This window comes from Quercus suber, unplaced genomic scaffold (assembly GCF_002906115.3).
Source record: "Quercus suber isolate HL8 unplaced genomic scaffold, Cork oak 2.0 scaffold_21, whole genome shotgun sequence".
Classification (NCBI taxonomy): Eukaryota; Viridiplantae; Streptophyta; class Magnoliopsida; order Fagales; family Fagaceae; genus Quercus; species Quercus suber.
Window position 1 is genome coordinate 738424 of NW_027069486.1, and position 65471 is coordinate 803894.

The 65471-nt window shown below is 35.6% G+C and overlaps 4 protein-coding genes across 5 annotated transcripts; all 4 read right to left on the bottom strand.

The window, feature by feature from the left end:
• Positions 1–5319: 5319 nt before the first annotated feature.
• On the bottom strand, positions 5320–8022 carry LOC112020093 (patatin-like protein 2). The gene is made up of 6 exons (XM_024052657.2): positions 7720–8022; positions 6991–7172; positions 6510–6702; positions 6247–6408; positions 5805–6101; positions 5320–5714 (listed from the first exon to the last, which is right to left on the bottom strand). The coding sequence occupies exons 1-6, from the start codon at positions 7831–7833 to the stop codon at positions 5490–5492; spliced, it is 1173 nt and encodes a 390-aa protein (XP_023908425.1). The 5' UTR covers positions 7834–8022; the 3' UTR covers positions 5320–5489.
• A 15544-nt stretch (positions 8023–23566) lies between these two features.
• LOC111983223 (F-box protein CPR1) lies at positions 23567–28123 on the bottom strand. Its single transcript, XM_065763457.1, has 4 exons — positions 27841–28123; positions 26927–27740; positions 26573–26653; positions 23567–24069 (listed from the first exon to the last, which is right to left on the bottom strand). The coding sequence occupies exons 1-3, from the start codon at positions 28121–28123 to the stop codon at positions 26602–26604; spliced, it is 1149 nt and encodes a 382-aa protein (XP_065619529.1). The 3' UTR covers positions 23567–24069; positions 26573–26601.
• A 3345-nt stretch (positions 28124–31468) lies between these two features.
• On the bottom strand, positions 31469–36254 carry LOC111983209 (F-box protein CPR1). Its single transcript, XM_024014878.2, has 3 exons — positions 34931–36254; positions 34576–34656; positions 31469–32019 (listed from the first exon to the last, which is right to left on the bottom strand). Exons 1-2 carry the CDS (start codon positions 36109–36111, stop codon positions 34605–34607), a joined length of 1233 nt encoding a protein of 410 aa, XP_023870646.1. The 5' UTR covers positions 36112–36254; the 3' UTR covers positions 31469–32019; positions 34576–34604.
• Positions 36255–39850: 3596 nt separating this feature from the next.
• On the bottom strand, positions 39851–51347 carry LOC111983224 (F-box protein CPR1). Of its 2 annotated transcripts, XM_024014897.2 has the most exons (3): positions 48860–51347; positions 48702–48783; positions 39851–40995 (listed from the first exon to the last, which is right to left on the bottom strand). In XM_024014897.2, the coding sequence occupies exons 1-2, from the start codon at positions 49987–49989 to the stop codon at positions 48705–48707; spliced, it is 1209 nt and encodes a 402-aa protein (XP_023870665.1). In that variant the 5' UTR covers positions 49990–51347; the 3' UTR covers positions 39851–40995; positions 48702–48704. The 2 variants fall into 2 exon arrangements, with proteins under 2 accessions (XP_023870665.1, XP_023870664.1); XM_024014896.2 differs by lacking the exon at positions 39851–40995 and having other exon boundaries at positions 48565–48783.
• Positions 51348–65471: the final 14124 nt, after the last annotated feature.

Here is a 65471-nt window from a genome sequence, read left to right on the forward strand (position 1 = left end):
TCTCAACATAATTCTTTAAAAAAAAAAAAAAAAAAAAGAATACAGGGAATTTCTTTGATTTGATCTCAAATACACTTTACAAGCCAAAAGCTATGAAACTTAATCTTAAATTGTTTCTTGAAGATTATATCTTCAAACTGGATGTGAATATGGGGAGTGTTTGATTCAATGCGGATAGTAGTTGGCTTGATCTTTAACTAAATCAAAAGGAAGTTGGAGGATAATTCTTACTTTGAGTTGGAAAAGTAGGAATAGGCCTCAATTTTAAATGAGCAGTTCTTTTGGACTTTTTTTTACCAATGTCAGTAGTCTCTTGGTATTTGTTTGCTTCTCAATCCTATGAGAAGCAAGGGAGTTAATACCGTACTGGAAGTTGTACCGGTTTGGCCAGCGGTACGATATATTTTGGATACCAGCTAATACCGGTGTACCATTTCTAGTTTACCGCTATTTTTTATATTTATAAATAAATAAATATATATATATATATATGTGTGTGTGTGTGTGTGTGTGTGTGTGTGTGTGTATGTATATATTATAATAAATATAAAAGTTTATCATAAAACATTTCCTCAATTCAGAACTAATTATTCATAATTTTAGACTTTAGTATCAATTAAAAGAAAAAATAAAAAACACAACATAAAAAATAAAAAGATTAAAAGTTATCATTGCATACTAAGAAAACAAATAATACTAATAAGTTAATGCAAATAAGTTACCATTCTGTCCTAACAAAAATTCAAAAATTACAAAACTTAAAAAAAAAATAAATAAATAAATAAAAAACTTTTTTTTGTACCGGCCAGTACGCTCGATACCGGCCGGTATTGCCCGAAATTGGTCAGTACGAGATCGGTATGCCCGGTATTTTTTTCCAGTACGAAACAGAGGAGTATTTTATACCTGATTACTGGCCGGTACGATAAATTCTGGCTGTATCGACCAATAGGGTACGGAATTCACTTCCTTGATGAGAAGCTATTTGTAGGCCATTAAAGTGTGCTTGGTTTGGAATTTCCCCTCAACATTTAATGAATTTTAATTATGACATTTTTTTGAATATGAATTTAATTAAAATTTTCCAGGTAAGCATCTTCATCTGAACACTTGACACGACTCAATCCCATCGGGTCAAAGCTTGTTGACTAGCTAATGTCGACACATCACCGCTTGAAAATTTACATGCTTAAAAATAAAATCAATCAAATGGCTGTACGTAAATAAATCATAAAATTTTTTGATGTTTACAAATGCTCCCACTTTAAGATTTGGCTTCATGTTTGATTGTGATGCATGAAGGAGACTTCAATGTCCAATGCATGAATATTTTATTCTTGGCTTCCTTAATTTGCAGGACTTCTGAATTTTATGCAAAAATTAAAAGGTAGCGTAACACATCCCTTATGAATATTTTTTTTACGCGGCTTTCTTGCATTGTGTCTATCCAGTTCCTACACAAATCATAGAAACACAAAACTTATGAAACAAAATAAGAAGGAAGAAGAGGTGGCTGAATGAAATATTTTTAGAGAAAAATAAACACTTAGAACATAGAGAAATAGAATTTTGGTTGCTTCAAGAATCAGGAACTAATGTTTTAAAATTCAATAAAATAGACATTTTCAAGAGAGTCTGACATTCTACATGTGAATAATATTTAATGATATTTTATTGATAATTCTCTAGATTTTTTTTTTTTTTCAGATACTATTTCTCTACAATTTATATACACATAATGCAATGTTGAATATTGTCCCACTTCTTGTCCTATATTTATGCCAGAAAAAATTTGACTATAAACTTAATTGTAGTCAATAACTGTAACTCTATTCAATATATTTTTATTGATTATGAATTTTAACAAATTCATCATTTAAATTTCAAGTTTTCGTAATCCAAAATTATGCATAAAATATATATAAGTTTATTGATTGAATATTAAATGGCATCCTGTTGATATGAAATTTGATATACATATTAAGAATATAAAAAAACATACAATCTAATTATTAGATTTTGAAAATATATAATCATGTTAATTTTTTTAGTGAAAGTTGTAGTCAACGACCAATTTGTAGCAAATTTTGTCCATTTATGGCCTCGGTAACTATATTCCTTGAAACTAGTACACCACTAATGTTAATAAAGAAATGCTAAAACTACAAATTATTGATTTGGTGAGTAGTTATTGTCTTATTAGTAAGTAAAAAAATGATATTAATAGTAAGCCCTAATAAGAACCTGTAACGAAAGGAAGTTTTTTCATTGGTGCTAGTTTATTCAATTAATGGTGCTAGTTTTTTCCACGGCCTACAGTGACGAAAGGAAGTTTCGTCACCAATTGTAATATTTTCAGCGATGAAAATATGATTTTGCCACCATTTTTATGTATTTTTTAATATTTGGTGACAAATTTTTAATTTCCTCACTATGTGTCTATTTGGAAAAAATAATTTTTGCCAATTTATTTTATTATTCAGTTTATTTTTGCTACAATTTATGGGGTCTTACTGTACTATTTCAGCTAACTTTTATATTTATCTATAATACTTTCAACAAAAAAAATTTAGTTTCAACAAAATAAGCTGATTCTACACAGACTCTGAATGTTGCTATTTGGTGATGAATTTTTTTTTTCCTCACTAGATTTCGTCACCATAGACCATGTTTGTTGTAATGGAATTTATCACCTAACATTTTGTAAAATATTATAAAAAATTTATAGTTGTAGCATTGCTCCGTTAATAATGCAATCCGTATACAACTCAAATAACTCAACGGATGCCTATAAATATGATAATTCCCTACAAATAGATAATAATAGATAATCAATAATAATTTTTTTCTTAAAAAGTAACTAAATATTTTAATATACATAACAGTGATTGTGTTAGAATCATGGTTAATTAATTAAATTTATCATTTCCTAACCACTTTAACTTTTGACATATTTAACAATTTATCAGGCTCGAATAGGTAAAGTACCTAAAGCTTTTATTCAAGAAAACGGAGGAGAGTGCTAGAAATTATCCCCCTAAGGCCACCTCCATCAATGCTTAACACAATCACCATTTAAGGGTGATCTGATGCATTTGGAGGCCTAGGCGAAAACTGAATTGAAACCTTTTATATGTTTAAATATGATTTCTTTTCAATTAAAAAAAAAACTAATTTAAATACTATTAAACTCTATTCTTTTGTTTTAAATGTAAAATTACTAATTAAAATGAATTATGTAAAAAAAAAAAAAAAAAATTAGGCAGTCTATATACATAAAAAATTTGACAAAAATTTTAGCACCTGTTAATGTAGCAATTTGATAGTGATAAATAAAAAAGTGATGTTAATAGTTGATTTAGATGAAAACTAGTAAAAGTTTGTCAATTCCACTATTGTGAAAAATGTTATGAAATTTTTTGTGTATTGCTCTTCTTTTTTTTAGAAGTGTTACATTCACAATATTTTCACAACAAATTCTAAGCGTTAAGTTATTGCTAGTTCTAATTTAAACTCACTACTGAAATTAATTTTTTACTCACCAATAACAGTTAGTAACAACTTATCATTTAAGACTTGTTGTAAAAAATATTGTGGGCATAACCTTTTTTTTTATTTTATTGTTTTTCATTTGATAAAATTATTATTTTATTTATTGGCTAATATTTGGGCTTACTTAATACTATTACAATGAAATAAATGGTTAAAATTTGGAGTCTTTTTCTATTTGGGACCTTAAGCAACCACCTCATTTGTCTATATTATAGAGCCAGCTCTGTCACCATCTTTGCCTTTGCATAAGAGGTAGCCATTTTCATTGGAAAAGGCAATATAATTGTGGTTGTGGTTCCACAACCACAATTATATTGACTACTGAACAACTCTTTGTGAGTTTTAAATTAAGTAGCTATTCTCAATGCCACAAAAATATGGTAAATTATTTTCAAGGCTCTCAAAATGTTTTAATTCAACACAAAAAGAGCTTTAAGTAATTTGTTTTTTTAACAATGGTATTGTGTTTGCTACTGTGCTGTAGGTTTTTAGATGGCTTCTACAATTTCTTGCTAGAGTTTTGCAACTTGGTTGTTAGTGATGAAATCTTCTTGTAGTAGTTTTATCATACTCTCACTATTCTGTTGAACAATGGGATCTCTTCATTTTGCTTGAAATGGAAAGAGTTTATTTTAAGGTTAAATTATACTTTATGGATTTAATTGGGTACAAAGTACCACGTTATTTAAATTTTTAATTGAGTACAAAGTATCATGTTATTTAAATTTTAAATAACATGGTATTGGATACAACATGAATACATTTAAATGCTTGAGATAGGAACATAAATTTTCTTATAATCATATAATATTTTTTTTTATGTTATTAAATGACAATGGAAGTCCCTCCATGATTTAAGAAGCACAAAAGCATTTAATAAGCTTAAAAAAAAAAAAAAAATGACCGGTCCATTTATCTCTCATTTTCCCCCTCTTATTATCAAAGTCCCAAATGCAAGTCTATCTGAGAGATAATTTTGTTAAAATATCATGCTCCAAACCCTAAATTATTAGGGGCAGAGATTCAACTAGAACATTATCCCATATCAAAATCCATGGCATAACATATGAGAATAAGATCTTCTCCATTTAAGATTATATTGTTTTCATTTAACAATGTACATGATGCCACGAAATTTAAAATTTTAAATAACATGACTTAAGATATAGTTTTAAATTTGTAATATTTCATCGAAATTATGAAATTTATCCATTTCTTTTCAAATCTTTCTCTCATGCATGTTCAACCCTTGTGTATTTAAATAGACTTGGCAAGTAGATAGATTAATAGACAAACAATCCAAATTTTAATAACAATCCACGAAATTTATAATTTTAAATAAAATGACTTCAGATACACTTTTAAATTTGTAATATTTCATCTGAATTATGAAATTTATCCATTTCTTTTCAATTCTTTCTCTCTTGCACGTTCAACCCTCGAGTATTTAAACGGACTTGTCAAGTAGATAGATTAATATACAAACAATCAGATTTTAATAATATATCAAAGTATCCAATCCAAAAATTTAAGATTAAGTGGAGACACATAATTTGTACATAAATTCATATCAAAGTCCACACCTACGAATGCATGACTCTTCACAAAGTTCTCATGCTAAGAGAATGCTTCGTTTGTCTCATATTATTAGTTCTCTACTTTGTTTTAGGATATCCCAAAACATAGTTCTCTTTGAGAAGTTAATGAAAAAAAATTTAATAACTTACCCTTTAACTTTATTGAAAAATGAATATTCATCTTCCAATAAAAGAATGGTATTTTTGGAAACATATATCTTTTTATTTAAAATATAATACATCAAATGATGATTCCTTAAAAGGTTAAATATTTTAAACAATACCAACAATTATTGAGATACCCTCTCAAAAAAAAAAAAAAACAATTATTGAGATAGAAGGAGCATTCCTTAACAATTTTCATTGGTTTAGCCGGAACTTCCTTTCCTCCACAAGCAGTTTGGCGAAGTTGGCAAGAACTTCTTCATTAGTACCCTCGCCCTCAATTTCCTCAAACTTGCCAGTATCCAAATTGACTCTTGACACTGGCTTCTTCAATAGCTTCTTCCCAATCTCCACAAGGCTTTGCAAGTTCTCCGTGGTGGCAACATCAACTGACGAGGCATCTCCGGTTAATGAGTCATCCTGTGGTTCATATGTTACCAAGAAAATGTCAATAGCATATGGTCTTAAATTATGTCACAAATAGATTGATATATATAGGTCATTTGATACCTGAATACGAAGGTAATTGTCCTTGCAACGAAGGGCTTGGAAGAGGGTGGACACATGAAAGTCAACCACATCAGCACTGGCGTGGTCATATGAGTCGAGCAATGGAGTTCCACCATTGGTATATAGCCAATTAAGCACACCCCACTTTGAGGCTGCAGGTGCTGTATACCTCTGTGCATACTTTGCGCCACCTGTGCCCAATGACAGAACTAGCATTTTCTTGTTTTCACTAGAATTACCAAACTTTATTTCTGCCATCAATAGTTCTTTCCTAATCTGGCTTATGGCTAACATTGTCTGTGGATGCAGTCAAAAATAAATAAGAGAATTTGCTAACATATATATGGTCCAAAATATATATCAAGAAAATTATACAAAGAATGACCAATTTTCCAAAGTTTCAACGCCAAATGTGCCTCAAATTATCAAATTTGGTACTCACAGGATTATTAGCAGCAACTCCACCATCAATGAGATCATAACTTCTAGTGTTTCCTTTTGAATCTGCTGTCTCGAAGTAGTGTGCTGGAAGATAAGTGGGTGCTGCAGAGGTGCCGAGGCAAATATCTGCAAGCCTAGCGTTTTTCAATTCATTCTTTTTTCCCTGCACAAAAAAATTAGACCAGTTGAGACCATGTAATTGCCACAGATATTCCAACAAATCGCTGAAATTTTCAGTCTACTTGTTATTGTCATTACTCATACATCGTTGGTCATAAAGATCACTGGTTGAAGGAGCTTGATATCAAAGGTTGGTATGATCACATGAGTTAGGGTCTGTTTCAGTGTTAGGTCACCAAGCAGATTGTTTATCCTTGAGTGCAAATAATTCCCGTCGTACTTGGGCCCCATCACGGAACCGAACAAGCTTGTCATTGCACTCACAAATTTGGTGTGCCTGCTTCCATTGAATCATCTTTAGTAGAAAAAAATGGCACTTATTTATCATTTGTTAAGTTCTCTAAAAATAGGTAAAACTCAAACACTTCATTTCAAGGTTTGAATTTTATTTTCTTCATTTTGAGTGTTACATTATTTAATAATGCACGTAGTATTAGATACACTTTTAAATTGATAATATTTAATATAAATTATTTCATCCATTTGAAATGGAGGATGATTTTCTGATAATTTTCTGAAGTTAAATAAAGGCATTTCAACTTGATATGGTTTCATTTAAATTTACCTGCTCTGGGGAAAAATCTTGGGAGATTCCTCTAAGTAGAAGTTGGTGATGTCCTTTGCAGCATACAGGGGTCTGTTGCCTTGATTGGGGGCTGTAAGCATGGTTGTGACTAGCCCACCTGTACTTGTTCCTGCAATTATGTCGAAATAATCTGCAATTCTCGCATTGGGTCCATCCAATTCCTACACAAACCATAGACGCATTGACTTAATTATATTTAGAGCTTTTGAGGATTTTAGTTAGCTCAATTAGAAAAGTTTCTGATAGTTGAATAAGATATCTAGGTTCAATCTCCACTTACATAAAAAATCAATCTTTATTTTGATTTGATGATAAAGAACTATTATCAGGACAAGAGCTTTAAAACTCTCTAAAAATAATATTATAAAATGTGAATATTTAGTGTGAGTTTAAGTTAAGATGAAAAATAAAAATTATTTCACTATTCAGTTTATTTTTATTACTATTTATGAGTTTCACTGCACTTTTTAGCATTATTCATAAGTCTCACTGTATTATTTTAACTAACTTTTACTTTTATTTTCAGTATTTTCAGCAATAATTTTTCAGTTTTAGTAAAATAAGCAATATTCAAATATATCCTTAGTAGAAAAATATAGATATTTTGTGAAACATTTCATATGAGAATATGAAACAATAGTTAATAATTATCCTTATATTTACGAAACAAAACAAAAAGGAGGTGGCTGTGGATGGTAAAATACGTACCTGAAGCTTAGATTCAAGAAATCCAAGGATGACACTGGGAATTATCCCTCTAATGCCACCTCCGTCAAGGGCCAACACAGTCACCATCTTTGCCTTTGCAAAAGCAGGACACATTTTGAATCAAATGAGCTTCTTGATATTGTAGGGTTCACTAGGCTAGCAAATTACTATATGTTGTGTATAATTAAGCATAAACCAACGTACTTCAAATTTTGATATTTATGACAAGAATTTATGGAAGAGTTGACAGCATCAATTTATGGCCCACGCATGTGAAAACTGTAAACATGCGACTTTTTTTTTAATTAGTTTAATTATATCTTTGTTGTATTATGGAACTGTATTATTAATTTTTGCTCAGCGTGAGGAGCGTGGTTTAATTAATTAGAATTTAAAGTTAGGACCACCTTCACTGTTTCAAGTTGCTATCTCATGCATCAAGTCTTCAGCGAAGATTCCAGTTTCCCATGCCACGTGAAACTCGATAAACCATAAAGGTTCATACTTTTGTTTGGTTTGTCACTATCCAAAGCTGTTAATCAAAATAAATAAATAAATAAATAAAGTTACTATGTCTTCTCAAAAAAAAAAAATTACTATACAAATTGCAAAGCTGCTTTGGTGCCATTTGTTGAAGAATATTAATTAGGTTAAATATGCTTCCTCTAGAGCATTAAGAATAGGAAAAGACCTTATCTATAGTTAGGTCTTAGATTATGGTATCATAATCATATCGAGCACATGCCATAAAAATCTGCCTATTTTATTAGGTTTAAATCTTCAACCATATCCGTTTGGACTGTAGTACTTATAATTTAATTGGATAATTATTAATAAAGTACTAGGTCTTGATGACTTGATAATGGCGTGGCAACTTGATCTTCTTTATATATTTGTAGAAGTTCGTATTTCTTTATATATATATATATATATATTTGAAAGGCTTTATTTAGGCTGTTTAGTACTGGACAGAGTTACTTCTAGCAGTTTCAAATTTGGCAGCCAACAGCAACAAAAAAGACATGTCGTTTGCGTCTTTGATAGGATACTTTGAGCGTTTGATAGTTAGGTTCATGATTGATATGTTTATAAAAAAAAAAAAAAAAAAAAAAAAAAAAAAACAAAACAAAAAAAAAAAAAAAATCTCTTCATTAATAGATAAGAGAATGAGTTCCCCAATTACGAATTTCAAGGTTTTCACTTAATTTAAAAGTACTTACAATAATAGAGAAGTCACTAAAATTAATAAATTATTACAAAGAAAATTAAGAAAACCTAACAAAATTAAATTGAGTGATGAATGATCCAAAGTACATGGAATGCTCAAATAAAATAAATTACAGGCCTTTAATTCAAGATAAGATCTAAGAGAGCGTGAGTACAAAAATATATTTCCTAGTTATATTTTACCAAAGAGAGCAATACATGTAAAAGGCCAATGAGAGCCGCTACGCAAAAAGCAATAGCTTTTAAATTGGTTTGAGGATGAAATCTCCCACCATTGCTTTATGGTGACGAATCTCAATGGGAGATCCGTGGAGATTTAATTGACAATATAATCCCCTAAGTTAAAGAGATTTACATAATAGAGTCGTCAAAAAAAAAAAAAAAAAAAAAATCTAAGGAGACAAAATATTCGTGTGACCAAATAATTATTAAAAATGACAAAATTTTAATATCGTCGCCCAATATTAAGATTTAAGTATCGTTGGTGACGAAATAATTTTTTGTCACCTATTTGGTACAAATACTAGCTCACGGTGCCAATTTTTGGGCGCATACTGAAATTTTTTTTAGTTCCCAATTTTTTTATTATTTTTTTGTGTAAAAAAATCTAAATATCCTCTCTCTCTCTCACCTTCTCTCTCTCTGCCTTTCACAAATTGGTAAGCTCTTTCTCTTTCTCTCTCTCATTGTTACTCTTTGTTTAGAGCTCTCTCGCAGGTATCTTCTCCATTCCCTAATTCTATTTTCTCTTTTTCTAGGGTTCCTAATTTCATAGCATCAGTTTCTGCTTCATAATGAAAGTTGTGATTGATTGATTGTTTTCGCTGTAGTAGAGTCCAATAGGATTGGAGCTGCATGTAGTCATATTAATAAGTATTTGCTGGAGGTAGGTTTAGAATTAGGGTTAATTATTCTGTAAAAACTTCAATTTTATTAGTGAATATGTTTCCTAAAGGTTGGTGGTAAACTCTCAAAGCGTTTGTCTTGTTAGCTAGGATTTTCACTTCGTAAATATACTGTTGTCTCTTTTACTTTTGACATTTTATTTATTTTGATAATAGTATTTGTGTGTTGTGATTAACAATATACTGAATGTGAAAGCATAATTTGCTAAGTAATTGGATTGGCATAAAATTGGTTAATTTGTATAACAGCGGGGTTTGAAATTCTCAACACAAACCATTATCGACTGACAATCAAAGTAGATCTTATAAGCATATAGGAATTTAAATATATAAAAAATGGTTTAAGAGTTAATAAAGTTTTCTCTCTCAAAAAAAAAAAAAAAAAACCACTAAAATAATTGCAAGGCAAACCATTCAAATTTTTAGGACAACAAAGATCACATCAATTGAAGCTGTGGGGATAAGGGCCCAAATTTGTATATTGGACCTTGGGCCCTATTTGATGATGTGGATACGTCCGAAGAGAAGTAAATGATTTGAGAGACCCCAAAATGAAGGGTCACGTAACGAAAGGGTGGAGGAATACAGTCCGAGGAGGTTATCCTTCTCGGATAGGATGAATATCTGTCAAGCAAGTACTACTTGGGCGACTTAGATGATCTTCCAAAAATTTCCAACGATAAGGATGAACTTCAGGCACGTACGAAGAGGATAAGAATACAGAAATATCTAAGATAAAAGCTGCTACCACCGCATTAAATGCACTGCAGCAACTTTTCTAGCTGCATTTATGTGGAGAAGACTTCTGAATAGTGCAGTCTTAACCACCACCGTTCACAGAGAGCCAGAGAAGATGCTTGATGAGATATATACTCAAGTGAAGGTTTAGATGATTAACAAGTGTACGATCAAGATGGCCTGAAAGGAAGCTATATAATGTAAAAGACCCCCTATAAGATGGGGATCGAAAAGATAGTAAAAGGGGAGAGAAAAAGAAGTACTGTATCACTAAGGGTGGTATTAGCTTTTAGGAACAGCTGTTCAAATAATAGTTCATCTCCTGGGACATTTATTTCATCAAGTTTTACGTGTGTTTCTATGTTTGTTCATCTTTTAAATCCTTGCTAGTCGTTGTCCCATTTGCTAAGAGCCCAGCTCTTTCACCCACTTTCTACAAATTTATTGTATTAGACTCATTGGGCTCACATCCTAAATCTTTTGGACTTGGGCTACAAATTGTGACCCTACAGAATTGAAAAATATGATGTGAAGAGGGTGATAGTGAATTAAGGCAACGCTGTTAAGATAATGTATCCCAACCTTTATAAGGGGCTGAACTTAAAATCTGAGGACTTAATGCCTTATAGTTCTCCCTTGGTAGTTTTGAAGGGAAGGTTGTCATCCCAAAAGGACAAATCAGACTACTTGTATAGACTGGTCCAGAGGTAGTAGAGGTAGATTTTATTGTTGTGGATACCTATTCACCCTACACGGCAATTGTTGCCAGACTCTAGCTTCATACCTTAGAAGCAGTTTCTTCTATTCTGCACCAAAATGTTAAATATCTGTCTGAGGGTCAGGTTAAAGAGATATTGGGGATTAGTCTATGGCCAGGCAATGCTTGGTGGCTACTATCCAACATAAACCTGAGGCTGAGTCCTCGGCTCCTATGGGAAAGGAGTTATAGCAGTTAAAACTCCCGACATTATCCATCGATAATTCAGTCGAGGTAGCGAAGTGTGAGGATTTGGTAAAAGTTACTGTAAGAGACAATCCAGAAAAGTTCTTTCAGATTGGATCCCAGCTGCCTCATCAAGAGAATGAAGAGCTGATAGAATTCCTCAGAAGAAACATTGATGTCTTTGCTTGGAATGCTTATGAGGCCCCAAGAGTTGATCCAGAATTCATCTGTCACCACCTAAATGTCAACCCATTGGTTGCCTCTAAAAAGCAGCCTCCTCGGCGCCCATCCAAGGGGCATGCTGATGCAGTACAAGAGGAAGTAACGAAGCTCAAGCAAGCTGGAGCTATTAAGGAGGTATTTTATCCTACATGGTTAGTGAATACCGTGGTGGTGAAGAAGAAGAGTGGGAAGTGGCGAGTGTGCGTGGATTTCACAGACTTAAATAAGACTTGCCTTAAAGATCCATTCCCTATGCTTAAAATAGACTAGCTAGTGGATGCGACCGTAGGCCATCCTCGGATGAGTTTCCTGAACGCTTTTCAAGGTTATCACCAAATACCTTTAACCCTAGGTAACCAAGAGAAGACTGCTTTTGTCACACCAGTTGGAAACTACCATTACAAGGTGATGCCATTTGGTTTGAAGGATGCAGGATCCACCTACCAAAGAATGATGACAAGGATGTTTGAGCCACAGTTGGGTGAGAATATTGAAATTTACATAGATGACATGGTGGTGAAAAACAAGGTAGTTTTTGAGCATATGGGAGACGTTGGAAACATTTTTGAAGTTCTCAGAAAATACAGGTTGTGTTTAAATGCTTCCAAGTGCTCATTTAGTGTGGGATTAGGCAAATTCTTGGGCTATATGGTAACTCACTAGGGGATTGAGGTCAACCCCGACCAGATAAAGGCTATTAACAGTTTGCAATCACCTCGGAATCCCAAAGAAGTACAGAAATTGACCGGAATGGTTGCTGCTTTGAACAGATTTATCTCTCGGTCAGCCGATAGATGCAGACCCTTTTTCTTACTAATCAACAAGTGGAAGGGGTTTGAGTGGACTGAAGAATGCCTTAGTTTTCTAGCAACTTAAAGACTATCTAGCTCGGCCACTAATCATGTCCAGTCTTGAGCTAGATGAAGTCCGGTTTACTTACATTGATATGGCCCCTTATGCTGTAAGTTTAGTGCTAATTCGAGTTGACTGCGGTGTACAATGACCAATTCATTACGTGAGTAAGTCGCTGCATAAAGCCGAGGTACGTTATCTATCACTGGAGAAAGCCATCTTAGCAATAGTTTTTGGCACACAAAAGCTACCTCATTACTTCCAGGCACATACAATCGTTGTCCTTACTCAGCTTCGACTTAAAGCCATAGCCCGAAGTGCTGACTACACAGGGAGGGTAGCTAAATGGGGTACAATTTTAGGAGTTTTTGACATCAAGTACATGCCTCGTACCTCCATAAAGGGACAAGTCCTCGTGGATCTAGTGGCTGAATTCATTGAACCCCCATTGGAAAAATTGAAGTTAGCAGAGAACATAGATGAAAAATTGGTTGGCATGATCTCTTAACGAGGCCCCTCATTCTGGGAGGTGTATGTTGACGGTGCAGCAAATCAGAAAGGTTCCGAAATGGGGCTAGTGATGATATCCCCTGAGAAAATCGTTATTGAAAAGTCATTGAGGCTGGGATTCTCAGCCACGAATAATGAGGCCGAATATGAAACTCTACTGATTGGAATGACCATAGTTCAAAAAATGGGCGGAAAGTCAGTGGAAGTGTTCTCGGACTCAAGGCTAGTTGTCGGCCAAGTAAAAGGAGAATTCGAGGCAAAAGATGAAAGGATGCAGGGGTACTTGAGTCAAGTTAGGTGTCTGTAGTTAGAGTTCAAATCTTTCAACTTGCTGCACATCCCCAGAAGTGGTAATGCACATGCTGATTCTCTGGCCATGCTTGCAACCTCCTCGATGCAGAATCTGCCTTGGGTTATCCTCGTTGAAGACTTGTACAAACATACGAAGATAACAAGAGAGACAGTCTGAATTCATCAGATCAGAGTAGGGCCTAGTTGGATGGACCTATAGTTCAATTCTTGAAGGAAGATGCTTTGCCTAAAGAAAATTTAGAAGCTGACAAAATACGAAGGAAGAATACTAAATTCTGGCTGTCCGAGAACCAGAAATTATACAAATGTTCTTTTTCAAGACCCTATTTGTTGTGTGTACATCCTGAAACGACTGAAGCCCTCCTCGAAGAGTTGCACGAAGGAATTTGTAGAAGCCATACTGGAGGTAGATCCTTGGCCCACAAAACCATCACTCAAGGCTATTTGTGGCCAAGTATGCAAAGGGAGGCCACGAGTATATGAAAAAGTGTGATTAGTGCCAAGGTTTGCACCAAACATACACCAACCTGAGGGAATCCTTAATCCACTATCCAGCCCATGGCCATTCGCCCAATGAGGTTCAGATATTGTGGGTCCATTCCCCAAAGCAATAGGAAACAAGAGGTATCCGCTGGTTGGCACCGACTATTTTACCAAGTGGGTTGAAGCTGAACCCCTAGCTAACATCAGAGACGTTGATGCAAAGAGATTTATCTGGAAAAACATTGTCACTTGGTTTGGGGTTCCTCATATCCTTATCTCGAACAATGGCCTTTAGTTTGACAGTAAAGCATTCAGAAGTTATTGCAGTGATTTGGGGATTACGAATAGATATTCTACCCCTGCTTATCCCCAAGGGAATGGACAAATGGAAGCAGTTAACAAATTTATAGTCAATGGATTAAAGAAAAGGCTGGATGATGTGAAAGGCAAATGGGCGGAAGAATTGTCACATGTCCTTTGGACATATAGGACTACTCCTCGTAGGTCTACTGGGGAGACCACCTTCTCAATGACTTATGAGGCTGAGGTTGTTATCCCTCTGGAAACTGGCTTCCCAACGATAAGAACTAGTTCATTCAATCCGAGTAGCAACAATGAACAGCTAGAGAAGAATTTGGACTTGATTGAAGAGAAGAGGGAAAATGCAATGATCCAATTGGCATACTATCAACATAAGCTCAAACAGGGTTATGATGCCAACGTGAAGCTAAGACCCTGGCTCTTAGTGATTTGGTGTTGAGGAAAGTTGTGAGAACTACAAAGAACCCAGCTGGGGAAAGTTAGGACCCAATTGGAAAGGACCATACCGTATTATCTCAAGGGCTAGCATTGGGGCATACTTTCTAGAAAATTTAGATGATCATGTAGTACCACGCCTATGCAATGTAAACAACCTTAAAAGGTATTACTACTAACAAGTTTCTTCCTTGATCAACATGCTTGTCTATTACATAAAAATTTTATATTTTACTTCAATACAGTTCTTATAAGTGTTTAAACTTAAATTCAATCATACCTGAAGTCCTTGGACCAGATGATATGGATTAGTTAATACTCCATTACCGTTCTGATAAGTGTTTAAACTTAAATTCAATCATGCCTAAAGTCTTCAGACCAGATGATATGGATAAGTTAACACTCCATTACTGTTCTGATTAGTGTTTAAACTTAAATTCAATCATGCCTGAAGTCCTCGGACCAGATGATATAGATTAGTTAACACTCCATTACCGTTCTGTTAAGTGTTTAAACTTAAATTCAATCATATCTGAAGTCCTCGAACCAGATGATATGGATTAGTTAACACTCCATTACCATTCTTATAAGTGTTTAAACTTAAATTCAATCATGCCTGAAGTCCTCGGACCAAATGATATGGATTAGTTAACACTCCATTACCGTTCTTATAAGTGTTTAAACTTAAATTCAATCATGCCTGAAGTTCTTGGACCAGATGATATGGATTAGTTAACACTCTATTATCATTCTTATAAGTGTTTAAACTTAAATTCAATCATGCCTGAAGTCCTCGGACCAGATGATATGGATTAGTTAACACTCCATTACCGTTCTTACAAGTGTTTAAATTTAAATTTGATCATGCCTGAAGTTCTCGGACCAGATGATATTTGTTGGTTAACACTCCATTATCGTTCTTACAAGTGTTTAAATTTAAATTTGATCATGCCTGAAGTCCTTGGACCAGATGATATTTGTTGGTTAACACTCCATTACCATTCTTATAAATATTTAAATAGGATCTTAAGTCATGATTAAATATCTCGGATCACGTATTAGATTTGAATTAACATTTATTGGCATTCTTGATAAGGGTCAGGTAAAGTACTCAATTATTTGCCTAAGTATCAGTTTTTATCAATATTTAGTTAAGTTATCTGCCTCATTAGTGAGATGTTATAATTGATTTTGGTCAAGTTAAAGTGGCAACAGATCAACATTATTTGCTATAACAATAAATCCCATAATGTAGACAATGAAGATATAGAAAATAAAAAGAAGAGTGCTTTCATTGATCATAAAAAAAGTATTGTACATTCCCTTCAAAAAAAAAAAAAAAAGACAATGAAAACAAACAAATAGAAATAGCAAAAAATGTCCTAATATTCTAAACTTTCGTTTTGGAGGCCAAGGGGTTAACAGTCTGGCTGGGCTAGAAGGCAGCAACATCTGGGGCTTTGTCCTTAGAATCAGAAGGAGTTTTCTTTTTCCTTGGTCTTTACCATTGCCCTGAAGATCCTCAGCTTTCCCACCTTGGCCTCCAGCCTAATCAGACTCCTTAGGGGCTTCAAGGGGAGCAAGAAGGACCTGGTTAACCAATGGTTGTTCAGACTCCCCAAGGGCTTGCTTAGGGTCAGACGAGTCAACACTTAGGAGCTCGCGAATCTTAGGATCATAATAGATGCTTTCAGGTCGCCTCAGGTTAGAGTCTGCAGGGATCCCTGTAGCATCAAGGGCTTTACCTAAAGATACATTACAGTATTCCTTGCATACCACAGAGAGTTCTTCTGTGAGTCTAACTTGAGTCTCCTCCACCCCAAGTTGATATGCTGCCTGCTTCTCGGCCTCGGCTGCTTCCTTGGCCGTTGGGCAGCCCTCCTGACCTTTAAAGCTTGGCTCAAAGATCCTTCACCATCTGCCTCTCTGTTTCCAGATTTATTTTTGTTAAGTGCAGCTGCCGACATTGATCTTCAGCCTGCTTTTCAACAGTTTTGAGGCCTGCATCAGCACTATCTCTGGTCCTGATCACCTCCTTTAGCTGATCGGGCAGATTAGCTTGGCTTTCTTTAAGATTAACCAAGGCTCTCTCAACCTCAAACCAGGAATGAGCCTCTACCCTGGCCTCATTAATATATAAAAGCCAATTAGTTCACATAAATCCTAGTAAATTACTATTGTTGTTTAGTCATTAGTGTTGTTTGCCTTTAAGGAGTTACATTGATACTAATTTTTGAGTTTTTTTTTAATATATTTATATTTATATTTTTTTCTACTCAATTTAATGATAATTAAAAAAAAAAAAATTGTCTAACCCATAGGTTCAACCCGACCCATGTGGGTTGGGTAAAAAATCTCCTTAACCCGACCTATGCACACTCCTAAAATATTATTTTTTTAATTTTTTCTTTATTCTTTAATATATGTTTCTTTTTCTTTCTTCCTATATGTCTCTCTCTCTCTCTAACAAACTCACAATCTACCTTCTCAACCTAGCAAACCCATACCCACCCTAGGAGTCACAGATCATGACCAAGAGTGATGGTGAGATCCAAAATGCACCAATATTGAAGCATAAAGCAGCTACTGCCTACTACAACTACAGCTCCATCGAGTTCCATCAACCATCAATGTCTTCAACTTCCATACTTCACAACCACACACTACTAATCCACACCTACCTAACCAGCTTACTTTCATAGCCACCATTAAAGTACTAAAAACCCATCATCCTCGCCATCACCAAAAACTCAACCTATCACCCAAATAAAAAATTTCTCTTGAATACCTAAGATTTGATTTGGTGGGATTTGGCGATTAGGAGTCATATTCAATTGTGAAAGGGGAAAATTGGGTTCAAAGCATTGGAGAGAGAGAGAGAGAGAGAGAGAGAGAGAGAGAGAGAGAGAGAGAGAGAGAGATTGAACTAAACAGAGAAGAAAGATGGAGAAGAGAGGGAGAGAGAAATGGACTAAACAGATAAGAAAGAAAGAGAGAGAAGAAAAATATTTTTTTAAGGAAAAGAAGAGAGAGAAGAAATAAAATATTAGTTTTAGTATAAGATGGTAGTTATAGTAAGAGCATTCACATTAAAAATGCTAGAAAGCTAATTTAGCAACCAACACACAAAAAACATCCACTACATCAAAGCTCTCATACTTCAAAATTTTGACACTCAACTACAATGAACTGTCATCTCTAGCAGCTTAGTGTAGCTGATTGTTATAATAAAATAATACCATTTTAATAACCCTTACGCGTGCCTCTGTTTCTTCTCTCTCTTTCTCATCTTCTCCCTCTCTCCATGGCGAAGTGGCAGGGCTCCATAGCGAAATGGGTTCGTTCCAATTGGGTATAGAAAATTGACGAATCAGTAGGACCCAAAGGAGATAGTAGAGAAGACGAAGGGTTTTGAGATTTCTTCAATCCAGATTCTAATAGTCCATTGTAGGACCATAGCCTAGTCCATTCCATCAACAACGTGGTGCTAAATATATGGTACAATAGAAGGCAATCAAGATTATGGTTGTGGCGAGACGAGTGAAGGAGTGAGGGATTGGAGATGAGAGACGAGTGAAGGAGTGAGGGATTGGAGATGAGAGACGAGTGAGGGAGTGAGGGATCGAATTCTGGGTTGTGCAATGGTTACTGGTTGTGGTTGTGCAATAGCTGGAGGCTGTGGTTGATTTGGGTCACAGTGGTAATGGTGGTGTTGTGGTGGTGTTTGAAGTTTTATGGGTTTTTTTCCCCAATAGTGATGGTTTTGGTGGATGTTTGTGGTGGTTGTTTGGGATTTATGTAGGCTTGTGGTGGTTGTTTTTGTGATTAATTTATTAGAGTAATCTGATGTGGTTTTTTGAAACAAGTGTCAGTCATTTATTAGATAAAAAATCAAAACAGATGCTGAATTGGTATTACCAAAACATGGTATATGGATTTGTGGGTTTGCTTAATTGCTTCGGACGAAAAGAGGTGGTGAGATTCATACGAAGAGAAGAAGATAGAGTAACAATAAAGGGAGAGAGAGAAATGAATAAAATAATGAAAGGGAAGAGAGAGAAATGAATTAAAAAATGAATAGTTTTTAGCCAATGTGAAAAATAAAATCTTTGGTGCCAAGTGTATTGTAAAGTAAATTGTTAAAATAGATAAAGTATATTTTTGAGTTACTAAATGTTAAAAAATTTAATATCTTTGCTATAAATACTTAGAGCAGTCGTATTAAAGATGCTAAAATGGCTACTTATTTTAAAGGATAGGAAGAGTTGGTAATTTTAAAAAATTTATTAATTATATATTATATTTTAAATATATGAGTAGGTCGGGTTGGGTTTGGTGGGTTTGAAATTTTATGATCTAAACACAACCCAACCCGCTATCAAAAAATTTTTTGTAACCCAACCCAACCCATCAAAGCCTATAAACCGACCCAACCCGGCGGGTTGGGTTGGGTCGGGTCAGTTCGGTTTTGGCGAGTTGGCTGCACACCCCTAGAATATTTAAATGAATTGGTAAAAAATATAGAACCTTTGATGTTCGATGTATTGTAAAATGAGTTCTTAAAATAAATAAAGTGGCTTTTTGAGTTACTAAAAACTAAATTTTTTGAGAGTTTTGATGTGAATGCCCTCTTAGATTTTAGCTTTTATGTATAACTTTTTAAAACTTCACTTTTTTGTCTTTTTTCACTTTTTCAAAATTTTTCAAGGTACAAGTATACTTTAGCATACTTTTAGTAAAAAGCTAGATAAATTATTCCCAAATAGACACTAAAGGTACCATATGAGTGTGTGATTAGACACAATGAAATACTGAAATGGGTTTTTCTTTTACATGCACATGCACTGAGACTTGACATGGTAAAACTGGTCAGAATTTGTTGACCTGACCCAACCCAAAAAATACCCGACCCAAACCCAACTTTTTTTTTTTTTTTTTTTTACCCAAGGCAAAAACAGGTTGACCTGTGACCAGACCCTTTTTTTGCAAGTCAACCTGACCCGACCCGACCCGCGACTCGAACCATTTTTTTAAACTTTTTTTTGGTATAAAAAAAAAAATGAAGACAATATTGGTTTAATTGTTTGTTGTGAGTTTTAAGGAAAAAATTGAATCCTTTACATAACTACATGCAAATGAATTTAAAGATAAATGGTTGAGGTATTCTGTAATGAGTAAAAAATTTTAAATATTAAATAACAAAATACATATTAAAATAATATGGTTATAGTAAAGTCAAAAACATATATTTAAAATTATAGACATGTATGAGAAACATTTATAAGTGTGAAAAGAGTGAAGCTAAAGTATCAATGAAATTAGTATAAATTATGAATGCTTAGGCCTATTTTTTAACAATTCATGTAAAAAATAAACAACTTTTCAAAATAAATTATGATATTTCTTGGAGTGTGTTTTGCTTAAAAATGACATAATATTCATAAAAGAGATCATGTATAAAAATAAATAAGTACTTTAATGTATATTCTCAAATTGAAATAGAATGCCAACCACAAATGATAATAGATTATAAAATTAGTTTTTAATATTGTAAATTTCTTATATGTTTTTATTTTTTTGTCAAATTAGTCATCCAATAAGGCATTTGTAATTTTGTTTTATGTTTTGGGATGTTGATATTATGTAGAAATGAAACTTGTATATTTGTTTTACTTATCTTTTATACTATTTTGTTTTGGTTAGTAATGTTGGGATTTGTATAATTTTATAATTATTGAACAAGTATTAATTTGTTTAGCAGAGATGAATAGTGAATTCAAAATAATGCATTCTATATCAAGTAATTTACTATGTAGCTTTCCAAATGGCAAATACATGTTTTCTTTAAAAAAAAAAAAATTCATGTGAAAAATACAGGTCAACCCAACCCGCAACCTGATTGCACTAACCTGTTTTTTAACTCGCTTAAAATGATCAATTTTTTACTCGTAATCTGATTGACCTGACTCGATTTTAACCCAACCCGCCTGTTTGCTATGTCTAACATTCACATCGGTCTATCTAAGATTTTCCATCTATGTTAGTATAAAAATCTATTTTTTTTTATAAAAAAAAAAAAATACATGTTTACTTTGCAAAAACACCTACATTAGATCATCTATTATACATTCTATTTCCTTTAAATACTAATTTTTTATTCTACTTTTATTCTTTCCCTACCCACACATGTCAAAACTCTCTCTCTCTCTCTCTCTCTCTCTCTCTCTCTCTCTCTCTCTCTCAAATCTAAAAATTCTCAAATCTCTCCAACTAACTTCCATAGCTCAAATCTGAAAATTAGATATCTCTACCCAACTCTCCATGGATAAGCACTTGAAAATCAGGTCTCTCTTTCCCTATCTCGGGTTGAGTTGATTTCAATTGGGTGGATGACAATTGGTTTCAAGCACAACAGATGAAGTAGCAATGATGGGCTTGTTTCTAGATATCAACTAGATTTCGACGGATCTCGAATGGATATGAGGTTGATAGAGAGAGAAGGAGGCAGGGTTAGGGGTATGGCAACTTCCAAGGAGATTGGATTTGATTGGTTCAGTTTCCATCAGGTTTCAACTTTCAAAACCCAAAACTGCCACTCAATCAACAATCCTCGGTTTCTGATGACAGCAACCTGTCGTCAACTGATAACTGCTTGGATCGAGTCAGTTTCAGTTCAGGTGACGCTAGGTCAAGCAGTTTTATTAGGTTGCAATTAGTCTAGATAGCCCTAACTACATTTATATTACAATTTGCTAATATTTGGTTTTTATAAGATATTATGTGGTGCTAATATATATATATATATATATATGAGGTAATTGCAATAAATCAACCTATGGTTTGGTCTATTTTAATTAAGCTTACCAATGGTTTAAAAGTTGTTACTTAACCTACTTAAGGTGTCCTTCGTTAGACAACTGTAGTTCACCTTTCCACTTCCACTGTTAAAAACAAAAACAAAAAAAATATAAACAAACAAAAAATCAAGATCTAAAAGTGATATTATAAAAATTGTAAACGTTTTTATACTTTGACTCAAGAACACTAAAAGCAAACCCCAATCAACCCAAAACTGGGCCTGGAACCCAAGTTAAAGCAAAAACTTTCTAAGACTTAAGTTCAAGGCCAAAACTTCTGTTTAACATTTACTCCATAGATCAATAATTTAAACAAAAACTTTCACACACGCACACACACAAAAAAAACTAGATTAAGAACTAAGTAATAAATTAAGACAGTCAAAATTTAGATCTTGTTGCTCAAGATGTTAGGGTAATATACGGGTAAAATTTTGTAACTTTTGATCAATTAATTAATATTTGTAGGACTCACATGTCAATGAGACATTAGGCGCATGCGCTCGTCTCATACAAGATTTTTCAAGCCAAAATGTCCCTTCCTTTGCTATTCGAAATTCCTTCTCATCTTCTTCTCTTTTTCCTTCCTCCAAAACCAAAACCGCCTTGATCTCCCAAGTATACCATTCAAAACCAAAAACCCACTTTCTCAAATGCCCTCCCAACCACAATTAATCCTCTTTACACATTCAGATTCAAACCACTTAATCCCAATTTCAATTTCGCAACAAATAGGTTTAGGATGTTCTCTGTCAAGACCTCACAGCCCACCCATAATGTAAACTTCGCCAAATCTTTTGTTCGATAAGCTCTCGCTACTGTCACTTTTGCTCTGATATTTGATTATATGGTCGTGTCTTTCACGATGATGAATGCGTAGAGATGATTAATTGACAATGGGGTGGCTACAACTTGAAGTTTGTCTGGGTGGAATTGTATCTTTGCTAAAAAGTAATATTATTCAATTTTAGAGCTGTTTGCACAGAAATTAAACATTCACACTTCTAAGTAAGTTATATATATCATATCCATCAATAATCCAATACATTTAGCCCCTTGAAACATACTAAATTATTTCGTACCAACTGGTTTTGCAGGTACACAATTTTTTTTTTTTTTTTGAGAAGAAATACTAGAAACTTTATTGAGAAAAACTTAGCCATTATCGGCTAGAAGAACATCATGAAGGTGTGGAAGAACATCCTTCATCCATTCCCATAAACCTCTAATAAGTTTAGCATATTTAGCGAGGTTGTGAGTTGCAAAATTGCCTAGTCTGCAGGGATGTAAAAACAAACATCTGTAAAAGCCTCTAAGGATGGTTCTCTGGCTTCCTTTGGTTATCTTATTGATTTTAATTTTTTAAAACTGTAGGAAAACGATTTCTTTTAAATTGATTCTATTCTTTCTATAATGAGGTGATAAATGTAATTAATTTGAGAGGTACTATACTTATATGTACTTATATGTAATTATTTTTGTGTGTGTGCATATATATATATATATATATATAACTTCAAAAGATTACACCAATGTTGACCAATACTAAAATATTTTGTTTCTCAAGCCAAATCCAAATGGCCTCCAATACAGTATTCATAACTTTGCTTTCAGTACAGTACGGTGGCTTGATAGTCCTAAGTTGAGTTTCAGAAAAACTAGCTGCAACCATCTCCATTTCAAAAGGTAGTTGGAATCACAATTTCCAAACATCCAAAATATGTGAAACCAATGACTTGTTGAAACAAGCAAGATTGAACAATACACCAACCCATAAACCCCCCAGCACAATTACTGGACTACAATGCCCTGCAATGGTTGAGAATCATAATTGAACATATGGTGATTACAAACTCCCATTGGAAAGCGAGTTTGGAGATTCAAATATACGAATTAGAGTTCAACAATCAACATTTTGTCTAACCAAAAAAAAGTATAGTATATTTTAAAAATGTTAATTGCATCAATTGGTTTTCTGTTGTGCTAGAACAAGATGAATAAATAAATTAACCAAAACTGGTCATCCAACAAGGCAAAAAAAGTTTCAAATAAAATGGAAAGGAAAAATAGCAGTTAAACATGTTTATTTACAAGAAGTTTCCTTACAATATGAAAAATCTTCATTACAACATTAGTGATAGCCTACTCACACTGTACTGGGATGTCAAAGTTGTAAACAGGGCAGTTTTCACATCAAAAACTTGAGCCTCTGCCCAAAGACCTACTTCTAAGTTCTATCCAAATGACTTCTAGCAGTACAAGGCACAATCATCCTCCATTTATATCAAGCAGCATTGAAATCAGTTTTGAACCATTCTAAAGAAGGGGAAGTTATAAGAGTAGCAAAAGCTAGTAAGCTATAACTACACTACATGATTAAAAGTCAAATTCAGTGACAGGGAACTACAAACCCCACAAAGAAACTAAGACTGAAGAGACTTGAAGATCATGCCATGCTACTGGCAAACAATTGATAGCCTTTCTCATTCCTCCACCAGAACACTCTAGCAAGTTCTTTATAAAACCAAAAGTCGAATCCAGCATACTGTAAAGATATGAGAGGATATTAGCAGGAAAAAGAAACACCAACAAAAAAAATTGAAAATAATCAATATCCACCCATTGAAACATAAGAACCATGCTGCAACAAGAAGGTATTTCAACAAATAAAAGGAAAAATAGAAGCAAAGACATTAATAGCTCCTCTTACTTTCTTAGCCCGAAAATTTTATGAAACTTGGACACATCCTATATTCCTATCGTTATTTGCAAGGGTACTCATGTGCATAAAGAAAATATATAATCAGAACGTCATAAAAGAACAAAGCATATATACAAGCCAATAAACCCAATGATAAATATATACAAGAATTCACTAAAGAACTTGATGCATTGAGTCTAAAGTACCAGAAACACCATTTTACATTCTCTTCAATAAATTCCCTCAATAAGATATATTTAAAAAGGATTGACATAAATTTTCCAAACCTTTTTTGTTTTCACTACTAATTTACTAAATATATTTCTGGTTATTTTGCATGACCACATGTCACTATATATTATTGTCATTATATTACTCTTAAAATTTATAAATATTGCTAGATTTGATTATTTAGAGACCAGAAAAATCAATGAAATCATCCACCACTTCCGTCCTTGTAAGAGATGCCACTTGCCCAAAGGAGATTGGGGTTGGCCTAAGGCACCACCTTGAACAGATAATTGCAATTCTTAATAAGTGCTCAAGCTTCCCAAACATTTAAAATGAAAAATAAAAAGTTCATGAGTCATTCTTCAAAAAATCTTCCACCAACGTAGAATGAACTGAAGCTCCCAAGTCATCCCATTCAGGCACAACTAGAACCTTAAATGTCGGCAAAAAACAAGGAATCCAACATGATCCACCATCTCATAGAAACCCATAATGCAATGATCGATTCCATTACATACTTAACCTTAAGGGGCCAATCTAACACAATCAACCAGACACAAACGAAGTATCTATGAATATGATTTAAGGGGGGGAAATTTTTATGCAGACTTCCTTGTAAAATAATTAATCCAACCTCACAAGGAAAAAAAAAAGTTACAAATAGCCAGGAAAGAAATTTCTTGTATCTATCTCATGACTCTTCCTTTGAATTATTGATCTATATGTTACACAAATATGTCACAACTTTCTGGAAAGAAACTCTATACCTCATTGATCCAGCAACTTCTCCCACAACGACCTAAAATATAGCCCCTCCTGATCAATGACATGATCTAAAAAAAAACGGCTAATCTATGCAAGAATGTTGTATTTAAAAGTTTTTCCTATCTTCTAGTACTTCTTAAGCAACTCATAAGGCCACGTCTCCACTTGAAATGTCAATAACTGAAATAATAAATATATATAAACCACCACATTATCACAACACAGATCCGATGAAATACTTTTTCTAAGTTGAGGAACATCTACATGAAGGTCATTCCTATCCCTAGAACCACCCCTCAATTATAAGAACAAATAACGTCCTACATAATGCACAAAGAATTAACCAGACGTCTTTTTGATGATGAAAAGCTGTTAATTAGTCTACACTAAAATTGCATAGTTCTGTAAAGTAAGATTAGCTAAGACAATAACGCAACTTTGAGTTATTTTAATTCCAATTAAAAATTTCAAAATATGATCATTTTTGTAAGTACTAGAAAATGATAACATTGAACAATTAGTCAATATCGATAAGCCATAATTCCCCTTAAACATTGAGACCTCAACTAGAAATACATTAGGCCATATATACTCATATAGATTAGCTTCCACCCTTCATTGTGCAGCATTATAGATATAATCATATTTACTTGTATAGATTAGCTTCTACCTTTCACTGTGCAGCATTATACATATTATCAGGTGTACACTTGAGAGAACCCTTCTGATATGGCTATAGATTTTATAATTTGAAAACTACCATACATAGACATTCATTAAGTTAAGAGAACCTTGAATCTAGTAAAATCACATCCCCTAATATAGGAAACAAATACACAAGGATTTGAAGAAAGCAAACCATTCAGAAATCTCAAGGCATAAGTTACAGACTCATTTATAAAAAGATGGCCAAAAAGTTGTTTCCTAAATACAATTAGTACTTAATTTATCAAGCTAAATATTAGCACTGAAATTTGAAAACTCCTAGTATCAATGCAGCCATGAGCCCCTAAAGATCCTTAATAACTACCACAACAATTAATATACACCACAGTATTTCCACTAAGCATCTAGGCATAATAAGAGCTACTCAGGACTTGAGACACAACCAATAAACAATATTCCTCTACAAAAAAATTTCCATATGGGATAGGCAACACAGTAATAAGTGTATAAGTTTTATAACACATTGACAAAATGAGAAAACAACTAAATATTCTAGAAGACACAAACAATCCAACTTTTGTTATATATGGGTAAAAATGATCAAGTTTGTCTGATTAACACAACAAATTGACAAATTGAACAGTATTTATTACTTTTGAAAGATTCAAGTAGATTTTACAATCACCTTTTATCCTTCTTGCTTTTCATTTTCATCTACTGCTTTCCTAACAGGTTAGGATTAGGAACCTCTGATGGGCTTTCATTCCTGGCAAAAACAAAGACCAGCATGTGTTAGAAAATGCGTTCCTGTAAATATAATTGATTAAAACGAATACCTAATGTACACAGAATGTGTAAAACAAAATTCTCCGATAGATTACATAATGCATCCGCATATTCACAACACAACTTAACTTACACTTTAACAATACCCACGACTGGTCATCAAGATAGTTATGCAACCTAAAATGATGACGCCAATACTAACACCAACAATTAAGTTAACAAAAACAAATTCATTGAACTCTTATTATTTTACCTCTTTCTTTTGTTCTTCTGCTCTGCCGGATCAATCACATTATCACCATCGAGCAGAAGAAGACTCCCAACACAAGTTGCTGTCCTAAACCAATTGGGCAAATTCTGAATCTTAACCCTCTCGCACCTTTTCTTCTCTATTTCATACCAAACAATTTTTGTTTGGTTATACTGGCGCATCTCCAATAAAACTTTCTTCTCATTCTCTGAAAACATTAAAGGTTTGCAATATTTGAAAGTCCAAGGCACCGAACCTCGCTCAATTTTATAAATCCAAGTCCAAGAACTCACTTCCCCATATTCTTTCATCAACCAAACATCATTATAGTCATGCCCTGTTTCAGTCTCAAAATCAGGACTTACAATAAAACAGAGTTGTCCTTTCAACACTTCCAAACGTGTCCCCAACTCAACTTCTTGTTGAACCGGTGTTTTAAAGACCCGGAATTTCTCGGTGGCAAGATCAAAAGCAAGAAGGCACTCTGAACCCAGCGGAGAATCCGTATCATATGGAGTATCCTCAGCTATTAACCAATGCAACGCTCCATTCAACGACACCGAATTAGAAGATACTGTGCATTCCTTTTTTGGCCATTCATCTTCAATCTTTCTCCAGGAATGCGACCTAAGACTATATACCTTCACTTCAAACTCCTTTAGAGGCTGACCTCTATTACAAAAAGCTGTAACCCTCAACACCTTATAGTCATCATTACACAAGTCGTACCCAAATGCTATTTCACCATATTTAGAATACTTGAAAGTTGAAACCATTGAAACCAGAAAGTTTCGACATTGGTTCCTTTGGTAATACCCTGTACTTTCGGATCAATGGATTCCAAATCGCAATTTCAACGTTCCAGTGATGAATGCAAACCAAGCCGTGGCAATAGCCTAAAATGTGAACTAGCTTACCTCGACGGTACAGTGGCTGATAAAGTTTGAAGGCGTTGTCGAAGTGATTCTCGGTCGGGAAATGAACGGAGAAGAAATAACGAGGCACACCACTAATGACTTTCTCGAGGATGAGGGTGCGATCTCTGTTAGTCTCGATGGAGCGGTGGAGATGCAACTTGATGAAATCTGGATGCTTGATTAGGGCGTACCATGACTTTGAAACGCAGAGGAAGCGTAAGAGAGACTTCACTGGTAATCGGGATAGTATCTCGGTGATTATCTCTACCGGAAGATGCGACATCATGGTGATGGTGAGCTCTGAGGTTAGGGATTGCTATTTCCAGATTTCAAATTTCTTTCCTTCCAAACAGGTACAGTGTGACTGTGCGAGTGTCTGCAATCAGACACTGTGAAGTGTTTTTCCTTTTTCTCTTTTCGGTTTTATGGGTTTTACCAGCACTAAGGCCTAAAGGCCTTTTTAGTTTAGGAAATAGTACTCTATGTCAGCATATTTTAAAAGCCCATTTGCTTTGTGTCGGAGACCATTCTTGGTGATGAGCTGACAAAGTGGACTACATTTATATTTGGGTTTGCAAGCACTAAGCCCAAAACGAATGACTGCAATTAGGGTTATGCATTGGTCGGGTCGAGTCAGGTTTGGGCTTAACCCAAAACTGACCCAACTTGATTAGGTGGAGCATAAATAAACCCATGGTTGACCGCCGCTAACCATTGGTCGAGTTGGTTTCGACTTGAGTGGACGACAGTCAGTTTCAAGTGAAATCGATGAAGCAACGATGGTGAGCTTGTTGCCTAATATTGACGAGATTTAGGCGAATCTTGAAAAGATCTCACCAAATCTCAAAGGATCTGGTTCAGATCTCGACGAATCTAAGGCTAAGAGAGAGAGAGAGGACGAGGGTTAGGGGATGAGAGTTTTCGATGAGTTTTTTGTTGGGTTTCAAAACCCAAAATTGCCACTCAATCCACACCCTTCAGTTTTTGATATTGGAGACCTGCTGTTGATTGCTAGCAACTGGGATTGCATTAATTTTAGTTTGAACGATGCTGGGTTGAGTGGTTCCATCGGGTTATGGGTTTCTTTTTTTTTTACACCAAAAAAGGGTCTTACAAATAGAATATTCTTTCTTTTTTCTCCTATGCTAGTTTTGTATTCTATGTGACTGATGTTGTGCATCACTTATGAAGAATTAGATTACTCACATAGCGGGTGATTAATAAAAAATGCGTAAAATTATACAATTTTGTCTAAATATAACTTATGGTAGTTAGTATATAGTTGTGTAAATTTACATTGATACTATTCATTTTGTATTTAGTTTTTTATTCTTTTTTTACGAATTTTAAAAATCATAAAAAGAGAGTGAATGATGATCGTTATGTGTACGAAAGAGAAACATTTTAAAAAAAATGATATTTTAATCAAATATAATGTAAAAGAGATAATTTGATACGAGGTATTTTGAAAAGTGAGTATATAAAAATAAAAAATAAAAATAAAAGTTCTTATATTAAAATAAACATGATTTTTTATATGAATTAATGCAAATACTTTTGCAGCATGAAATTCATGTATATGATATATCATCAACTGCAACAAATACGGGAGATCTTCGCAATTGTTGAGTAATATACCTTCTATATAGTGTAGTGTAAGAGCTACTTTTATGTACACACACACATATGATATGAATATTGGACAAGTAAAGAGTCTTGTAGTTTAATTGATACTTTTTGGTGTTTTTAACAAAAATGTTCATAGTGTGAATTCCTCTTCCTCATTGTAATTATTGAATTACTAATACCTTAATGATAAATTAAGAATGCACCATAGATACTAATACTAAAGCTGATTCCAATGTGCAAAATAGGTAGACTGTTAAGTCTAAGGTATCTGCTATAATCGAAAACAAATTTGTGCATACTATCATTATAGATGCAAAAATGTTTTATACTCGAGCACAAATGACAATGCTGATAGTAATCACAAGGAAGGAACAAGTTGATTTTTCTAATTCTTCATTCCGCCAAGGAAAAAAAATGCATCCACAAACACAGATAAGAATGCTGACGTGGGCTACAATACTGATAAGAGCAACACAAATGACAACACAGATGCATGCCAAAAAGAACCAAATAATTCTTCTAAATCTTCCATCCTCAAATAGAGACACACACCCATAAATCAGATACCAATGCTGAAGCCAGGAATGAAAGTGAGAATGTTGTTCAAAGTAATAGAAGTGATAATGAAAATGCAGGCCAAAAAGAACTAGTTGAATCCCAAGAAGAGAAAGTTGTTTCCTCAAACATTAATAGGGATTGCAATGCTAGATACAAAGATCCAGTTGATTCATTTAACCCTCAAGAAGAGAAAGAGACTTGTAGAGATTTTACTCTCTCCCACTCACTGTATCACTAACTGGAAAATTTGACAATGGAGCAGCTACAACTTGTATTGTGTCTCTGGGTGGCAATGTAACCAAAATTGTATCTTTGCTAGAAAGTAACATTATTCAATTTTAAGCACTGTTTGCATTGAAATTAAATATGCACACTTCCAGTCATATTATTCAATAATCTAGTACATTTAGCCCCTTGAAACATATTGATTTCTTTCGTACTAATTGTTTTTTTCCGTTTTTCCCGTACACTATAGGAAAGCGATTCTTTTAAATTGATTCAAGGTGTCTATTATTTCTATACTGAGGTGATAAATGTAATTAATTTGAGAGTTACAAACTTACTAATATGTAATTATGTTTATGTGTGTGTGGATATACATATATATAACTTCAAAACGTTACACCAATGTTAACTAATACCAAAATATTTTGTTTCTCAAACCAAATCCAAATAGGCCTCCAATACAGTATTCAAAATAACTTTGCTTTCAATACAGTATGGTGGCTTGGCAAGTGGAGAGAAAACTCTTATCAGCATACCTTGTAATGATTTAATGTTACGATCAAACAAATCTTTTAAAACTAAGGAACACTTCATGAACTAAAGAAACAAAGGTGAGAGGAAAAATCCAACAATAACGACTAAAATCATCCATGAAAATTACATAACATTTGTGACTGTCAATGAATAATTCTAGACTGGGCACATTCATGAAAACAAATTCAAGTGGGAGTGACTTTAACACTAGCAACTTCAGCCTCTATGAATAGACCCTCCTTTACCAAAGTAAACACCATAGCCCTTTGTTGAGTTTCAGAAAAACTAGCTGCAGCCATTTCCATTTCAAAAGGAAGTTGAAATCACAATTTCCAGACATCCAAAACATGTGAAACCAAAGTGGTGTTGAAACAAGCGAGATTGAACAATACACCAACCTATAAACCCCCCAGCACAATCATTGGACTAAAATGCCCTGGCAATAGTTGAGAATCATAATTGAACATATGGTGATTACAAAATCCCATTGGAAAGAGAGTTTGGAGACTTATATGTATGAATTAGAGTTCAACAATCAACATTTTGTCTGACCAAAAAAAGGTATAGTATATGTTAAAAATGTTAATTGCATCAATTGGTTTTCTCTTGTGCTAGAACAAGATGAATAGATAAATTAACCAAAATTGGTCATCCAACAAGACAAAAATTTTCAAAAATAAAATAAAAAGGAAAAATAGCAGTTAAACAGTTTTATGTATAAGAAGTTTCCTTACATTATGAAAAACCTTCATTAGAACATTAGTGACAGCCTACTCACACTGTTCTGGGATGTCAAAGTTGTAAACAGGGCAATTTTCACATCAAAACTTGAGCTTCTACACAAAGGCCTACTTCTAAGTTCTATCCAAATGACTTTAGCAGGTACAGGGCACAGCCATCCTCCATTTATATCAAGCAGCATTGAAATCAGTTTTGAATCATTCTGAAGAAGGGGAAGTTATAAGAGTTGCAAAAGCATGAAAATTGAACTTAACCAACTAGGATTCCAATACCAACCAATATACCTCACCTTACTATTGTAGGCTATAACTACACTACATGATTAAAAGTCAAATTCGGAGACAGGGAACTACAAACTCCACAAAGAAACTAAGACTGAAGAGAATAGAAGATACATGCCATGCTACGGGCAAACACTTGATAGGCTTTCTCATTCCTCCACCAAAAAACTCTAGCAAGTTCTTTATAAAACCAAAGGTCGTATCCAGCATGCTGTAAAAATATGAGGGGTTATTAGCAGGAAAAAGAAACACCAATAAAAAAGAAAATGAAAATAATCAATATCCACCCATTGAAACATAAGAACCATGCTGCAACAAGAAGGTATTTCAATTTTCAACAAATAAAAGGAAAAATGAACCAAAGACATTAATAGCTCCTCCTGAAACATTTATGAAACTTGGAAACATATCCTATATTCCTATCATTATTTGTAAGAGTACACATGTGCAAAAATAAAATATACAATCAAAAGGTCATAAAAGAACAAAGCATATATACAAGCCAAAAACCCCCAATGATAAAAATATACAAGAATTCGCTAAAGAAACTTGATGCATTGAGTTTAAGTACCAGAAACACCATGTTACATTCTCTTCAATAAATTCCCTCAATAAGATAAATTTAAAATGGATTGACATAAATTTTTCAGAAATTTTTTGTTTTCACTACCAATTTACTAAATAAACTTCTAGCTATTTTGCATGACCACATGTCACTATATATTATTGTCATTATATTACTCTTAAAATGAATAAGTATTGCTAGATTTGATTATTTAGAGACCAAAATATCAATGAAATCACCCACCACTTCCGTCCTTATAAGAGATGTCACTTGCCCAAGGCGATTGGCGTTGGCCCAAGGCACCACCTTGAACAGATATTTGCAATTCTTAAGATGTGCTAAAGCTTCCCAAATGATCAAAATGAAAAAAATAAAATAAAAAGGTAATAAGTCATTCTTTGAAAATTCTTCCACCAACGTAGAATGAACTGAACCTTCAAAGTCACCCCATTCAGGCACAACTAGAACCTTAAATGTCAGAGGCAAAGAACAAGGAATCCAACATGATCTACCATCTCATAGCAACCCATAATGAAATGATGGATTCCATTACATACTTAACCTTAAGGGGCCAATCTAACACAATCAACCAGATGCAACAGAAGTATCTATGAATATGATTTAAGGGGGGGATTTTTTTTTTTTTTTTTTTGGCAGACTTCATTGTAAAATAATTAATCCAACCTCACAAGGAAAAAAATATATAGAAATAGCCAGGAAAGAAACTTCTTGTATCCATCTCATAACTTTTCCTTTGAATTATTGATCTATATGTTACTCAAATATGTCAACTTTCTAGAAAGAAACTCTAAACCTCATTGATCTTGCAATTTCTCCCACAACAACCTAAAATATAGCCCCTCCTGATCAATGACACGATCTAAAAAAAACGGCTAATCTAAGCAAGAATGTTGTATTTAAAAGTTTTTCCTATCTTCTAGTACTTCTTAAGCAGCTCATAAGGCCACATCTCCACTAGAAATGTCAATAACTGAAATAATAAATATATATAAACCACCACATTATCACAACACAGATCCGATGAAATACTTTTTCTAAGTTGAGGAACATCTACATGAAGGTCATTCTTATCCCTAGAACCACCCCCTCAATTATATGAACAAATAACTTCCTACATAATGCACAAAGAATTAACCATCCGTCTTTTGATGATGAAAAGCTGTTAATTAGTCTACACTAAAATTGCATAGTTCTGTAAAGTAAGATTAGTTAAGACAATAATGCAACTTTGAGTTATTCTAATTCCGATTAAAATTTTCAAAATATGATCATTTTTGTAAGTACTAGAAAATGAGAACATTGAACAATTAGTCAATATCGATAAGCCATAATTCCCCTTAAACATTGAGACCTCAACTAGAAATACATTAGGCCATATATACTCATAGAGATTAGCTTCCACCCTTCATTGTGCAGCATTATAGATATAATCATATTTACTTGTATAGATTAGCTTCTACCTTTCACTGTGCAACATTATACATATTATCAGGTGTACACTTGAGAGGACCCTTCTGATATGGCTAGACATTTTATAATTTGAAAACTACCATACATAGACATTCATTAAGTTAAGAGAACCCTGAATCTAGTAAAATTCATTCACATCCCCTAATATAGGAACCAAATACACAAGGATTTACTTATCAAAAAAAAAATACACAAGGATTTGAAGAAAGCAAACCATTCAGAAATCTCAAGGCATAAGTTATAGACTCATTTATAAAAAGATGGCCAAAAAGTTGTTTCCTAAATACAGTTAGTACTTACTCAATTTATCAAGCTAAATATTAGCACTGAAATTTGAAAACTCCTAGTATCAATGCAGCCATGAGCCCCTAAAGATCCTTAATAACTAACACAACAATTAATATACACCATAGTATTTCCACTAAGCATCTAGGCGTAATAAGAGCTACTCAGGACTTGAGACACAACCAATAAACAATATTCCTCTACAAAAAAATTTTCCATATGGGATATGCAACACACTAATAAGTGTACAAGTTTCATAACACGTTGACAAAATGAGAAAACAGCTAAATATTCTAGAAGACACAAACAATCCAACTTATGTTATATGTGGGTAAAAATGATCAAGTTTGTCTGGTTAACACAACAAATTGACAAATTGAACAGTATTTATTACTTTTGAAAGATTCAAGTAGATTTTACAATCACCTTTTATCCTTCTTGCTTTTCATTTTCATCTACTGCTTTCCTAACAGGTTAGGATTAGGAACCTCTGATGGGCTTTCATTCCTGGCAAAAACAAAGACCAGCATGTGTTAGAAAATGAGTTCCTGTAAATATAATTGATTAAAATGAATACCTCATGTACACAGAATGTGTAAAACAAAATTCTCCGAAAGATTACCTAATGCATCCGCATTATTCACAACACAACTAAACTTACACTTTAACACTACCCACAACCATTCATCAAGATAGTTATGCAACCTAAAATGATGACGCCAATACTAACACCAACAATTAAGTTAACAAAAACAAGTTCATTGAAATCTTATCATTTTACCTCTTTCTCTTCTTCTTCTGCTCTGCCGGATCAATCACATTATCGCCATCAAGCAGAAGAAGACTCCCAACACAAATTGCTGTACAAAACCAATTGGGCAAATTCTGAATCTTAACCCTCTCGCACCTTTTCTTCTCTATTTCATACCAAACAAGTTTTGTTTGGAATAACTGGTGCATATCCAATAAAACTTTCTTCTCATTCTCTGAAAACATTAAAGGTTTGCAATATGTGAAAGTCCAAGGCACCGAACCTCGCTCAATTTTATAAACCTGAGTCCAAGAACTCGCTTCCCCATATTCTTTCATCAACCAAACACTTTCAGCCCCCAGATCAGCACTTACAATAAAACAGAGTTGTCCTTTCAACACTTCCAAACGCGTCACCAACCCAACTTCTTTTTGAACCGGTGTTTTAAAGACCCGGAATTTCTCGGTGCCAAGATCAAAAGCAAGAAGGCACTCTGCACCCCGCGGAAAATCCGTAAGATCCGTATCATATGGCGTATAAGTATTCTCAGCTATTAACCAATGCAACGCTCCATTCAACGACACCGAATTAGAAGATATTGAGCATTCCTTTTTTGGCCATTGATCTTCAATCTTTCTCCAAGAATGCGACCTAAGACTATATACCTTCACTTCAAACTCCTTTAGAGGCTGACCTATGTTATAAAAAGCTGTAACCCTCAACACCTTATAGTCATCATTACACAAGTCGTACCCAAATCCTATTTTGCTAGATTTAGAATACGTGAAACCAGAAGGTTTCAATATCGGTTCCTTTGACAACATCCTGTACTTTCGGATCAGTGGATTCCAAATCGCAATTTCATCGATCCAGTGATGAATGCAAACCAAGCCATGGCAATAATCTAAAATTTCAACTAGCTTACCTCGACGGTACAGTGGCTGATGAAGTTTGAAGGCGTTGTCGAAGTGATTCTCGGTCGGGAAATGAACGGAGAAGAAATAACGAGGCACACCAGTAATGAGTTTCCCGATGATGAGGGTGCGATCTCTGTTAGTCTCGATGGAGCGGTGGAGATGCAATTTGATGAAATCTGGATGCTTGATTAGGGCGTACCATGACTTTGAAACGCAGAGGAAGCGTAAGAGAGACTTCACTGGTAATCGGGATAGTATCTCGGTGATTATCTCTACCGGAAGATGCGACATCATGGTGATGGTGAGCTCTGAGGTTAGGGATTGCTATTTCCAGATTTCAAATTTCTTTCCTTCCAAACAGGTACAGTGTGACCGTGTGAGTGTCTGCGATCAGACACTGTGAAGTGTTTTCCTTTCTTCTATTTTCAGTTTTATGGGTTTTACCAGCACTGAGGCCTAAACGCCTTTTTAGTTTAGGAAATAGTACTCTATGTCAGCAAATATTAAAAGCCCATTTGCTTTTTGTCGGAGACTGTTCTTGGTGATGAGCTGACAAAGTGGACTATATTTATATTTGGGTTTGCAAGCACCAAGCCCATAACTGATGACTGCAATTATGGTTATGCATGGATCAAGCCGAGTCAGGTTTGGGCTCAACCCAAAACCGGCCCAACTTGATTAGGTTGAGCATAAATAAACCCGTGGCTGACCGCCACTAACCACTGGTCGAGTTGGTTTCGACTCGAGTGGATGATGGTCATTTTTAAGTGAAATCAATGAAGCAATGATGGTGAGCTTATTGCTTAATATTGATGAGATTTAGACGAATCTTGAAAATATCTCACCAAATCTCAAAGGATCTGGTTCAGATCTCGACGGATCTAAGGCTAAGAGAGAAAGAGAGAGGATGAGGGTTAGGGGATGAGAGTTTTCGATTAGTTTTTTGTCGAGTTTCAAAGCCCAAAACTATCACTCAATCCACACCCTTCAATTTCTGATACCGAAGACCTGTTATTGACTGCTAGCAGCTTGGATTACATTAATTTCAATTTGAATGACGCTGGGTTGAGTGGTTCCATCGGGTTATGCGGGTTTTTTTATTTTTCATTTTTTATTTTTTACACCAACAAAGGGGCTTACAAATAGAATATTCTTTCTTTTTTCTCCTATGCTAGTTTTGTATTCTATGTGATTGATGTTGTGCATCACTTCTGAAGAATTAGATTACTCACATGGTGGGTGATTAATAAAAAATGCATAAAATTTATACAAGTTTTTCTAAATATAACTCATGCTAGTCAGTGTATAGTTGTGTAAATTTACACTGATATTATTCATTTTGTATTTAGTTTTTTATTCTTTGTTTACGTATTTTAAAAACGTAGAAAGAAAGTGAATGATAATTGTTATGTGTAAGAAAGAGAAACAATTTTAAAAACAAAGAAAAAATATATTAATAAAATATAATGTAAAATAGATAATATGATATGAGATGTTTTGAAAAGTGAGTATATAAAATAGAAAAAATTAATTCTTATGTCAAAATAAACATGATTTTTTATATGAATTAATGTTAATACTTTTACAACGTGAAAGTCATGTATATCATATATCATCAAATGCAACAAATACAGGATATCTTCGCCATAGTCGAGTAATAAATCTTCTATATAGTGTAGTGTAAGAGCATCCACAGCAGTGGAGCAATAATTATAGCTATTTGGCACAACAAAAAACCACTTTATCTATTTTAACTACATATGTGCTGCATCAATGGATCTATTTTAGCTTTCAATACAATAAAATAATATAAACACCACAATAAAATAATATATATCCACAATTAGCTATTTATTATTTTTTTCACTATTCATCTTCTCTCTGTCTTCTCCCTCACTTCCCTCTCTTCAACCCACAACCCCTCACAGCACCACCACCATCACCGCCACCACCACCACCACCAGTAACACTAGCAGTCCACAGCAAGAAAGAAAAAACCACAGAAAAACTCATTAAAATAATAATAAAAACACCCACAAAAAAAAAAAAAAAAAAAAAAAAAAAAAACCAGCACAGTGGAACAAATCAGCGATGAAGCTAGCACCCCAGACCACCATCAAACCCACTATCTGAGCTTGATCGAGAGAGAAGAAACAAGACCAAGAGGCACAACACCCACCGACCCATGCCATCGCCGAATCTAACCTAAACTACCATCAAACCAGACCAGCTATTGCCGATCACACCATCGTCGACCCACTGACCCACGCCATTGCCGGAGTTGAGAGAGATGGGCGGCTGGGACGGCGTTGGTCCGAGAGAGACGAGCTTCAGAGGCAAATGACGATGGTCTGGTCAGCAGCAACGTTGACAAGATGACAGTGAGCTTGAGAGGCTTGAGATGAGAGTGAATGAGAGTGCTAAATAAAAAATTGTACTGGCTATGATAAAATGAATAAAAAAAAGGAAGAAAGTTGTACCGGTGAATAAAAAATTGGTTTTTATTTTTTGCTCAAAGCTATAGTGCACATCTATAGATAGATGTGCATTGTAGCAATTAAGCTAAAAATTTTAGCTATTGCTCCACTGCTGTGGGGCATTTTTTGTGTTTGTGGAGCTAAAATTTAACAATATAGCAATATACCTCCACTGTTGCAAGTGCTTAAGAACTACTTTTATGTACACACACACATATATATATATATGAATATTGGACAAGTAAAAAGCCTTGTAGTTTAATTGATACTTTTTGGTGTTTTTAACAAAAGTGTTCATAGTTTGAATTTCTCTTCCTCATTGTAATTATTGAATTACTAACACCTTAATGATAAATTAAGAATGCACCATAGATACTAATACTAAAGCTGATTCCAATTAACAAAATAGGTAGACAATTAAGTCCAAGGTATCTGTTAGAATAGAAAACAAATTTGTGCATAGTATCAAATATAGATGCGAAAATGTTTTATACTCGAGCATAAATGACAATGCTGACGATAATCACAAGGAATGAACAAGTTGATTTTTCTAATTCTTCATTCCACCAAGAAAAAAATGCATTCACAAACACAGAAAAGAATGCTGACGTGGGCTACAATACCGAACAGAGCAACACAAATGACAACACAGACGCATTCCAAAAAGAACCAAATAATTCTTCTGGCTCTTCCATCCTCGAATAGAAACACACATCCACAAATCATATACCAATGCTAATGGACCCAAGAATAAAAGTGAGAATGTTGTTCAAAGTAATAGAAGTGACAATAAAAATGCAGGCCAAAAAGAACCAGTTGAATCTCAAGAAGAGAAAGTGGTATCCTCAAACATTAATAAGGATAGTAACGCTAGCTATAAAGATCCAGTTGATTCATTTAACCCTCAAGAAGAGAAAGAGACTTGTAGAGATTTACTCTTTCTCCCACTTACTATGTCACTAACTTAAAAATTTGACAATGGGGGCAGCTACAACTTGTATTGCGTCTGGGTGGCAATGTAACCAAAATTGTATTTTTGCAAGAAAGTAATATTATTCAGTTTTAAGCATTGTTTGCATAGAAATTAAACACTCACACTTCTAGTCATATTATTCAATAATCTAGTACATTTAGCCCCTTCAAACATATTGAATTGTTTTGTACCAACTGTTTTTTCCGTACAGGAAAATGATTCTTTTAAATTGATTCAAGGTGTCTATTATTTCTATAATGAGGTGACAAGTGTAAATAATTTGAGAGTTACTAACTTACCATACTCATATGTAATTATGTTTATGTGTGTGTGTGGATATATCTATATATATAACTTCAAAACGTTACACCAATGTCCAATACCAAAATATTTTGTTTCTCAAACCAAATCCAAATGGGCCTCCACTACAGTATTCAAAAAAACTTTGCTTGCAATACAGTATGGTGGCTTGGCAAGTGGAGAGAAAACTCTTATCATCATACCTTATAATGATTTAATGTTACGATCAAACAAGTCTTTTAAAACTAAGGAACACTTTATGAACTTAAGAAACGAAGGTGAGAGGAAAAATCCAACAATATTGACTAAATCATCCACAAAAATTACATAACATTTGTGACAGTCAATGGATAATTCTAGACTAGGCACATTCATGAAAACAAATTCAAGTGGGAGTGACTTTAACACTAGCAATTTCAGCCTCTATGAATAGACCCTCCTTTACCAAAGTAAACACCATGGTCCTATGTTGAATTTTAGGAAAAACTAGCTGCAGCCATTTCCATTTCAAAAGGAAGTTGAAATCACAATTTCTAGACATCCAGAACATGTGAAACCAATGTGTTGTTGAAACAAGCAAGATTGAACAATACACCAACCCATAAACCCCCCAGCACAAATATTGGACTAAAATGCCCTTGCAATAGTTGAGAATCATAATTGAACATATGGTGATTACAAAATCCCATTGGAAAGAGAGTTTGGAGACTTAAATCTATGAATTAGAGCTCAACAATCAACATTTTGTCTGGCCAAAAAAAGTATAGTATATGTTAACAATGTTAATTGCATCAATTGGTTTTCTCTTGTGCTAGAACAAGATGAATAGATAAATTAACCAAAACTGGTCATCCAACAAGGCAAAAATTTGTAAAAAAAAAAAGGAAAAATAGCAGTTAAACATGTTTATTTATAAGAAGTTTCCTTACATTATGAAAAACCTTCATTAGAACATTAATGACATCCTACTCACACTGTACTGGGATGTCAAAGTTGTAAACAGGGCAATTTTCACATCAAAAACTTGAGCCTCTACACAAAGACCTACTTGTAAGTTCTATCCAAATGACTTTAGCAGGTATAGGACACAATCATCCTCCATTTATATCAAGTAGCATTGAAATCATTTTTGAACCATTCTGAAGAAGGGGAAGTCATAAGAGTTGCAAAAGCATGAAAATTGAACTTAACCAACTAGGATTCCAATACCGACCAATATATCTCACCTTATTGTTGTAGGCTATAACTCACTGCATGATTAAAAGTCAAATTCGGTGACAGGGAACTACAAACTCCGCAAAGAAACTAAGACGGAAGAGACTTGAAGATACATTCCATGCTACAGGCAAACAATTGATAGCCTTTCTCATTAATCCACCAGAACACCCTAGCAAGTTCTTTATAAAACCAAAAGTCGTATCTAGCATACTGTAACAATATCAGGGCTTATTATCAGGAAAGAGAAACCCCAACAAAAAAAAATTGAAAATAATCAATATCCACCCATTGAAACATAAGAACCATGCTGCAACAAGAAGGTATTTCAACAAATAAACGAAAAAATAGAACCAAAGACATTAATAGCTCCTCACTTTCTTAGCCTGAAACATTTATGAAACTTGGACACATCCTATATTCCTATCATTATTTGCAAGAGTACTCATGTGCAAAAAGAAAATATATAATCAGAAGGTCATTAAAGAACAAAGCATATATACAAGCCAATAACCCCCAATGATAAATATATACAAAAAATTCACTAAAGAAACTTGATGCATGGAGTTTAAAGTACCAGAAACACCATGTTACATTCTCTTCAATAAATTCCCTCAATAAGATATATTTAAAATGGACTGACATAAATTTTCCAGAACTCTTTTGTTTTCACTACCAATTTACAAAATAAACTTCTGGTTATATTGCATGACCACATGTCACTATCTATTATTGTCATCATATTATTCTTAAAATTTATAAATATTGCTACATTTGACTATTTAGAGACCAAAAGAATCAATGAAATCACCTACCACTTCTGTACTTATAAGAGATGCCATTTGCCCAAAGGCGATTGGCGTTGGCCTAAGGCACCACCTTGAACAGATAATTGCAATTCTTAAAAAGTGCTCAGGCTTCCCAAACGTTTAAAATGAAACAATAAAAAGTTCATGAGTCATTCTTCAAAAATTCTTCCACCAACATAGAATGAACTGAAGCTCCCAAGTCATCCCATTCAGGCACAACTAGAACCTTTGATGCGGGAGACACAAGAAGATTATTATTTAGTATTATTTATGTTTGCAAGTCCATTGTATTTTTATGTTTTAGGTCTATTAGTTTATTGGACTTTTAGTATTTTAATTTAGAAGTAAGGTTATTTTTGTAATAAGGCAATTACGGTTTCCTAGCCAATTAGAACTAGGGTTTAGCAATCCTTTATAAGTAACCTATTGTACTCCTTGAGGAGATAGCTAATATTTTGATGAATGAAAACAATGGCCGTTTGGTCTTTTTTTGGTCTGGTGCTAACTCCAGGTCTACCCTAGGTGCTGACTCCTAGTGGTTTTTCCGCTTGGTGCTGACTCCAAACAAGGCCTAGGTGCTGACTCCTAAGTCATATCCCTTTATTTTTCTATTGTTTAGTTTTTGTTCTGGTTGTCCTGCGTCAGTTTTGGTATCAGAGCAAACACCGATCCGATGAAGCATCACCGCAGGAAAGAGCCGGAAAATCTCACCTATTAAAAAAAAAAAAAAAAAAAAAAAAAACCCATGCAAGCCCATCAGCCACCAGCCGCCGGAACCCACAAATCAACAGCCACCGCCCCAAAACCCAGCAGCCACCAGCCGCCGAACCCATTATCACACTTGACCACCGCCGCTGAGGACGTCGACCACCGCTGTTGAGGACACCGACCCACTCCAATGCCAAGGCCCGAGACAGCAGCCACCACTCCTCCATGCTTCGTGCCGCCGATGTCTTCCCCGACGTTGCGCCGCCACTAATCGCCGATCCCTAGCACCACGAGCCTATCGCCAATCAACTTAGTTTCTGTGGTCTTTCTTTTCTTTTCTTTTGTCCGCGGTTTGAGTGTCTTTCTTTTAGAGTCTGTTGTTTGAACTTCTTTTAAAAGTCTGTAATGTCTTAAGTCCATCGCACAGTGTATTTTCTTATTTTGAAAAAAAAAAGAGAAAAAGAAAAAAGAAAAAGAAAAAGAAGAAGAAATTATTGTTACTGTGACAGCCCATTGTTTGTCTTGGGCCTTTAAATTGTTCTCCATAGGTTCTTGTTCTAACTTCCAACTATTTGTTGAAGCACTATTTTAGAGAATCATGGTAATATTAGAAGCACCTTATTTTGATGGTGATGATACTTATCCACGAGATTTTGTCAACTGGATAAATGGGATGGAGCAATTCTTTGAGCAAGCAAATTGGGCAGATAATAAAAAGGTTAGGTATGCCAAGTTGAAGTTAAGAGGTCACGCACAAAGGTTTTGGGAGAAGCTTGAATATTTCCGCTATGTGGATTATGAACCTGCCATCAGTGTATGGGAAGATATGAAAGAAAAACTTTGTGATGAGTATTTATCACCATACTATCGAGCTAAGTATCTACCCTAATCTCAATCTCAGTGTGGTATTTTTCAAGTTGAAGCAAATATGATGAATTCTCATCATCATCATCCTATTTCATGTCCTCAACGGACTTTTGAACAATCTACCAAGGAAACTTCTACCAGGGAAGTAACAGAATTAACTATAAAGCTCATGAAAGATATTCAGGACAGGATTGCTCAACACAAGAAGACTCAATCCGATTCAATTGGGAAACCAAGGACACTAGATCACAATAAACTTCTTGCTGCCCTAATAGAAGACAAAATTGATGATGATATCTTGGTCATTGAGAATCCTCCAGCAACACCAAAGCCTAATGTTGATACAGACGTACATGCCTCGACAAGTGTTGCTTTAACATGCGTGCAAGAAAATGAATCTATTGAAGAGCAACAAGGTGAAGAGAAGGTGCCTAAAGAGAGTATTATGTTAGGGGGTGCACATTATGTGAAAGTTGAAGTTGTTGAATGTGCTTCTGATCAACCCTCCACAGTCCTTGAAGATCTACATCTTGGTGAAGTCGAAGAGGTTAAAACTACAGTGCTTCCTATGGTTCATAAGGTTCAAGACAAGATTATACAAATTCCACACATTGATTTTGTTATTCCAAATGAGTTTGATGTGGTGGAATTCACGGTTTTTCTTTTCCCTATGCTCCCTAAGGTGATTCCAGATTTGAAGCAAGTGTTACTTGTCAGCATCCTAATCCTTCAACACTTTAGAACTCTAGGTCGAGTTTTCTCCAACCAGAGGAGAATGATGCGGGAGACACAAGAAGATTATTATTTAGTATTATTTATGTTTGCAAGCCCATTGTATTTTTATGTTTTAGGTCTATTAGTTTATTGGGCTTTTAGTTATTGGGCTTTTAGTATTTTAATTTAGAAGTAAGGTTATTTTTGTAATAAGGCAATTAGGGTTTCCTAGCCAATTAGAACTAGGGTTTAGCAATCCTTTATAAGTAACCTATTGTACTCCTTAAGGAGATAGTTGATATTTTGATGAATGAAAACAATGGCTGTTTGGTCTGGTGCTGACTCTAGGTCTACCCTAGGTACTAACTTCTAGTGATTTTCCCGCTTGGTGCTGACTCCAAGGAAGGCCTAGGTGCTGACTCCTAGGTCATATCCCTTTATTTTTCTATTGTTTAGTTTTTGTTCTGGTTGTCCTGCGTCAGTTTTCATGAGCTGACCCCCAAAATAGTTTTTCTATTTTTCTATTGTTTAGTTTTTGTTCTGGCTAACCCCCAAAAGGTTCAAGCAATTGTGGAGTGGCCCGAGCCCAAGAATATCCATGAAATTCGAAGTTTTCATGGGCTCGCTTCCTTTTACCGCCGATTCATCAAGGGGTTTGGTACCATCATGTCCCCCATCACTGACTGCATGAAGTAAGGGGAGTTTGTTTGGACTAAAGCTGCTACTAAGGCTTTCCCTGAGGTAAAGCAAAAGATGACTGAGGCACCTGTCATGCGTCTCCCTGATTTTACCAAGCCTTTTGAAGTGGAATGTGATGCCTCAGGTATTGGTATAGGAGGAGTACTTAGTCAAGAGCGTCACCCGATTGCTTATTTCAGTGAGAAATTGAATGATGCTAAGCAAAAGTACTCCACATATGACAAAGAGTTTTATGCCATTATTCGAGCTCTTTGGCATTGGCGCCATTACCTACTGTCCCGAGAGTTTGTTATCTACTCTGATCATAAGGCTTTGCGCTATCTTCATTCTCAAAAGAAGCTGAATTTTAGGCATGGTAGTTGGGTTGAGTTTCTGCAACGCTATTACTTTGTGGTGAAACATAGGGCGGGAGTTGAGAATAAGGCCGCTGATGCACTAAGTCGAAGGGTGTCTTTGCTATCTGTCATGAGTGTTAAGGTTACTGGGTTTGAGCGACTTAAGGATGAATATGAGTCATGCCCAGATTTTGGGGAGCTCTACATTAGCCTAAGTAATGTCCCACGACCAATCCTGGATGATTATACCCTTCGAGATGGTTACTTGTTCAAAACCAACCAATTATGTATCCCTCGGTCTTCAGTACGAGATTTCTTAGTTTGGGAGATACATGCAGGAGGCCTTGCAGGTCACTTTGGCCGAGACAAAACAATTGAGGAAGTGGAACGTCAATTCTATTGGCCTGGTCTTAAGAGGGACGTTGCCAAGATAGTTGGTTAGTGTCATACCTGTCAACTGGCCAAACATCGCAAGCAAAACACTGGCCTGTACACGCCTCTACCTATGCCAGACCGCCCGTGGCAGGATGTGAGTATGGACTTTGTGTTAGGTTTGCCTCACACCTTTAGGAAGCATGATTCCATTCTAGTAGTTGTTGATCGCTTCTCTAAGATGGCTCATTTCCTACCATGTTCAAAGACCTCTGATGCTTCTAAGATTGCAAAGCTCTACTTTGATAAGATTGTCAAACTGTATGGTCTTCCCAAAACCATAGTGTCTGATAGGGATGTTCGCTTCATGAGTTATTTTTGGAAGACCTTGTGGCATTTAGTGGGCACCAAATTGAAATTTTTCACAGCATTTCATCCTCAAACTGATGGTCAAACTGAGGTGGTTAATCATAATCTAGGCAATCTCCTTTAGTATCTAGTGGGTGAAGTCAATAGAAATTGGGATTCAATTCTTCCTGTAGCCCAACTTGCATATAATAGCTCTGTCAATAGGTCTATAGGCGCTAGTCCTTTTGAGGTTGTGCATGGATATACACCTAAGAAGCCCTTAGATCTTTTGCCCATGTCCCCACATGTTAGGGTGTCTGAGTCTGTTGAGGCATTTGCATGACATATTCATGATTTGCATAATGAGATTCGCAAAAAAATTCAAGCAAGTAATTCTCAATATAAAATTCATGCTGACACTCATCGGCGTCATGCAGAGTTTCAGGTAGGGGATTATGTCATGATTCGGATTCGACCTGAACGGTTTCCCTCTGGGACCATTAAAAAATTGCAGGCTCGTAGTGCTAGACCATTCAAGGTATTGAAACGAATGGGCCCAAATGCTTATGTCATTGAACTTCCTCCTGATTATGGTATTAGCTCCTCCTTTAATATTGAGGATCTAGTTGCTTATAAAAGCCTCACAGCTATTTCTGATATCCCTTTTGATGAGTCTTTGCCTAATCCTATTGATGCCCCTGTTCCCACCCCTTTACCCTTAAATCTACCTTATGCACATAAAGAATCTATTGATGCTATTTTAGATGAACAGATTGTTTCTACCAGGGATGGAGGAGTTCACCGTTTCCTAGTTCGGTGGCGAGGGCGACTAGATTCTGATTGCACTTGGATTACTCGAGATGAGCTACAGTGACTGGATCCTGACTTGTTGGAGTATTATCAGAGCTCTTTAGATTTCCACTTGACGGGGTCGAGTTCTTCTCACCCGGGGGGGAGTTGGTGCGGACATGAGATACAAGCCCCCAATTACACGCATGTATAGGAGAAAGAAGATGGCCCAACCTGTGGCCTTATGGGTAGGGCCTATTAGTCATTGGGCTTGAGTTTCAGCAAGCCCAAACATTTAATAATTAGGGTTTCTTTATGTTAGCTATTTAAACACTTTTTGGGATTATTGTAAGACAGTTTTGATGATTAGTAAAAAAAAAAAAACGTGTTCTCTTTTACTGGTGCCGACTCCAGTTTTGATTGGTGCTAACTCCGAGCAACCCTTAGGTGCTGACTCCTAGGGTTTATCTTCTTATTCCATTGTTTCTATTGTTTGTGTGGTTGTCCTACGTCAACCTTAAATGTCAAAGGCAAAAAACAAGGAATCCAACATGATCTACCATCTTATAGAAACCCATAATGCAATGATCGACTCCGTTACATACTTAACCTTAAGAGGCCAATCTAACATAATCGACCAGATGCAAACGAAGTATCTACGAATATAATTTAAGGGGGAAAAGTTTTTTGCAGACTTCCTTGTAGAATAATTAATCCAACCTCACAAGGAAAAAAAAGTTACAAATAGCCAGGGAAGAAACTTCTTGTATCCATCTCATAACTTTTCCTTTGAATTATTGATCTATATGTTACTCAAATATGTCACAACTTTCTGGAAAGAAACTCTAAATCTCATTGATCTAGCAAATTCTCCAACAACGAACTAAAAAATAGCCCCTCCTGATCAATGACATGATCTAAAAAAAAAAGAGTCTAATCTATGCAAGAATGTTGTATTCAAAAGTTTTTCCTATCTTCTATTACTTCTTAAGCAGCTCACAACCTCTCTTCTAGTACTTCTTAAGCAGCTCACAAGGCCACATCTCCACTAGAAATGTCAATAACTAAAATAATAAATATATATATAAATCACCACATTATCATAACACAGATCCGATGACATACTTTTTCTAAGTTGAGGTAGATCTACATGAAGGTCATTCTTATCCCTAGAACCACCCCTCAAATATATGAACAAATAACTTCCTACCTAATGCATAAGGAATTAACCAGACCACTTTTCGATGATGAAAAGCTGCTAATTAGTCTACACTAAAATTGCATAGTTCTGTAAAGTAAGATTAGCTAAGAAAATAATGCAACCTTGAGTTATTAAAATTCCAATTAAAAATTTCAAAATGTGATCATTTTTGTAAGTACTAGAAAATGATCACATTGAACAATTAGTCAATAACGATAAGCCATAATTCCCCTTAAACATTGAGACCTCAACTAGAAATACATTAGGCCATATTTACTCATATATATTAGCTTCCACCTTTCACTGTGCAACATTATAGATATAATCATATTTACTCATATAGATTAGCTTCTACCTTTCACTGTGTAGCATTATACATATTAACACGTGCACACTTGAGAGAACCCTTTTGATATGGCTAGACATTTATAATTTGAAAACCACCGTACATAGACGTTCATTAAGTTAAGAGAACCTCGAATCCAGTAAAATTCATTCACATCCCCTAATACAGGAAACAAATACACAAGGATTTGAAGAAAGCAAACCATTCAGAAATCTCAAGGCATAAGTTACAGAATCATTCATAAAAGATGGCTGAAAACTTGTTTCCTAAATACAATTAGTACTTTCTCAATTTATCAAGCTAAATATTAGCACTGAAATTTGGAAACTCCTAGTATCAATGCAGTCATGAGCCCCTAAGGATGTTTAATAACTACCACAACAATTAATATACACCACAGTATTGCCACTAAGCATCTAGGCATAATAAGAGCTACTCAAGACTTGAGACACAACTGATAAACAATATTCCTCCACAAAAAAAAAAAAAAAAAAAATTTGCCATATGAGATATGCAACACACTAATAAGTGTACAAGTTTCATAACACGTTGACAAAATGAGAAAATAGCTAAAATATTCTAGAGGACACAAACAAAGCTAAAATATTCTAGAGGACACAAACAATCCAACTTCTGTTATATGAGGGTAAAAATGATCAAGTTTTTCTGATCAACACAACAAATTGACAAATTTATTACTTTTGAAATATTCAAGTAGATTTTACAATCACCTTTTATCCTTCTTGCTTTTCATTTTCATCTACTACTTTCCCTAACAGGTTAGGATTAGGAACCTTTGATGGGCTTTCATTCCTGGCAAAAACAAAGACCAACATGTGTTAGAAAATGAGTTAACAAAAACAAATTCATTGAACTCTTATCACTTTACCTCTTTCTCTTGTTCTTCTGCTCTGCCGGATCAATCACATTATCACCATCAAGCAGAAGAAGACTCCCAACACAAGTTGCTGTACTAAACCAATTGGGCAAATTCTGAATCTTAACCCTCTCGCACCTTTTCTTCTCTATTTCATACCAAACAAGTTTTGTTTGGTTATACTGGCGCATCTCCAATAAAACTTTCTTCTCATTCTCTGAAAACGTTAAAGGTTTGCAATATGAGAAAGACCAAGGCACTGAACCTCGCTCAATTTTATAAATCCGAGTCCAAGAACTTGCGTCCCCATATTCTTTCATCAGCCAAACATCATTATATTCATTTGCAAATTCAATAAAACAGAGTTGTCCTTTCAACACTTCCAAACGTGTCCTCAACTCAACTTCTTGTTGAACCGGAGTTTGAAAGACCCGGAATTTCTCGGTGGCAAGATCAAAAGCAAGAAGGCAAGAAATATCCTCAGCTACTAACCAATGCATCGCTCCATTAAAGGACGCCGAGGTAGAAGCTATTGTGCATTCCTTTTTTGGCCATTGATCTTCAATCTTTCTCCAAGAATGCGACCTAAGACTATATATCTTCACTTCAAACTCATTTAGAGGCTGACCTCCATTATGAAAAGTCGTAACCCTCAACACCTTATAGTCATCGTTACACAGGTCGTACCCAAATGCTAGACTCTCAGACTTATAAGAATAAGAAGGTTTCAGTATCGGTTCCGTTGGCAATATCCTGTACTTTCGGATCAATGGATTCCAAATCGCAATTTCATCGGTCCAGTGATAAATGCAAACCAAGCCGTGGCAATAGTCTAAAATTTTAACTACCTTACCAAAACGGCGGTGCAGTGGCTGATAAAGTTTGAAGGCGTTGTCGAAGTGATTCTCGGTTGGGAAATGGACGGAGAAGAAATAACGAGGCACACCATTAATGTGTTTCTGGAGGATGAGGGTGCGATCTCTGTTAGTTTCGATGGAGCGGTGGAGATGCAACTTGATGAAATCTGTATGCTTGATTAGGTCTTTCCATGAATTCGACACGCAGAGGAAGCGTAAGAGCGACTTCACTGGTAATCGGGATAGTATCTCAGTGATTATCTCTACCGGAAGATGCGACATCATGAGGTGACGATGGTGATGATGAGATCTAGGTTGGGGATTGCTATTTCCAGATTTCAAACAGGTATAGTTGGGTTTGGCCTCAACCCACAAACGACCCAATTTGATCAGGTGAAGCAAAAATAAACCCGTTGTTAACTGCCACTAACCACTGGTCGAGTTGGTTTCGACTCGAGTGGACGACGGTCAGTTTCAGGCGAAATCGATGAAGCAACGATGATGAGCTTGTTGCCTAATATTGATGAGATTTAGACGAATCTTGACAAGATCTCAGCAGATCTCAAAGGATCTGGTCTAGATCTTGATGGATTAAGGCTGAGAGAGAGAGAATTTTTGATGAGCTTAGATTCAGTCATTAGAGAGAGAGCAAGACCAGAGATCGGACTTCGAGATCGGAAGCTTTGCCGTCCTCGAGACACGCGGACCTCGAGATCGGACTGAGCCCAGGCCGGATCTTTTACTTCTTTCTTTTTCTTTCCTTTTTTTCTCTTTTGTTTCTTTTCTTCTTCAAGGTGGGTTTTTGCTCTTAGTTTCTTCTCTCTTTTCTTTTTTCTTTTCTTTCTTTATTTGTTCTTCACTCTGGTTTCTTTTCTTTTTTTTTTTTTCTTTTTTTTTTCTTTTTTCAAGCGGTGATGGTAGAGATGGCTGAGTTTGGGTCTCCGATCTAAGGATTTGGGTTTGGGTTTTTTTGTTGTGGTTGTGGTGATTTGAGGTTGGATTTTTTGGTGGAGGTTGTGGCTTTGGTTAAGGGCTGTTGGTGGGTTTGGATTTTTGATTCATTCGGATTTTTTGTGGAGGTTGTGGTTGTGTTGAGGGTTGGTGGTGGTGGTGGTGGTGGTGGTGATTGTGGATTTCTGGGCAAAATTTGTCAAACAGTATATTTTTCAAAAAAAATTAGGCGCGTGACATGCGTTCAAAGTTATTTAGTAAGTTTGGACTGTTTTTGAAAGTTGAGTTTGGCAAACTCGACTTTAGGGTGAAAAATGAACACTATAGTGGCGTTTTTTTTAGTGGCGTTTGTAAAAATGCTTTTATAAACGTTGCTATAGGCACTAAAAAAACGCTACTATAATGTTCGTTTTCTAGCCCAAAGTCGAGTTTGCTAAAATCAACTTCCAAAAACAATCTAACTAACTAATTAACTTTGAACACATGCCATTCAGCTAATTTTTTTTTTGGGAAATATACTGTTTGGCAAATTTTGCTTGGATTTCTGGGTTTGCCGTTGGTGGTGGTGGAGCTAAGTTTCAGTGAAGTTAGGTTTGAAGAGCAGAAAAGAAAAGGGACATGGGTAGCAACCATATTCTTCTGTGCAACGTCAGTGGGTGGGTCCATCATTTTGGCAAAAAGTGAAGTTAAAAATTGAGATACAGGAATGAGTTTTGTGACCAAACAAAAGTGTTGAATTTTTTGAGTGACAGTGGAGTTTGAGTTATGAGTTATAGGTTTTGAATTTGAGTTATGAAAACTGAGACACCTCTAAACCAAACGGGTCCTTAGTTTTTATCGGGTTTCAAAACTCAAAACCACCACTCAATCCACAACCTTTAGTTTCTAATACTGGAGACCCGTCATTGACTGCTAGCAGCTTGGATCGCGTTAATTTCAATTCGAATGGCACTGGGTCAGGTGGTTCCATTGGGTTATGGGTTCGTTTGAACATCTCTGACTACAGTTATATAAAAATTTGCCAATATTTAGCCTTTAGAAATATTATGTGGTGCTAAAAAAAAGAAAAATGTTATGTGAACAATTAAATTTATAGATATGTTTTTGAATTTAAAACAACACCAATAACCACCAAACCTTAGTCCTAAGATTGCTAGGTCGATTACAAATCCTCCAATGGATTAATAAAAAGGTTGGTCAAATGTTTATATATATATATATATATCAATTTTGACATTTTTTTCTAATATACTTTCAGTAATATTACACTAATTTATCATTTTGATAAATTTTTAATCATTAAATAATTTTTCTTCACAATCAAATAATATTTTATGTAATACCTTTATCTTTTTAAATACTTTTTACTATAAAATTAATTATTTAAGATTTTTTGGAATAGCAGTGAACACTCAAGCGCAAATGAAAATCCTGATAATAATCATAAGGAATAAGTGGATTTTTTTTATTCTTAGATCCAAAAAAAAAAAAAAACATCCCCAATCAAAGTCAATCATGCCAATGTGATCTACAATGAGGATCACAATGCATACCAAAAAGAACTAAATATATCTTATGATTCTTCAATTCCTCAAGAGAAACGCACATCCTTAAATCAGATATCGATGTTGATGCAGACAACAATGATGATATAGCTGTAGGGTGACTATTCCTTGGCATTGGTTGTACCTAGCGATCTTTAATTTATCTGTCATTAGCATCTTGTTATCTTCTTCTACCAGGACAAGTTAAGAAAAATATGTATAATTCATTTGAGATCTTGTTGCATATATTATTTCATGGTGTTCTGGATGCACTTATTAGTGCATGATATTATTTCATTTTGTTAGCATAGATACCTTTATTTTTCCGATCACTGTCATCATGAACTTAAAAATTGACAATGGAGCGGCTACTTGTACTGTCTCTTTTGTCTATGGCATGTAACCAGACTTGTGTATTTGCTACAGAGTAATTCTTTTTTTTTTTTTTTGCTTTTAATTTCAGCTGAAAGGTAACATTATTTAGTGCAAAGCACTGTTTGCATATGAATTATATATATATATATATATATATATATTATATTATATTATATAGAGAAACAAGAGAGGCCCAACCCATCTCCAACTTGGGGCAAGCACTCAAGAAGGAAGAAAAGAGATGGATATAGCCCATCCCAATTACAAAAGGCTGCCCAACGTGTTATATTGTGAAACAAAAAATTTACAGGCCTAAGAACAAAAATTGAAATGCCAACAAGATAAAAAGGAAAGAGTTGATTTTAGATCAGAGAACAATGGAACAAGGAACCAAGGGGGAGAAACATATAGGTTCATTAAGGTTTCAATGACACCTTTGGAATCCCCTTTAAAAATAACATATTGAATCTTATGTGAGACAGAATTTAATGGCTTGGAAGGCTCCTTGGGCTTCTCCCTGAGTTGGGTCTGTAGGGGAAGGAGACTTGAATGAGCAAACACAATATCACCAAACTCATTCACCAAATCTAACTATGTCACTTGGAGACATGGGCCCAAGAGTAGCTGCGCGGATTGACCATGGCGAAAAGGACCAGATGCTAGCTGTGAAGGGGCAACCAGGCAAGTAACAAGAATATGATCAATTGTTTCTATATCATGTTGGAATAGAATACAAGACATACTCGTATCAAAAAAAAAAAAAAAGAATACAAGACATACTTGACTGGGCCCATCTTCTATTGAGGGTGGCTTTGGAGGGAAGAATATCTCAAGCAATTTTCCACAACATAAGTTTGAATCTCTCATGAATTTTTAGCTTCCAAAGATGCTTCCATTCATGGAACTTGAGAGATTGATCTAGTAAGTAGGCTGATTTCACAGAAAAATTCCATGGTTGTTAGGGATCCAAATCAACTTGTCGGTGCATTTATTTGAGAGAGAGAGAGGTATCTACAAAATATTACTGATGGAGGTATAGTCAGAGTTCAGTAAGAATATTGGTGTCCAAATCCGAATTAAAGTGATCTTGTAATTGAAAACCCCAGTTTATATCAATAAGGATGGCTCCTACTGAGTAAGGAGTAAAGTTTGATTGGGATGAGATCCAAGGTCTTCCCAAATGTTGGTATCAAAATCAGATTGAATTTGACAATAAGCACCTTTTTTTTCAGTAATTCTTTGGCTTTGTTCCATAAACAAGAGGAGTACGAGCACATAGAAACTTTTAGGAAGCTTCACCTCTGAAGATATTTAGCTTTAAGAATGTGGACCCAAGCTTTGTCAGGTTTAAGGCTACAGACTATCCAAATTGGCTAATAAAACAATGTTTGCCTCTTCTATCTTCCTTGCGTTGGAGGATATTTTGATTTTGCTTACATGTGTCTCTTGATGATATTGTGTAAATCTTATGGAAGCTAGTCATAATGTTAGAGATGATATTGAATAGATTAAATTTATAAATTGAAGTCTTTGCCTTGTGAATTAATTTGTTAAGAAACTTTGGAAGAGGAATATGTTATTGATGAGGTGAAATACTAGGCTTGCCTAATTAAGTGCATATTTGGCAATTCCTAAATTATAGTTAGATACAATTTTAAGCTTTATGCTTATTATGTTAGGTTTCCTTGATATTGTTAAGGTTCTAGCTAATCTCCTTTGGAGCTTGGAGAATTAGGCTTTTTGCGGGTTGCAAGTAACTTTTTAATGGGATTTTGAAAAGTAACCATGTTGTATAAATGTTGTTTTTGGGTTAGACACGCTTTTGGAAACTACTTATGGAAACTATATTTTCCTAAAAACTATTGTGTCGTAACCTTAATATATATGATTATATGTATGAAAATGCATCATATTTGAAATTGCATTTGGGGAAATACATGAATTGTTGATATGGAAAAATGAGCATCTTTTATTTAATCTTTGATAGGGAAATCATGAATTTTATGGTATATTAGAAAATTTAAAGATGCTTATCTTGTCTTGTTATGAGGGAAATTGATAGAAATTTTTTTTGACTAGAATGAAGTTGAAAACCTTAGAGCATCTCCAATGGCTTCTTTAAAGCCAAATTTAGAGTATCAATCCCTCCAAAACCCCCTCAACAGCTTCTCTATCTCTATTTTTTAGAGTAGAGTTGCTACAGTGTTTCTTTATAAGTAGAGAACACTGTAGCTTTTACTATTCATCCTTCAAATATTTTTTTCTATTATAATAATCAAGTATTGAATAAAAAAAATGTTGGAAGATGTGTAGTTGTTAAAAAAAGAATAAAGAATTAATAAAGAAATAATATTTAAATGAGATAAAGAATGGGATAGAGAATCTGTTGGAAAGTATATTTGAAAAAGTGGGTAGTTAAAGGTAAAAGTTACTGTTCATTCTTCAAATAGTACAAAAATTTAGAGAATCTGCTGGAGATGCTCTTACAAACTTTGTGGAAGTTAGATTATTTAAAGTTTTTCTGAACTACCTGGATATAAACTGTGTGTTTCAAAGTAATGTACCCTGTGAGCATTATGTGGTTTTAACACCATGTCATGTATGATTTCCTGATGATCACTTGATTTGATTTCTGTATTCTTTGTGACAACGGAATTAAATCCACGTCAGTGCCTTTTCACTTTGGATGACACGTTCTTCCCTGTTGCCCATGAGGGGAAGAGGTTCCTTGATTGTGTGTGGGTGAGATTGCTGCCCATAGGGCTAAGAGACCGGCTGCAAGAGAGCTTCTATTAGATGCGCTCTCTTTGCTACCCATGGGGGAGAGAAAAACCTTGAGGGTATGGGTGAGGCTGTTGTCCATGGGGCCAAGAGTCTGCATACCAAAGAGGACAATATCATGCCAGTTGTGAATGGGTGGATCCCCTAATCGGCCTATGTGAGAATGTGGTATATTTGTGATAAATTACTATATGTTGGATTTTATGGCTTTGGAATTATATTATTAGTACTCACAGATTATAATATATAGTTTCATAGTATTATTTTGAGAAATTTTGTGTTTCATCATTTAATCATTCTTGTTACATTATTATTGAAAATGATCTTGCAGTAGCCAGTTAGCAATATCTCAAACTAAAACATGTTTTGTAAACTGTTCATTATCATGAAACTTGCATTTCCCCCACCCCCATTAATTATGCTACTTATTAGGAGTTAGCTCATCTCACCCTCTAACAGTTTTTTAGATTTATTACCTATACATTGGGTATGCAGCTTACTTCTTTGGTGATGATTAGAGTGCTATGTTAAATTCTGAGACTTTTGTTGTAAATGGTTGGTGACTCAATCTTGCTATGTTCAACGAGAACTTAATTAATTTTATTGGAGGTGGGTCACTTGAGGTTTGTTAGCCTTTGGTGTGGTAGGCCTAGACTTGATGTTAAGGTCCTTATTCTTGATAAGATTGTGACTTTGTGTAATTTAATTAGAGTTTTGTAATATATTCATGTATTATGTGGAGGCACATGATTTTTAGTTATTGTTCATAAATGTGTTATAGAGTTGTGGAGATTTTAGTATGATTATATATTCTTATCCTGTGGAAAATAAAGGAAAATAAAGATCTCCTATAGTTCGATTTTGCCAAAAAGGAAAAATCTACAGGTACCCTTGGGATGTATTTCTCATGCTTTGGCCCCTTTTGGGTTCGGGGCATGACACGACACCAATTGTAAGTACTTAGAAAATAAAGGCCCAAGCCCACTAAGAACAGTGGTACCTTACCCTTCAAACCAAGCCTAAACAATAGAATTTCTATAGAGAGTGGGAAAATATTTCAAATGCAGTTCTAAACTAGGTTTAAGTCTAAGATCGAAGAGTCTAGGATAACAAAAAGGAATAACATAAGTAGATAATGAGAAAAAAAAAAACTCTCCTCGGGCAGGTCCGAGGATTAGTTTCTTATATGTAATGTTTGAGTTCTACACCAGATAAAACACTGTTCACTTTCTCTTTTTTCAATTTCAAAAACAATAATGTCTGTCCCCTTTTTATGGGAGACTCCCCTCCTTTTATATTCCCCTTCTTTGCATCCTAGCCCTCCATCTATATGCCTCCAGGCGTTCCTAAGGATACTTGTCCCATCAAAACTCTGCTTAAGGTGGTGGAAAGAGCTGCTAGCTGTGAAATTACTGTTCAAGAGTCATTTTCTCATTAATGCAACTAATAAGGTTGGTGCAGGACATTCAATGCGGAGGAGGAAAGTGTTCCTTCCATGAAACTTCCTCCTTTCTTCCTTGCCTTTGTTGCTACCCCTTTCCATACCTTAGAACATTACAAGATGCCCATTGTTTTGACTATGCTTCCATCCTCAGGTGGGTGAAATCTTCAGAGCGCGTTTATCTCCTTGGGTGTGGGTTAAGCAATCTAATCCCTAATCCAATCCTCTTCAGTCCTCGGACCCCTCACACACACACACACACACACACACACAAATATGTGAGAGAGAGAGAGAGAGAGAGAGAGAGAGAGAGAGTTGTCATTTTGTGTTTGGTGGGGAGACGGATAATCTCTACTAATCAATAGATAGGGTCGAGATATTTTCTAAGATTATGGAGTTAGCTATGGTAGAGTCTCTTTGGTTTTTACAACCAATAACTCATTTGGCTATGGTAGAGTCTCTTTGGTTTTTACAACCAATAACTGATTTGGCACAAAAATTTAAAAAGTTAAATTGGACACATGGTATAAAATTAGACTCCAATTGAAATCTAATTTGGATTCTAACTAATTTTTCTCTCAACTTTGGTTTTAAATATATATATATATATATATATATATAGATTTTATTTACTCAATGACCATGATTAAATGAGGATATATAGCTCCGAGATGTAGAATAAAAATTCATTTATTCTCATTAAGTTTTTGAGGAGCTCATTCAAAACTTATTGTACTCAACATAAAACAAGAGTTTTGCTTTTAGTTTATCTGCTTAATCAAGATAAATGTGTGTAGGACCCTTTTATCACCATTGAAAAAATTTGAGAGATTGTCAAAAATCACTGCAATTTGATTGGATCTAAGGCACCCAACCGTGATCCTTGAATGGGAGAAAGATCCCCATATCAAATTTCTTACTTTTGTCGGTCTTTTTGTTTAGGTGAAAGAGGGAAAAGGTGTCCAAACCCTTGTTGTTTTATTTTAATTAGGTATAAGTCTGATGAGAATAATATTCTACAACTAGCAATTCATTTATTTTCAAACCGACCCATTTACTATCTATTATTTGATTGACTAATCATTTATATTGGAATGGGTGAAAGGTCAAATGTTTTGGTAATTCCTCATCACGAAGGATGAATCAAGACAATTTTGAATCAAAGCTCTACATTTTTGTTCACTCTAATTTTCTTCTTAAAAGAATTAAAAAATTTATCCAATAATTTTAATACAATAATAATTTGAGGAAAAATATTCTTTAAATGACTATTTAGTGAACTATTCTGTCTTAACCAAAGACGGTGAAAAAAAAAAAAAAGAGTGGAAGTATTCTTTTGTCCATTTAACAAAGATGACAACATTTCAATTAAAAAATAATAATAATTTGAGTTTATTGAGATTGATAGAGTGATAATGAATTTATATTACCTGCCTAATATTGTAATTATTGTGGTTCCACCTTTGGCACCAAAATTGAGGGAAAATATTGGCATGCATGGATTAAATTTTAGAATCTAATTGAAATATAATTTAGATTCAATTGGATTTTCTTTGTGCCTTGTGTAATACAATAATTTTTTGGATTCTTTTTTGAATTGAGAATTTTGATGAAATAGAGATGAAAAATATAAATATAAATATATATATATATATATATATAAGTGTTTGTTTGGCAAAGTTAGTTTTTTTATTAAATTATTTACAGTTTATGGGTCCCACCTTACTTTTTGTCTTAACTTTATTACAAAAATTTTAACTTTAAATTATTTGAAAAAAAAAAGTTAACTTTTTTTTTTCTTTTATTATACAAACTAGATTATAACCCATGCAAATGCATGAATGCATTTAAAAATAAACACATTTTTTATCATACAATATGCATAATTAATCAAATTATTTTTTTTAAAAAAACATAATTAGATTCATATTAAAATTTCTACCTAAGTTTAATTATTAATTATGATTATTTTTATTCTAATAATTGATAAGATAAAATGTGTGGCGATTTTTGTTGAATAGATATATGATTTTTTTTTTTTTTTTAGTTTATTACTATTAGACAATTAGTATTTTGCACTCATTAATTAACTTGGCACAAAGATTAAAAAATTTAAGTGAACATGGCAAAAAATTAGCTCATAATTAAAACCTAATTAATAATTGTGAGGACCAGATTTGAACTAGTGGCCCACTACGTAGAGGAACTAAAGCCCAAAAAGCCCAAAACAATAAATTTATAGAGAATGGGTTGAAAAACTGGGTTGTCGTTGATCAAACAAACGTTGGAATAGATTCAGATCATTGGAGAATGAAAAGAAATAGGGTTATATTGAAGAAAAATTATCCTCGGCAAGATCCGAGGTGCCCTGTTCTTGTCTAATATTTTCAAATTGGGTTACAAGTTTGATTCCTTAGTGCTATCGTGTTTTTCTCTCGTTTTTCGATCCCCCTCTTTCATGAAGGGTCTCCCCTTTTATATCTTCCTTCTAAAGCATCTTGATCCTACATTTGTTAAGCACCCGAGTCACCACTTGAGTGCTTGTCCCATTAGACACCTTCTTTAATCTTATACATCTTGGGGTAACTAATTTTACACTGTTCAAGGGTCTTCTCCACATTAATGCAACCAGGAAGTTTAGCTGCAGAACATTAAATGCGGTGGTGACAGCTTTCTTCCTTAAATATCTTAAGCCTTGTCTTGATCTAATGCCTCCACAACGTCTATTTGTACCAACAGAACTTCCTGGGAGGTTCTTTTGTATTAGTAAGCCATTTATTCTAACCTCGGCTTTAGTTGGCCGAGGAGACATCTATCCTCAGCTTGTCTCACTGAGCTTTTGTGGCCCAAACTAACTCTTTTATTTGCTAACACAATTTCCTATGACAGAGATTCTTCCTGCTCGGATTAGGCCTTATCCTCGGCTTGGGCCATAGGCCCACTTTACAAATATATAATGAACATCTGGACCTAATATTCCTACAATAATGAACTTTAAAATTGCATTATGTATTTAAAATAATAAAAGTTAAATCCATGAATAAAAGTAAAATTAAAATCAAAGTTAACATGACAAATGAGAGAGAGAGAGACAGAGAGAGAGACAGAGGGACAACATCCTTTTATTTGTTCACTAACTTGTAACCCGTGCTTACTCATAGGAACATTAAACAACAATGATAAAAAAAAATGAAAATTAATAAAAATTAAATTGTTGAAGTTGCAAAATTCCTAAATTGACACAAATCATGGAAAACTATTGAATACTCCAGGAGTACCATAAATGTATACTCTCCCATCTCACATGAATTGTGGGTCTTACCATAAATTTAATTAGTGGGAACCACAGTTATGTGAGAGGAGGGAGTAAGCATTTATGGTATTCCAAGATTACTCAATAATTACCCAATAAGACAATTAAAACTAAATGGGAAATTTGCACACAGAGAGAGAGAGAGAGAGAGAGAGAGAGAGAGAGAGAGAGATATATATAAACCTTAGTGAGAACGATAAAATAATGAAAGAAATAAACTGATATGGAAGAATAAATGATAGTAGGTCATGGGCTTAACCCGTCAGCCGAAGTTTGGGCTGACGGGTCAATCACGGGTAACGGACAATCATGCTGACAGGACCCAGATAAACTGGGGCTGAAGGCTCCGGTTCTAACCGACGGTTATTCAGAGTTCCGTGGTGACGCCAACTTGGCTGAAGGGAAGAGAGAAGGCTGACGGTTTGAAGGCCGACGACTCTGTTGAAGCTAAGACTTGGCCACCACGCATGGGAAGTTGCTTGTGATCCACGCCCAGTATCAGAGTCCTATAAGGAAAGGATTCCGCAATCTACGCGCATAAGGATTCAAGGACCCCACTCAAGGAAAGCTTAGCCCAAATTGGGAAGGACCTTACCGAGTTACGGCACGGCAAAGGAAGGGAACCTACCATCTAGAGACACTGGACGGACGGAAGCTACCACATCCATGGAATGCTGAACACCTACGGAAATACTACCAGTAGGGGCGAGTCCACATAAAGCAAAAATTGCTTTTTAGAATGACGCCAAGACCTACGGATTACCTTCTCAAATATTTGCTACAATAAGCCCAAAGGGCAGTTTTTCTTTTCCTACTTAAGTATTTCCTACAATAAGCCCGAAATGGGCAGATTTTGTTTTCGAATTACTTTTTATATAGATGCATGGCAATAAGAGGAATTTACTTAGAACTACTGATGTTTCTACTTACAAATATGAGGATATTAAAGATTGACAAATTGACCATCCACAAAGTGGACGGGATCCAAAAGCTGACGGTCCATCCACAAAGTGGACGGGATCAAAAAACTGACGGTCTAAAAATGACCAAGTCCCAATCATCTCAGCTCTCAAGCTGACGATTTAAAAAAAAAAAAAAAAAAAAAAAAAAAAAAAAAGACTAGCCAGTCCCCAACCATCTCAGCTCTCAAGCTGACGGTTTAAAAAGAGTGACCAAGTCAATCATCTCAGCTCTCAAGCTGACGGTTTAAAAAAAGGAGAGACTGGCCAGTCCCCAACCATCTCAGCTCTCAAGCTGACGACCAAGTCAATCATCTCAGCTCTCAAGCTGACGGTTTAAAAGATTGGCCAAACCCCAATCATCTCAGCTCTCAAGCTGACGATTTAAAAGAGACTGACCAAGTCAGTCATTTCAGCTCTCAAGCTGACGGTCTAAAAGACTAAATATTGTCAAGACCACAATCATTTCAAGCTGACGGTCTAAAGATGGCCAAAGTCCAAAGATGGACAAGAGGCTAGGTGACCGAATCCACAAATGGACGAGCAAAACAGCCGACGGTCTAAAGATGTCAAAGTCCAAAGATGGAGAAAGGCTGACGGTCTAAGTAACCAAATCCAAAAATGGCCGTCCAAAAAACGGGCGAGAGACGGTCTAAATGACCAAAAAATTAAAACGACTAAACCGACGGTATAAAATGACCAGATCCACAAAATCGACGAGACAACCGAGATTAACTGACGGAATACACGGACCAATAAATAGGCTAACGGTCTAAAAAAGGCCAAATCCGTCAGTCCGCAAACACCGACCGTAAGGCAGATAACCTCGTTACGAAATGGGATTTTGACAACTTTCTACAATCATTAAAGCAAAATGATCAAAAGCTGACGGGTTCATTAAAATTGACCGACGGATTAGTGAAACTAACGGTACGACTAAAATAAGAAGGCCCGCAATCTTGGTTTCAAAACATACAAGGAAACCAAGCGAAATAAGCTACACGCAGGTAATAGAAAACTGACGGCATTATAAACAAATCCAAGCCTAAAAAAGGGCATTTACAAAGCTGTCAAAATATTACACAACGGTGCCCAAAGGGGCACTTAATAAGATTGTCTTCTACATAGATAAAAAATAAATAAAATAAAATAAAATAAAAATGATGATAAACAAAAATAAAAAACGTCACTTCAAGAAATTTTCTATTTGGCGGCAGGCTCCTCTTCGTAAGCAGCACCATAGGGGGAGTGGCTGAGTCGTCGGAAGGTTCGCAGCAGGTTGGGCCAACACAACCCCACTCTCTCCAGGAGGGGGGAATCAACAGAGTCGTCAACACCAGGGGTGACGGCATCTGTCGCAGGCGTCATGGGCCGAGCGTCATCTATGCTAATACCAGAAAGGTCCAAATCAGGAAAAGCTGACGCCACCTGTTTAAGACAGTCGTCGAATCCCGTGCCATAATAGCTGCCACAGGAATCGATAAAAGCATCTGACGCCTTGAATTTCTCAACAGCATCAGCCCCTACCGTCTCCAACTGATCATAAAGAGCCGTCAGCTTTCCTTCTATTTCAGCCGCTGACGCTTCGCCTCTTCCAACTCCGCCTTCACTTCTTTCAGCTCAACGTTAAGTGTGCGCACCGCCCCCTTATACTGAGCCTGTTGGTCTCGCATATTGGCGTTATGCTTATTAACGCGAGCGACGACCCCTCCTTGGCCACGCACCGTTCCTGCAGCGCCTTCACACGAACCAAAGCCTAGAAAATGATATAACCGTCAGTTAGCAAAAAGAGAGTTTGGCACGTCAGTCAAAGAAAAAGAAGTAAAACTGACGGCTTACCCGCGAGAGGTCGAACAAGGCTGACGACCCTAGTTCTTCCGTCCCTAGCTGAGCGCAAGGATCCATGTCCGCGGCTTTATGAGTGCTTCGATGGCCTCGACGGCAAAGTCCTTGTGCATCAGCAGACTCTGAGGTCCCTGCAGGAGGGACCAGAAGAGGTCATGACACCTTTCCCAGCTCCATGGCCCGACGTGGGGGGCGACTTCACGGGAGTGACGGTTGGTCTCTTCGACGGACGAATGACCACTCCGTCAGATTTCCTCTTCTGGGAGCCCTTGGCACGGTCTTAGGAGCAGACGTAGACGTCGTCTCTCCCTTCGCCTTCTTCTCCTCCCGCTGACGGGCAGCGGCGGCCTTGATCCGCTCCTTAGCAACATCCATTTCTGCAACAGACAAACAAAAAACAAACAAAGGAAAGCCGACGACTAGAAGTTTAAAAACTGACGGATAGGTAAAGACTCACGGTGAGGGCAAACTCTTCCAACCTACGAGCCTCGGGCGTTGGTTCGGGACCCCCACAGTATGTGTAAAGAGTATCGAGGGTAATTAAGTCCCGGCACGATCGCTCTCCTATGGGTATCCCCAGAACCCGACGGATGAAGTCCTCTTGCTCGTCAGTTATTGATGGACGAGCGAAAGCTGAAAAAAACAACTTGGCTCGTTAGTATCTTTTCAAAGGAAAAATGAAATATGGCAAACTGACGAGGATAAAAAGTGACGACTAAAACCTGACTCCTTAACAAACCCCCAAGTGTTGTCAAAACAACCATAGGGAATTGTTTCCCATTCATCCTGACGGCACACCCAGTCCGTCCCCTCTACGAAAAAGAACCTACTCTTCCAGGCTCTATTGGAATCTGGCATTTCAGACACCAGCCTTAATTCCTTCTCCCTGACGCGAAGTGATACATCCCTCTTGATGAAGAAAGGTGCCGAGGTCTATAGCAATAGAAAAATTCATCCAAGGTAAGCTGACGGTGACCTCCGCTTAAACGACCCCACAACACCTCGCACTTATAAAAATTCTCCAGGAGTTTGGGGCAATCTGACTGATTGAGATGCCAAGATAATCAGCTAGCTGACGGTGCAAAGCCGTCAGGGGCAATCTCAACCCGGCAGCAAACATGGCGTCATACATGCCAACGTCTGCAGTTCTTCCCGTATAACACTTTTCACCCTCCATAGGTAGACGGATGGGAATATGGTCAGGGATTTGAAAACGGGTACGTAGTTCATTAAAAATTTTAAGCGTCATCTTTGGAAAAAATTTATTCACAGCCCAGTCCTTGGGAAGGATGAAGGGACGACTACCTTCAGGACCTACAGAATCCCCTTCACTAGACTCCTCGACGCCTTCATCCCCGTCACTGTTCCCCCTCCTAATTCAACTTCACTCCCCTCCCTACTTCCTCCTCCTGGCCGCCGTTTCCCTGACCTTCTATTTCTTCGACGGCAACATATGCTGACGTCTCCCTCTCTGACGACCAGGAGGAACTCTCAGACTCACTACTTGAGCCTGAACTAAACACCTCGCCGTAGCCCGCTCCTTCGCGGACCGACGACTGATCACTCGACATCTACCTACAAGTGACGGGTGTAAACTAAGCACCTAGGATGACGACCTCACTTTAAAAAAGAAATTGAAAGCATGCGAGAAAGGGAGGGAAACTTACAAGTTCTGGAGTGACGGTTGAAAAAGCGACGGCGGGAACGTTGGTAGAGCTGACGAAATATGGGCGACGGATGTGCTCTCCAGGAATCAAGTAAATGAAATAGTGAAAATGAGAAGGGGGCCACATATATATATAAGTTAAACGCACGGAAGACGAAGCGACGCCCGCGTTCAGACACGGAGCCAATCCAAGCACGCCACCTGTCCTAGCATTTAATACTAAAAGTGTCAGCAGTGATAATTCTTCTCTCTTGATCAAAGTGGCAGGTAGTGACGAATGCAAAACTCCATAACCCGTCAGGTATAGCCGACGAAGATATGGAGTAGGGGGCAACTGATATGGAAGAATAAATGATAGCAGGTCATGGGCTTAACCCGTCAGCCGAAGTTTGGGCTGACGGGTCAATCACGGGTAACGGACAATCATGCTGACAGGACCCAGATAAACTGGGGCTGAAGGCTCCGGTTCTAACCGACGGTTATTCAGAGTTCCGTGGTGACGCCAACTTGGCTGAAGGGAAGAGAGAAGGCTGACGGTTTGAAGGCCGACGACTCTGTTGAAGCTAAGACTTGGCCACCACGCATGGGAAGTTGCTTGTGATCCACGCCCAGTATCAGAGTCCTATAAGGAAAGGATTCCGCAATCTACGCGCATAAGGATTCCTATAAGGAAAAGACTTCTGCTCCAAGGAAGAGAGGTCCACCCTCTACTACTATAAAAACCCCAATACCCTCATAGGCCGAGGTACGCATAATTAACCCCTCTCTAGCACTCTAGAGTTGAAAGAAGTTCTAACTTGACCTTCGGAGGGTATTTGGCCGGCACCACACCGGTGCTCTCTGTGAGGTCTTTTCCTTTTTGTTGTGCAGGTGTTGTTTTGAGCGTACAAGC

Coding starts and splice junctions, on each gene's coding strand:
- LOC112020093 (XM_024052657.2), bottom strand. CDS start 7,833: ATGTGTCCTGCTTTTGCAAAGGCAAAGATGGTGACTGTGTTGGCCCTT. Junction 6,703..6,990: donor AAGATTTTTCCCCAGAGCAG/GTAAATTTAAAT, acceptor CAATGGAAGCAG/GCACACCAAATTTGTGAGTG. Junction 6,102..6,246: donor GAGTTGCTGCTAATAATCCT/GTGAGTACCAAA, acceptor CTGCATCCACAG/ACAATGTTAGCCATAAGCCA.
- LOC111983223 (XM_065763457.1), bottom strand. CDS start 28,123: ATGTCGCATCTTCCGGTAGAGATAATCACCGAGATACTATCCCGATTA. Junction 27,741..27,840: donor TCAGCCACTGTACCGTCGAG/GTAAGCTAGTTC, acceptor CCGAAAGTACAG/GGTATTACCAAAGGAACCAA. Junction 26,654..26,926: donor CAGAAGAACAAAAGAAAGAG/GTAAAATAATAA, acceptor TGTTTTTGCCAG/GAATGAAAGCCCATCAGAGG.
- LOC111983209 (XM_024014878.2), bottom strand. CDS start 36,111: ATGATGTCGCATCTTCCGGTAGAGATAATCACCGAGATACTATCCCGA. Junction 34,657..34,930: donor CAGAAGAAGAAGAGAAAGAG/GTAAAATGATAA, acceptor TGTTTTTGCCAG/GAATGAAAGCCCATCAGAGG.
- LOC111983224 (XM_024014897.2), bottom strand. CDS start 49,989: ATGATGTCGCATCTTCCGGTAGAGATAATCACTGAGATACTATCCCGA. Junction 48,784..48,859: donor CAGAAGAACAAGAGAAAGAG/GTAAAGTGATAA, acceptor TGTTTTTGCCAG/GAATGAAAGCCCATCAAAGG.